This window comes from Symphalangus syndactylus, chromosome 2, assembly GCF_028878055.3.
Source record: "Symphalangus syndactylus isolate Jambi chromosome 2, NHGRI_mSymSyn1-v2.1_pri, whole genome shotgun sequence".
NCBI lineage: Eukaryota > Metazoa > Chordata > Mammalia > Primates > Hylobatidae > Symphalangus > Symphalangus syndactylus.
Window position 1 is genome coordinate 43,646,148 of NC_072424.2, and position 72,089 is coordinate 43,718,236.

The following is a 72,089-nucleotide window of genomic DNA, read 5'->3' on the forward strand; positions in this document are numbered from 1 at the left end:
CTTTGTGACACCAGGGAAAAAGCATTTTGCACTTCTAATGTAAGGGAGATGTGAGAATAAAAGTCAGTAGTAGGAGTAGGAGATGTGACAATAGAAGCAAGTGTTTGGAGTGAAAGAAGGAAGAGTTCATGAGCCAAGGAATGCAGGCAGCCTATAGGAGGTGAAATAGGCAGGAAAACAGATTATTCATTACAGTCTCCAGGAGAAAACAGACTTGGCATCTCCTTGATTTATCTCACCTAGGGGTGTCTGCCAACACCTCTGCTAACGCTGCATTAATACATTTGCATTTCCCAATGAAGAAGGTTTAAAAGGTATAATGTGTAATTTCCATTTGGCTCTTCCCATTAATGTAATACTCATTTCCACTTTCTCTTCCATTATCTCTCTGAATCATTTCCCTATGTTTCTATCACCTTAGAGGTTTTGCTGGCATATTACTTGATAGGAAAACAGCAAGTTTTAATACAAGATGTGTGATATGAGCCCAATATTGTAATAAACATTAAACCCTATATGTATGTGTGCATGTTATATATGTGTATATATATATATGTATATATATATATATAAAATGGGTGAAAACACATAATGTACACATACATATATAGATGTTCATGTACACCTGTAACCCACATATTATCTTTAAAATGTATTCCAAAGTGTAAGTAACTTCTTCTGGGAGATGAGCTGTGAGAAGCATAACAAATTATGTTACTTCTTTTTTTATTATTTTTATACTTCAGGTTTTAGGGTACATGTGCACAATGTGCAGGTTTGTTACATATGTATCCATGTGCCATGTTGGTTTGCTACACCCATTAACTCGTCATTTAGCATTAGGTATACCTCCTAATGCTGTCCCTCCCCCCTCCCCCAACCCCACAACAGTCCCTGGAGTGTGATGTTCCCCTTCCTGTGTCCATGAGTTCTCATTGTTCAATTCCCGCCTATGAGTGAGAACATGCGGTGTTTGGGTTTTTGTCCTTGCTATAGTTTGCTGAGAATGATGGTTTCCAGTTACATCCATGTCCCTACAAAGGACATGAACTCATCATTTTTTATGGCTGCATAGTATTCCATGGTGTATATGTGCCACATTTTCTTAATCCAGTCTATTGTTGTTGGACATTTGGCTTGGTTCCAAGTCTTTGCTATTGTGAATAGTGCCACAATAAACATACGTGTGTATGTGTCTTTATAGCAGCAAGATTTATAGTCCTTTGGGTATATACCCAGTAATGAGATGGCTGGGTCAAATGGTATTTCTAGTTCTAGATCCCTGAGGAATCACCACACTGACATCCACAATGGTTGAACTAGTTTACAGTCACACCAACAGTGTAAAGGTGTTCCTATTTCTCCACATCCTCCACAGCACCTGTTGTTTCCTGACTTTTTAATGATGGCCATTCTAACTGGTGTGAGATGGTGTTTCATTGTGGTTTTGATTTGCATTTCTCTGATGGCCAGTGATGATGAGCATTTTTTCATGTGTTTTTTGGCTGCATAATTGTCTTCTTTTGAGAAGTGTCTGTTCATGTCCTTTGCCCAATTTTGATGAGGTTGTTTGTTTTTTTCTTGTAAATCTGTTTGAGTTCATTGTAGATTCTGGATATTAGCCCTTTGTCAGATGAGTAGGTTGCAAAAATTTTCTCCCATTTTGTAGGTTGCCTGTTCACTGTGATGGTAGTTTCTTTTTCTGTGCAGAAGCTCTTTAGTTTAATTAGATCCCATTTGTCAATTTTGGCTTTTGTTGCCATTGCTTTTGGTGTTTTAGACATGAAGTCCTTGCCCAAGCCTATGTCCTGAATGGTATTGCCTAGGTTTTCTTCAGGGTTTTTATGGTTTTAGGTCTAACATGTAAGTCTTTAATCCATCTTGAATTAATTTTTGTATAAGGTGTAAGGAAGGGATCCAGTTTCAGCTTTCTACATATGGCTAGCCTGTTTTCCCAGCACCATTTATTAAATAGGGAATCCTTTCCCCATTTCTTGTTTTTGTCAGGTTTGTCAGAGATCAGATAGTTGTAGATATGTGGCACTATTTCTGAGGGCTCTGTTCTGTTCCATTGATCTATGTCTCTGTTGTGGTACCAGTACCATGCTGTTTTGGTTACTGTAGCCTTGTAGTATAGTTTGAAGTCAGGTAGCGTGATGCCTCCAGCTTTGTTCTTTTGGCTTAGGATTGACTTGGCGATGCGGGCTCTTTTTTGGTTCCATATGAACTTTAAAGTAGTTTTTTCCAATTCTGTGAAGAAAGTCATTGGTAGCTTGATGGGGATGGCATTGGATCTATAAATTACTTTGGGCAGTATGGCCATTTTCACAATATTGATTCTTCCAACCCATGAGCATGGAATGTTCTTCCATTTGCTTGTATCCTCTTTTATTTCATTGAGCAGTGGTTTGTAGTTCTCCTTGAAGAGGTCCTTCACATCCCTTGTAAGTTGGATTCCTAGGTATTTTATTCTCTTTGAAGCAATTGTGAATGGGAGCTCACTCATGATTTGGCTCTTTGTCTATGATTGGTTTACAAGAATGCTTGTGATTTTTGTACATTGATATGTTATCCTGAGACTTTGCTGAATTTGCTAATCAGGTTAAAGAGATTTTGGGCTGAGAGAATGGGATTTTCTAGATATACAATCATGTCATCAGCAAACAGGGACAATTTGACTTCCTCTTTTCTGAATTGAATACCCTTTATTCCCTTCTCCTGCCTGATTGCCCTGGCCAGAACTTCCAACACAATGTTGAATAGGAGTGGTGAGAGAGGGCATCCCTGTCTTGTGCCAGTTTTCAAAGGGAATGCTTCCATTTTTTCCCCTTTCAGTATGATATTGGCTGTGGGTTTGTCATAGATAGCTCTTATTATTTTGAGATACGTCCCATCAATACCTAATTTATTGAGAGTTTTTAGCATGAAGGGTTGTTGAATTTTGTCAAAGCCTTTTTCTGCATCTATTGAGATAATCATGTGGTTTTTTTCTTTGGTTCTGTTTATATGCTGGATTACATTTATTGATTTGTGTATTTTGAACCAGCCTTGCATCCCAGGGATGAATCCCAATTGATCATGGTGTATAAGCTTTTCGATGTGCTGCTGGATTTGGTTTGCCAGTATTTTATTGAGGATTTTTGCATCAATGTTCATCAAGGATATTGGTCTGAAATTCTCTTTTTTGGTTGTGTCTCTGCCAGGCTTTGGTATCAGGATGATGCTGGCCTCATAAAATGTGTTAGGGAGGATTCCCTCTTTTTCTTTCAATTGGAATAGTTTCAGAAGGAATGGTACCAGTTCCTCCTTGTACCTCTGGTAGAATTCGGCTGTGAATCCGTCAGGTCCTGGACTCTTTTTGGTTGTTAAGCTATTGATTATTGCCACAATTTCAGAACCTGTTATTGGTCTATTCAGAGATTCAACTTCTTCCTGGTTTAGTCTTGGGAGGGCGTATTTGTTGAGGAATGCTTCCATTTCTTCTAGATTTTCTAGTTTATTTGCATAGAGATATTTGTAGTATTCTCTGAAGGTAGATTGTATTTCTGTGGGATTGGTGGTGATATCCCCTTTTTCATTTTTTATTGCATCTATTTGATTCTTCTCTGTTTTCTTCTTTATTAGTCTTGCTAGCAGTCTATCAATTTTGTTGATCTTTTCAAAAAACCAGCTCCTGGATTCATTAATTTTTTGAAGGGTTTTATGTGTCTCTATTTCCTTCAGTTCTGCTCTGATTTTAGTTATTTCGAGCCTTCTGCTAGCTTTTGAATGTGTTTGCTCTTGCTTTTCTAGTTCTTTTAATTGTGATGTTAGGGTGTCAATTTTGGATCTTTCCTGTTTTCTCTTGTGGTCATTTGGTGCTATAAATTTCCCTCTACACACTGCTTTGAATGTGTCCCAGAGATTCTGGTATGTTGTGTCTTTGTTCTCGTTGGCTTCAAAGAACATCTTTATTTCTGCCTTCATTTCATTATGTACCCAGTAGTCATTCAGAAGTAGGTTGTTCAGTTTCCATGTAGTTGAGCAGTTTTGAGTGAGTTTCTTAATCCTGAGTTCTAGTTTGATTGCACTGTGGTCTGAGAGACAGTTTGTTATAATTTCTGTTCTTTTACATTTGCTGAGGAGAACTTTACTTCCAACCATGTGGTCAATTTTGGAATAGGTGTGGTGTGGTGCTGAAAAAAATGTATATTCTGTTGATTTGAGGTGGAGAGTTCTGTAGATGTCTATTAGGTCCACTTTGTGCAGAGCTGAGTTCAATTCCTGGATATCCTTGTTAACTTTCTGTCTTGTTGATCTGTCTAATGTTGACAGTGGGGTGTCAAAATCTCCCATTATTATTGTGTGGGAGTGTAAGTCACTTTGTAGGTCACTGAGGACTTGCTTTATGAATCTGGGTGCTCCTATGTTGGGTGCATATATGTTTAGGATAGTTAGCTCTTCTTGTTGAATTGATCCCTTTACCATTATGTAATGGCCTTCTTTGTCTCTTTTGATCTTTGTTGGTTGAAAGTCTATTTTATCAGAGACTAGGATTGCAACCTCTGCCTTTTTTTGTTTTCCATTTGCTTGATAGATCTTCCTCCATCCCTTTATTTTGTGTCTATGTGTGTCTCTGCACGTGAGATGGGTTTCCTGAATACGGCACACTGATGGGTCTTGACTACTTATCCAATTTGCCAGTCTATGTCTTTTAATTGGAATATTTAGCCCATTTACATTTAAAGTTAATACTGTTATGTGTGAATCTGATCCTGTCATTATGATGTTAGTTGGTTATTTTGCTCGTTAGTTGATGCAGTTTCTTCCTAGCCTCGATGGTCTTTACAATTTGGCATGTTTTTGCAGTGGCTGGTACCGGTTGTTCCTTTCCATGTTTAGTGTTTCCTTCAGGAGCTCTTTTAGGGCAGGCCTGGTGGTGACAAAATCACTCAGCATTTGCTTGTCTGTAAAGTATTTTATTTCTCCTTCACTTATGAAGCTTAGTTTGGCTGGATATGACACTCTGGGTTGAAAATTCTTTTCTTTAAGATTGTTGAATATCAGCCCCCATTCTCTTCTGGCTTGCAGAGTTTCTGCTGAGAGATCAGCTGTTGGTCTGATGGGCTTCCCTTTGTGGGTAACCCAACCTTTCTCTCTGGCTACCCTTAACATTTTTTCCTTCATTTCAACTTTGGGTAGAATGCGCAGTATTAGGGTGGGACTGACCTGATTTTCCAGGTGCCATCTGTTACCCCTTTCTTTTACAAGGAAAGGGAACTCCCTGACCCCTTGTACTTCCCGAGTGAGGCAATGCTTCGCCCTGCTTTGGCTCATGCACAGTGTGCTGCACCGACTGTCCTGCACCCACTGTTTGGCACTCCCTAGTAAGATAAACCTGGTACCTCAAATGGAAATGCAGAAATCACCCATCTTCTGTGTCACTCAGGCTGGGAGCTGTAGACTGTAGCTGTTCCTATTCAGCCATCTTGGCTCCACCCTCTGTTACTTCTTATTTCTTACATTTCAAGTAGAAGACAGGAAGAGTGGTGAATATAATTTAACATAACATACTTACTTGTCTATGCTTTGGAGCTGACATGAGGCTAATTATATTAGGACCATAGCATAAAATTATCATCCCCCTTATGTTAAAAGTAAAATAATATAGGAGAAGCTGAGAAAGATTAAATCCTTGTAATTCTTCTTAGAAATTGTGCCCAGCCAAGCGTGGTGGCTCACACCTGTAATCCCAGCAGTTTGGGAGCCTGAGGTGGGTGGATCACTTGAGGTCAGGAGTTCAAGACTAGTCTGGCCAACATGGTGAAACCCTGTCTCTACCAAAAATACAAAAATTAGCCTGGTGTGGGGGTGGGCACCAGTAATCCCAGCTACTTGGGAGGCTGAAGCAAGAGAATTACTTGAACCCTGGAGGTGAAGATTGCAGTGAGCCAAGATCATGCCATGGTACTCCAGCCTGGGCAACAAAAGTGAGACTCCATCTCAAAAAAAAAAAAAAAAACAACTAAAAAAATACCAAAAAAGAAATTTTGTTTATGTTTGAAGAGAGAAGCATGACAGAACACATGAGCAGTGATATGAAAGTATGTATTTATACTTCATTACATCGTTCTAAGTTGGAAACATGAAGTAATAAAAGTAATCTGATTCTTTATTTAGAGAAAAAGTAATGACAGTTTAAAGTAACACCAGGCCAGATGCAGTGGCTCATACCTGTAGTCCCAGCACTTTGGGAGGCCGAGGCAGGCAGATCACAAGGTCAGGAGATTGAGACCATCCTGGCTAACATAGTGAAAACCCGTCTGTACTAAAACTACAAAAAATTAGCCAGGTGTGGTGGTATGCACCTGTAATCCCAGCTACTCAGGAGGCTGAGGCAGGAGAATCAGTTGAACCTGAGAGGCAGAGGTTACAGAGAGCTGAGATCACACCACTGCACTCCAGCCTGGGTGACAGAGTAAGACTTTGTCTCAAAAAAAAAAAAAAAGAACACCAAGGTGAATATAAGAATTCTAACATTTAATGTCCATTCCTCCCTTTGACTGATCCTCTGAATATTTCCCTACAGGTTAGAGCTGCCCCTGGACACAGTTTCTCACTTTCAAATCCAATCTTCAAGTAACTCTAACACTCAGCCAAAATAGCTTCCTTACTCTCTTCCCCTTTGTCCTTTCTGTCCTTATCATTTTGAGAACCAGCATGGCCTCCTGGAACTCTATTTTCTTTAATTTCTGACCTACATTATGCATAAAAGAAGGAAGGTCTAATAAACTGACTCAGCAAATAATAATGCTTTTTATTTAGAACATGCAGAGAAGAAATGCCTTTGAATTATAATACACAAATCATATTTCTCTAATAATAACATATCAATAACTGAACATTAGATAAGTATGAACATTATGTGACAGTCAATGCAACTGTTACAGAGTATGGAGAATAGCAGATATATTTGCACAGTGAAACATAGGAAACTCTCTGTAATGGAGGTTGAATGTTCACCAGATCTTCAGGGAAGGGAAAATGTGAGATGACAGGTGAGGAAAGGCATTACAGATAGTGAAAGATGGATAACGCCCCAGAGGAAAGAGAGCTGCAGGGACTGCACAGCAGCAGCCAGGCCATCAGCTCTTCTTCAGACAGGAACGAAGCACAGCTGGTAGAAGGGTGGCACAGAGGCAAATCCATTGACAACTGGAGTGGTGTCAAGGTTCTTTGGGTCAACCAGAGATTTCAGGTTAAAGTTCTGTAAAATGGAGGTCAGGAATAAAAACAGCTCCATGCGGGCCAGGGCTTCTCCCGCACAAATCCGTTTTCCTGAAAATAGCAAACACAGAGAGCAGTTACTCCTCATGTGTAACTGTGACAGTGACAAACACTGTCTCTGTAACTGGCACAAACAGAATATGCAATAACTCTTCAGTGAATCATAGGAGGGATGAGGAGATAGCTGGGTGGATGGGTGCATGCATGAATGAATTGGTGGATGAGTGGATGGATAAATGGATGAATAGATGGATGGAGAGGCAACTGAAAAATGAATGGACTTACTCTTCACCTAATATCAGATCTTAACAGGCACCCTGTATTCAACAAATATTTGTTGAATACCAGCTACATGCCAAGCACTTTATTAAAATCTTTCTAAAGACTTTAAATGTCTTCACCAATCTTTCTTTAGAAACATACATTTCTTGGGGGGTGGAGCCAAGATGTCCAAATAGGAACAGCTCTGGTCTACAGCTCCCAGACTGAGCGACACAGAAGACGGGTGATTTCTGCATTTCTGTTTGAGGTACCGGTTTCATCTCACTAGGGAGTGCCAAACAGTAGGTGCAGGACAGTTGGTGCAGTGCACCATGCGTGAGCCGAAGCAGGGCGAGGCATTGCCTCACTCAGGAAGCGCAAGGGGTCAGGGAGTTCCCTTTCCTAGTCAAAGAAAGGCGTAACAGATGGCACCTGGAAAATCGGGTCAGTCCCACCCTAATACTGCACTTTTCCAATGGGCCTGGAAAACGGCACACCAGGAGATTGTGTCCCACACCTGGCTCAGAGGGTCCTATGCCCATGGAGTCTCACTGATTGCTAGCACAGCAGTCTGAGATCAAACTGCAAGGCTGCAGCGAGGCTGGGGGAGGGTAGCCTGCCATTGCCCAGGCTTGCTTAGGTAAACAAAGTAGCCAGGAAGCTCGAACTGGGTGGAGCCCACCACAGCTCAAGGAGGCCTGCCTGCCTCCATAGGCTCCACCTCTGGGGGCAGGGCACAGACAAACAAAAATTCAGCAGGAACCTCTGCAGACTTAAATGTCCCTGTCTGACTGACAGCTTTGAAGAGAGTAGTGGTTCTCCCAGCATGCAGCTGGAGATCTGAGAACGGACAGACTGCCTCCTAAAGTGGGTCCCTCACCCCCAAGCAGCGTAACTGGGAGGCACCCCAGAGTAGGGACAGACTGACACCTCACTCAGTCGGGTACTCCTCTGAGACAAAACTTCCAGAGGAACTATCAGACAGCTGAATTTGTGGTCTCACGAAAATCTGCTGTTCTGCAGCCACCGCTGCTGACACCCAGCCAAACAGGGTCTGGATTGGACCTCTAGCAAACTCCAACAGACCTGCAGCTGAGGGTCCTGTCTGGTAGAAGGAAAGCTAACAAACAGAAAGGACATCCACACCAAAAACCCATCTGTACATCACCATCATCAAAGACCAAAAGTAGATAAAACCACAAAGATGGGGAAACAACAGAGCAGAAAAACAGGAAACTCTAAAAAGCAGAGCACCTCTCCTCCTCCAAAGGAACGCAGTTCCTCACCAGCAACGGAACAAAGCTGGATGGAGGATGACTTTGACGAGTTGAGAGAAGAAGGCTTCAGATGATCAAACTACTCTGAGCTACGAGAGGAAATTCAAAACAATAGCAAAGAAGTTAAAAACTTTGAAAAAAAATTAGAAGAATGTATAACTAGAATAACCAATGGAGAGCAGGGCTTAAAGGAGTTGATGGAGCTGAAAGCCAAGTATCGAGAACTACGCCAAGGTTTCAGAAGCCTCAGTAGCCGATGCAATCAAGTGGAAGAAAGGGTATCGCTGATGGAAGATGAAATGAATGAAATGAAGCGAGAAGGGAAGTTTAGAGAAAAAAGAATAAAAAGAAATGAACAAAGCCTCCAAGAAATTTGGGACTATGTGAAAAGACCAAACCTATGTCTGATTGGTGTACCTGAAAATGATGAGGAGAATGGAACCAAGTTGGAAAACACTCTGCAAGATATTATCCAGGAGAATTTCCCCAATCTAGCAAGGCAGGCCAACATTCAGATTCAGGAAATACAGAGAATGCCACAAAGATACTCCTCGAGAAGAGCAACTCGAAGACACATAATTGTCAGATTCACCAAAGTGGAAATGAAGGAAAAAATGTTAAGGGCAGCCAGAGAGAAAGGTTGGGCTACAAACAAAGGGAAGCCAATCAGACTAACAGCTGATCTCTCAGCAGAAACTCTACAAGCCAGAAGAGAGTGGGGGCTGATATTCAACATTCTTAAAGAAAAGAATTTTCAACCCAGAATTTCCTATCCCGCCAAACTAAGCTTCATAAGTGAAGGAGAAATAAAATACTTTACAGACAAGCAAACGCTGAGTGATTTTGTCATCACCAGGCCTGCCCTAAAAGAGCTCCTGAAGGAAGCACTAATCATGGATAGGAACAACCGGTACCAGCCACTGCAAAAACATGCCAAATTGTAAAGACCATGAAGGCTAGGAAGAAACTGTATCAACTAACGAGCAAAATAACCAATTAACATCATAATGACAGGATCAGATTCACACATAACAATATTAACTTTAAATGTAAATGGGCTAAATGCACCAATTAAAAGACACAGACTGGCAAACTGGATAAGGAATCAGGACCCATCAGTGTGCTGTATTCAGGAAACGAATCTCACGTGCAGAAACACACATAGACTCAAAATAAAGGGATGGAGGAAGATCTATCAAGCAACTGGAAAACAAAAAAAGGCAGGGGTTGCAATCCTAGTCTCTGATAAAATAGACTTTTAACCAACAAAGATCAAAAGAGACAAAGAAGGCCATTACATAATGGTAAAGGGATCAATTCAACAAGAAGAGCTAACTATACTAAATATATATGCACACAACAGAGGAGCACTCAGATTCATAAAGCAAGTCCTGAGTGACCTACAAAGGGACTTACACTTCCACACAATAATAATGGGAGATTTTAACACCCCACTGTCAACATTAGACAGATCAACGAGACAGAAAGTAACAAGGACATCCAGGAATTGAACTCAGCTCTGCACAAAGTGGACCTAATAGACATCTACAGAACTCTCCATCCCAAATCAACAGAATATACATTTTTTTCAGCACCACACCACACCTACTCCAAAATTGACCACATAGTTGGAAGTAAAGCTCTCCTCAGCAAATGTAAAAGAACTGAAATTATAACAAACTGTCTCTCAGACCACAGTGCAATCAAACTAGAACTCAGGATTAAGAAACTCACTCAAAACTGCTCAACTACATGGAAACTGAACAACCTGCTCCTGAATGACTATTGGGTACATAATGAAATGAAGGCTGAAATAAAGATGTTCTTTGAAACCAACGAGAACAAAGACACAACATACCAGAATCTCTGGGACACATTCAAAGCAGAGTGTAGAGGGAAATTTATAGCACCAAATGCCCACAAAAGAAAGCAGGAAAGATCCAAAATTGACACCCTAACATCACAATTAAAAGAACTAGAAAAGCAAGAGCAAACACATTCAAAAGCTAGCAGAAGGCTCGAAATAACTAAAATCAGAGCAGAACTGAAGGAAATAGAGACACATAAAACCCTTCAAAAAATTAATGAATCCAGGAGCTGGTTTTTGAAAAGATCAACAAAATTGATAGATCTCTAGCAAGACTAATAAAGAAGAAAAGAGAGAAGAATCAAATAGATGCAATACAAAATGAAAAAGGGGATATCACCACCAATCCCACAGAAATACAATCTACCATCAGAGAATACTACAAACACCTCTATGCAAATAAACTAGAAAATCTAGAAGAAATGGATAAATTCCTCAACAAATACACCCTCCGAAGACTAAACCAGGAAGAAGTTGAATCTCTGAATAGACCAATAACAGGCTCTGAAATTGTGGCAATAATCAATAGCTTACCAACTAAAAAGAGTCCAGGACCTGATGGATTCACAGCCAAATTCTACCAGAGGTACAAGGAGGAACCGGTACCATCCCTTCTGAAACTATTCCAATCCATAGAAAAAGAGGGAATCCTCCCTAACACATTTTATGAGGCCAGCATCATCCTGATACCAAAGCCTGGAGAGACATAACCAAGAAAGAGAATTTCAGACCAATATCCTTGATGAACATTGATGCAAAAATTCTCAATAAAATACTGGCAAACCAAATCCAGCAGCACATCAAAAAGCTTATCCACCATGATCAAGTGGGCTTCATCCCTGGGATGCAAGGCTGGTTCAACATACGCAAATCAATAAATGTAATCCAGCATATAAACATAACCAAAGACAAAAACCACATGATTATCTCAGTAGATGCAGAAAAGGCCTTTAACAAAATTCAGCAACCTTCATGCTAAAAATTCTCAATAAATTAGGTATTGATGGGATGTATCACAAAATAATAAGAGCTATCTATGAGAAACCCACAGCCGATATCATACTGAATGGGCAAAAACTGGAAGCATTCCCTTTGAAAACTGGCACAAGACAGGGATGCCCTCTCTCACCACTACTATTCAACATAGTGCTGGAAGTTCTGGCCAGAGTAGGAAGGCAGGAGAAGGAAATAAAAGGTGTTCAATTAGGAAAAGAGGAAGTCAAATTGTCCCTGTTTGCAGATGACATGATTGTATATCTAGATAACCCCATCGTCTCAGCCCAAAATCTCCTTAAACTGATTAGCAACTTCAGCAAAGTCTCAGGATACAAAATCAATGTACAAATATCACAAGCATTCTTGTACACCAATAACAGACAAACAGAGAGCCAAATCATGAGTGAACTCCCATTCATAATTGCTTCAAAGAGAATAAAATACCTAGGAATCCGATTTACAAGGGATATGAAGGACCTCTTCAAGGAGAACTACAAACCACTGCTCAATGAAATAAAAGAGGATACAAACAAATGGAAGAACATTCCACGCTCATGGGTTGGAAGAATCAATATCGTGAAAATGGCCATACTGCCCAAGGTAATTTATAGATTCAATGCCACCCCCGTCAAGCTACTAATGACTTTCTTCACAGAATTGGAAAAAACTACTTTAAAGTTCATATGGAACCAAAAAAGAGCCCGCATCGCCAAGTCAATCCTAAGCCAAAAGAACAAAGCTGGAGGCATCACGCTACCTGACTTCAAACTATACTACAAGGCTACAGTAACCAAAACAGCATGGTACTGATACCACAACAGAGACATAGATCAATGGAACAGAACAGAGCCCTCAGAAATGATGCCGCATATCTACACCTATCTGATCTTTGACAAACCTGACAAAAACAAGAAATGGGGAAAGGATTCCCTATTTAATAAATGGTGCTGGGAATACTGGCTAGCCATACGTAGAAAGCTGAAACTCGATCTCCTCCTTACACCTTATACAAAAATTAATTCAAGATGGATTAAAGACTTAAATGTTAGACCTAAAACCATTAAAATCCTACAAGAAATCCTAGGCAATACCATTCAGGACATAGGCGTGGGCAAGGACTTCATGTCTAAAACACCAAAAGCAATGGCAACAAAAGCCAAAATCGACAAATGGGATCTCATTAATCTAAAGAGCTTCTGCACAGCAAAAGAAACTATCATCAGAGTGAACAGGCAACCTACAGAATGGGAGAAAATTTTTGCAACCTACTCATCTGACAAAGGGCTAATATCCAGAATCTACAATGAACTCAAACAAATTTACAAGAAAAAAACAAACAACCCCATCAAAAAGTGGGAAGGGGACATGAACAGACAGTTCTCAAAAGAAGACATTTATGCAGCCAAAACACACATGAAGAAATGCTCAACATCACTGGCCATCAGAGAAATGCAAATCAAAACCACAGTGAGATACCATCTCACACCAGTTAGAATGGCCATCATTAAAAAATCAGGAAACAACAGGTGCTGGAGAGGATGTGGAGAAATAGGAATGCTTTTACACTGTTGCTGGGACTGTAAACTAGTTCAACCATTGTGGAAGTCAGTGTGGCAATTCCTCAGGGATCTAGAACTAGAAATATCATTTGACCCAGCCATCCCATTACTGGGTATATACCCAAAGGACTATAAATCATGCTGCTATAAAGACACATGCACACGTATGTTTATTGTGGCACTATTCACAATAGCAAAGAGTTGGAACCAAGCCAAATGTCTAACAATGATAGACTGGATTAAGAAAATGTGGCACATATACACCATGGAATACTATGCAGCCATAAAAAATGATGAGTTCGTGTCCTTTATAGGGACATGGATGAAACTGGAAAACATCATTCTCAGTAAACTATCGCAAGGACAAAAAACCAAACACCGCATGTTCTCACTCATAGGTGGGAATTGAACAATGAGAACTCATGGACACAGGAAGGGGAACATCACACTCCGGGGACTGTTGTGGGGTGGGGGTAGGGGGGAGGGACAGCATTAGGAGATACACCTAATGCTAAATGACGAGTTAATGGGTGCAGGAAATCAACATGGCAGATGGATACATATGTAACAAACCTGCACATTGTGCACATGTACCCTAAAACCCTAAAGTATAATAAAAAAAAAAAGAAAAAAACAAACAACCCCATCAAAGAGTGGGCGAAGGACATGAACAGACACTTCTCAAAAGAAGACATTTATGCAGCCAAAAAACACATGCAAAAATGCTCAGCATCACTGGCCATCAGAGAAATGCAAATCAAAACCACAGTGAGATACCATCTCACACCAGTTAGAATGGCCATCATTAAAAAGTCAGGAAACCACAGGTGCTGGAGAGGATGTGGAGAAATAGGAACACTTTTACACTGTTGGTGGGACTGTAAACTAGTTCACCCATTGTGGAAGTCAGTGTGGCGATTCCTCAGGGATCTAGAACTAGAAATACAATTTGACCCAGCCATCCCATTACTGGGTATATACCCAAAGGACTATAAATCATGCTGCTATAAAGACACATGCACATGTATGTTTATTGTGGCACTATTCACAATACAAAGAGTTGGAACCAACCCAAATGTCCAACAAGGATAGACTGGATTAAGAAAATGTGGCACATATACACCATGGAATACTATGCAGCCATAAAAAATGATGAGTTCATGTCCTTTGTAGGGACATGGATGAAACTGGAAACCATCATTCTCAGTAAACTATTGCAAGGACAAAAAACCAAACACTGCATGTTCTCACTCATAGGTGGGAATTGAACAGTGAGAACTCATGGACACAGGAAGGGGAACATCACACTCTGGGGACTGTTGTGGGGTTGGGGGAGGGGGGAGGGACAGCATTAGGAGATATACCTAATGCTGAATGACGAGTTAATGGGTGTAGCAAACCAACACAGCACATGGATTCATATGTAACAAACCTGCACATTGTGCACATGTACCCTAAAACCTAAAGTATAAAAAAAAAAAAAGAAACATACATTTCTTGTCCAGTGGGTTGAACTGAGAAGGGCTTAGAGGAGCAGGCTAACATACGATATTTCCCTTTGTTTTTCTGACTCAATATGCAGCCAAAGATTTTCTTCCCCTAGGCACTTTCAATAGCATATGTCTAAACATGTCACCTTCTCACTTTAAAACTTTAAATGGCTTCCCTGTATGTCCTATTAGATAAGGTCCCAATAGATTGATCTGGACCCTCTCATTCTGTTTCCAGTCTGATGATCCACATCACTCCTTACACTCTTCAAATCCGATGCTGTCAACTCTAGGCATAGCCACTCATCATCAGTCTCCATCACACCATGAGGTTTCAAATTTTATATCATGCTGCTCCTTTTGGACAAAATGAACTTTTCTATTACCACAGTCAGGACATAGGTCAAATTTTATCTCCTTTTTCTTTTACCCTCTTTCTCATCTCCTTGAGCAAGAAAATGTTGCTTTCTCTGGATTTCCTCAACATTATATTTATACTTCCATTGAAAAATGTGCTATGGTCTGAATATGCCTCCCCCAAATTCGTATGTTGACACATAATCCCAATGCAACATTACTAAAGAGCTGGCTCCTTTTAGGAAGTGAATAAGTCAGGAGGGCTCTGTCCCTGCTAAAATAATAACATCAAGAGATGCAAGGGAGCCATTTCTCCCTTTTTGCCTTTTTTACCCTTCTGCCATATAAGGATACAGAGGGGTCATTATCTGTAAGGAACAGGCCCACATCAGACACTGAACTTGCTGACACCTTGATCTTGGAACTCCCAGCCTTCAGAACTGTGAGAAATACATGTCCATTATTTATCAATTGCCTAGTCTTGGATATTTTGTTATGGCAGAAGAAACAGGCAGCATGGGTCACCTGGAATAATAATTACTGATTTATTTATTTATTTATTAGTGTGCGATATGGTTGGGCTCTGTGTCCTTACCCAAATCTCATGTCAAATTGTAATTCCCAGTGTTGGGGGAGACACCTGGTGAGAGGTGATTGAATCATGGGGGATAATTTCCCCCTTTCTGTTCTCATGATAGTGAGTGAGTTCTCATGAGATCTGGTTGTTTAAAGGTATGTAGCCTTTCCTTGTTGCTCTCTCTCCTGCTCTGCCATGGAAAGATGTGCTTGCTTCTGCTCTGCCTCCCACCATGATTGCAAGTTTCTTGAGGTCTCCCAGCCATGCTTCCTGTACAGCCTGTGGATCTGTGAGTGAATTAAACCTCTTTCCTTCATAAATTACCCAATCTCAGGTAGTTCTTTAAGGCAATGTAAGAATGGACTATTACATGTGCTAAATGTGAATGCTTGAAGGAAGGTTTCTTTTCTTATTGTCTTGGTATCTACAGTGGCAGATACAAAGCAGACATTAAAGGTCATAGAATAAAGGAAGGAGATTCTGTCACCAGATGCTCAGCACACACATTTCAAGTGTGGAGATCCAACATCCAAGATACATGGCCATGACTAGGGGAACGGCATGGTGCTCTGCATCACTGCAGAATATCCTGCTACATTCCCAATGTCCCCCTCCTCCCATCCACGGTTATTTGGCAAAGGTTCTAATATCCTTTATTTAGAGCCAAAGTCCTGCTCCTGTGGCTCATTATCTCCTTTAATAGCCCTGTCTTCTCTTCTTTTCATCCTCTCTGCCTCCTTTGAGGTAGCTCAAATGTCTTTACTGCTATTAAAATGTTACTTATGCCTTACTTTGGGGTATAAGAGAACAAGAAGCAGATGGCTTTTCCATCTACCTCCCAACCCCCAACAGCCTGTTCTTTCTATATCACAGCCTCAGTCCTACTGAACTACAATGATCTGTTTACTCTGCTTTCCAAACTCAGAAGCAAGCCTTTATGACTCTATTCTGTGTTTGAGGATAATTTTATCCTACAAGTCCAGCCTAGGGGGTGAGGGACACCATGTGGAAAACACTCAGTGAAGTTCTGGAGTGAGATAACTTCCTCATGGCTAGTGAGGAAAATGTAATTAGTTTTATCTTCCAGGAGGAGTTCTTGGGTACCTCAGTGGTGTATCTAGAGGCAGAATTCAACCAACCTATACTTCAGCTTTCCCAATTTGGAAGAATTGGATTAACTCCCCAAAGTCCACTAATCTGGCCCAATAATTAGGATGTATCATGAGCAGGGAGCACAGAGGCATTCAGAACAGTGCTCTTCATAGTGTACAAAGAGTAATTGTACCACTGCAGAGGAGGCACATGTAAGTTCCAACTGATCAAAAAAGTTATCTTGTACTCTGAAACACAAATGGAAATAAATTTATATTACCTGCTGAGAAAGGCATGAAGTAGTTACTTTTCTTAAAATTGCCACCTTCATCCAGAAAGTGACGAGGGTCAAACATCTCTGGGTTGGGAAATTCTTTGTTGTCATGTAGCACAGAAGTCAGGGAAATTAATATGGTTGTGCCCTAGAAACAAGAGACATAGATGAACTGAGCTGTAAAGAAGTCATGAAGGTTGAAGAAACAGTGGTAATCACGTAGTTAAATCTTTTGATGTGCAGATGAGGAAATCCCGTTCCAAAGAAGAGCAGTACTATTTCCAGATGGATAGACCAAGTAATAAGAGTCATGAACTTAAGGCCCATGACAATCATCTTGCTAAAGTGCCCTGCAATCACATTTGAAGTCCTGAGTACTTGGACACTTGGGTGCAACCTTCTGAATCTGTCCTCCTTTTCATCAAGCTTGGACACCAGTGGCTGTCCACACTTGCTGCTCTCTTCCATCACTTCAGTTTTCACCAACCTTCTGTGTAGAGTATGACTAAAAGTTGAAGTCTCTGTTGACACGGGAAATGGCCACAGCATCTGTTCACAGGGCATTTGTGAATAAACATATGATTGAATTTCAAATGACATCTTCTGGGATGGTAACAAGTGTAGCGGAAAGGATAAAACTATTGAGTTCTTGTCATTGCCATGCAGTTTGTTTGTCTTCATTTAAAGATATGGGAGAGATATTCATTACAGATTGATCCTAGCTTAAAAATACAGAAGGAATGATGAAATTAGAAAAATCACCTATTTGTAACCATTCAGGTCAAGATCATCAGGTCAGGTGAGGATCACTAATGAAAGATAAAACTATTGGATGTGTGATTTGGGAAGCAGGGTGTTCTGTCTTAAAGTACAATGCCATAGATTTTCATCATTCACACATAAAAAGCAGAACCCCTTCAATGGAAAGATCTGGCAGATTCCAACTTTTTAGGTGAGGATCTTAGCATAACCAATAATAGCATATGTGACATTACGTGCCCCTGCCTCACCACTGTGATTCAGCAGAATATTCAAAATACTATGTAGTTTTCTTGCCAAAGTCATAACCGGAATATAATATTTAGAAAACAATTATACAAATGAACCCCAGGAAAATTTAAATGACTAATGGCCTCAACTCTTCACAGAGATCAACATACTGAAAGGAAACAGAGGAAATGGACTCTTCTTGATTACAGGAGATGAAAGTAACAGGATACTGAAAATATGTGCTTATTTCCTGACTGGAGAGTGAACTGCAAGAAAAAAGTGATTAAAATATTCTTTTAAAGTTGGGAAATTTTAAATAAAAGCTATATAGTAAATAATATTATTGTATTAATAACTCCACAGTATGAATGCTATTATTATTAGGTAGGAGAAAACCATTGTTATTGTGCTATACATACTGAAGTATTGAGGTGTAAATAGATGGATGGACAGATATCAAAGTAGATACATATACACACTGCCATATATACATATACATATGTGTGTGTAATGTTATTTATTTTTAAAAATTTTATAATAAAAATGTTAGGAAAAATTCTAACCCCTAAATTTTCATATAGCCTATAATTTTGTTTTTTAAAAATATCCCCTTTAATATTTATAAACAAGTACTATATTAAAATGTTATCAAGATACCAAAGCAGATTTATTTCAACAAATGTTACTTGAATAAGTAGAAATGTATAGACATTGAAGTATGACCACTATTACTTCATATTATGAAATAAAAATTAATTTGAAATATGTCATTTATCTAGATCTAAGAGCTAAAACAAAAAAATTCTGGGAATGTTGAAAGCCAGTCTTTGGAATCTTGTGCTGACAAATATTCTTTAAATACAACATAAAAGAACAAATCAATCGCACATCTTTGCAGAAAATTCTACTTGACAGGGATGTCTTATATTAGGCATCAATAAAAAATACTCCCTGCACAAGTCCATCCTGCCACCTGTTTTTGTATGGCATGTGAGCTAAAAGTATTTACATTGAACAAATGCAAATAAGAAACAATATTTTTGAAACAAACATTTTATAGGAAATTTACATTTGTTTCTATAAAAATTGGAACATATCAATCCTCATTCATTTGCAGATTGTTTATGACTGCTATCATGCTACAATAGCAGATGTCAAGAATTGCAACAAAAACCACATGGCCTGAGACGTCTAAAATATTTACTATCTGGCCCATTACAGGAACAGTTTGCCAACTCCTGTCTCAGACTATTATCTCCAGCTAGATAAGTGGATCCAACCTGTAGCAGAAGAACACATGTATCTGATTTGTAAAGAGGGTAGAATTGGCCACACAGTGCTGCACTTTTCTGTACTGGGCTATTCCACAAAGAAGGGATTCAATGGGTAATCCCCTTGGGCTCTGGCTTCTCAGGGCTCAAAAGATATCAGGCATAGCATGAGCTGCCCTGCATGTAGATGAATGAAGAAGCTCATCAGACACAGCATTCTCCTCCAGGAGGTCACCAAAGCTGATGCAGTGAACTGGGGAGACTGGCAACCCCTGCCTGATTCTTCAGTATATTTCTCATTTAGTTAGTTATAGGAGAAGAAGTAAGTTTCATTACCATTACCCTCAGACCCTAATTTTGAGAAATGAAAGTCTCCTGGTTATCTCCTGTGTTTGTGAAAACAGAGTGCATTGAAGTCTTTTCTCTTGTACTAAATCAGTAACCACTAGGGTAAGCCCCATAATCTCTAAGTAAATTATCAATTCTGTCTTCTTCAAAAGATGACATTAGTAATTGCAACCTTACCAAGTCTAGTTGCTTTTTCCCCTTGAAAATACACTTTCAGTTATATTATTTTTTATTTTACTAATAATATGTATTGGTTTTGATTGGAAAAGAGTAGGTTTGAGATGGCAACTGGAGTGTCTGGATAAATACAGAAGCCGTGTGATAGAAGGCACTAAAAAGCTACCAAGATAAAAATTGGTCTCAAGCTTCCAAAGGTAGGAGAACCTCAGAGAGCTAAGCTAACACTGACAATCAATTTTCAACTGGGTTCACATTATGTCCAATTCTGAATCATGACAACAGGTGTCATGTCATTATGACTGCCGATGGGAGAGGAATGAATCTTTCTTTGAAGAATATAAACATCCTCTGCAATTCTGCAATTTCTTACACATAACATCTGGTATTTAACCAAAAGTTATCAGGCATTTCAAAGATACAACTAAGTGATCACAAGAAGAAAAGTGGGGAGAGGGAATGGCAATAAAAACAGACTCACATTAGGAAACATTTCTTGCCTAGTTTTATAAGGCTGGCATAATCTTAATATCAAAAATCTTGAAAATTCTGAGAAAGAAAATTATAAACCAAATCTCTTGTGAATGTAAGCACTGAAGTCCTAAACAATATGAAGAAGGCCAGTTCATCTCTATGTGCATACTTATTTCTATTTAGTGAGAAATGTAAGCCCAATATATATAATCTGATGTTGTGTGGATATTTGTCCCCTACAAATCTCATGTTGAAATGTGATTCCCAATGTTGGAGGTGGGGTCTGGTGAGAAGTATTTAGGACATGGGAGTGAATTCTTCATGAGTGGCTTAAAGCTCTTCCCATGATAATAAGTGAGTTCATATTCTGTTAGTTCACACACAAGCTGGTTGTTTAAAGTCACTTCTACTCCTTTTTCTCTTACTCCCTCTCTTGCCATGTGACATGCTTGCTTCCCCTTCACCTTCTCCCATGATTGAAAGCTACCTGAAGTTCTCACTAGGAGTAGATGCCTGCCCCCATTATGCCTCTTGCACAGCCTGCAGAGCCAAGAGCCAAAATACAACTCTTTTATTTATAAATTACCTAGCTGAAGATATTCCTTTATAGCAATGGAAATGGACTAACACACAATTATATAAATAGATGCAGAGTCTTGATTTGATAAGATTTTACACACAATTATGACACATATATATGACAGTAAACTTCTCTAATCTGATAGAAAATATCTACCAAAATCTACTTCAAGCATCATTCTCAATATTGAAATAGAAAACTTCCACTTCTTCCTGCAGTTTAGAAATGAGAAACAAGGATCCCCACTGTCACCAATTCTATTCAATGCTCTCCTAGAAATTCTAGCTAATGCAACAATGAATGCAATAAAGAGACATTAAGCCCATGAGAAATGGAAAATAAGAAATAAAACAATATTAACTCAGATACAGTATAATGTACACAGAAATTACAATGAATCCAGAAATAAATTATGAATAGTGATTAGTAAATTTAGCAAAGTTGAGAGATTGACATCATCAGAATGATAAAATCTAGTTATGTTCCAAAACAAAAATATTGATTATCTAGGGAAAACCAAAGACTTGAAAGCCATGACAAAAAAATCACAACATTCCTGGTTAAATAAAAGAAACTTCAAACAAACTGGAAGATAATTATATTCAGGAATGGAAAGACTCAACGTGTCAAGATTCAGTTCTTTCCAAACTAGCCTATAAATTTAGTGTCACCCTGACAGAAATTCCAGCCCAAGGTTTTGGGAAATTGACAAACTAAAACCTTTAAAATTTATTTGGAAATATAAGCACCTAAGAGTAGCCAAACCAATCTTAAAGAAAGATAATAAATCTGGAGAACACACACTGCCAGACACTAGGACCTGTTACAAACCTTTATAGCCCCAAACTGGAAACAAGAGAAAGTCCAGTTAAGCTGCCATACCTATGAGTTATGCACTTCTCTCACCCGGTGATGGTAGAGGTTAAGAATGATACTATGAATTTGGGGACTTCTAAAACATGGAGTTGCAGTGTAGGAGAAACAAACTTACCTTGGGAATGAGATAGTTTCTGAATTTGATGTCACAGGTCACTGCATGGGGCAGGCTGGTAGGGAGGAGGTCAATGTATCTCTGGACCTCGTGCACCACAGCATCTGTGTAGGGCATGTGGCTCCTGTCCTGCATGCAGGGGCTCCGGTTTCTGCCAATCACACGTTCAATCTCTTCCTGGACTTTAGCTGATAAGACACAAGTAAAAACTGATGGAAAAGGAGAAAAATGACACATTTGTTGTAGCAATTCAGGGGTACATGAATCATGATGAAGGTATCCAAACATCATTATAAATTTAAATTATAGTGCTGGAAGTATATGCAAACTTAAAGAGAGGACAGGTACAGATGCACAAATGTGTAACTGCCATAAACTAGGCATTAAGAAAAATCTGTACACATATAAACAGACAAAATTCTCTTCAATAAAGGAAAACAGGAAGAAATGAAAGAAGGAAGAGAAGTCCACAAAACAACCAGAAAACAAATAACAAAAGGGCATGGGTAAGTCCTTACTTATCAATAATAACACTGAACGTAAATGGAATAAAATCTCCAATCAAAAGACATACTGACCTGTTACTGACCTGGATTGAAAAACAAGACCTATTAATCTGTTGCCTAAAAGAAACACACTTCACTTATAAAGACACACATAGGCTGAAAATAAAGGAATGGAATGAGACAGTATATGCCAATGGAAATGAAAAAAAGAGCATGAGTTACTATATTTAAAACAGACAAAGTATATTTCAAAACAAAAACTACAAGAAGACACAAAGAAGATCACTATTAGTGATAAAGTGGTCAGCTTGGCAAGAAGATCAAACAAGTTTAAATATATATGCAACCAACAATGGAGCACCCAGATATATAAAAGATATATAATTAGAACTAGAGAGAGATAGGCCCCAATATAATAATAGCTGGAGACTTCAACACCCCCCTTTCAGCATTGGACAGGTCATCCAGATAGAAAATCAACAAGGAAACATTGAACTTCATCTGCACTATAGATCAAATGGATCTAATAGATATTTGCAGGATATTTTATCCAACTGCTACAGAATACACATTCTTTTCCACAGCACATGGATTGTTATCAAGAATTGACCGTATGTTAGGTCACAAAACAAGTCTTAAAATATTCAAAGAAACTGAAATAATATCAAGCATCTTCTCTGACCACAATGTAATAAAACCAGCAATCAATAACAAGAGGAATTTTGGAAACTACACAAATAAACGGAAATTTAAAAATATGCTCATAAATGAACAGTGGGCCCATGAAGAGATTAAAAAGAAAATTGAAAAATTTCTTGAAACAAATGATAATGGAAACACAACATACCAAAACCTAGGGGCTACAGCAAGACCAGTACTAAGAGGGAAGTTTATAGCTACAAGAGCTTATATCAAAAAGGGAGAAAATTGACAAATAAACAATTTAATGATGCATCCTAAAGAATTAGAAAAGCAAAAGAAAATTAAAACCAAAATTAGTAGAAGAAAAGGAATAATAAAGATCAGAGCAGAAATAAATAAAATTTAAATGAAGAAAACAAAAGAAAAGATCGATGAAACAAAAAGTTGCTTTTTTGAGAAGTTAAACAAAATTGACAAACCTTTAGCCAGACTAAGAAAAAAAAAAAAACAGAGCAGGTTCAGATAAATAAAAAAAAATTAGAAAGGAGGCATTACAAGTGATACTGCAGAAATTCAAAGAATAATTAGTGGTTACTATGAACAACTATATGCCAATAAATTGGAAAATCTAGAAGAAATGGACAAATCCCTAGACAAATATGACCCATCGAGATTGAACCAGGAAGAAATCCAAAACCTGAACATGCAATAACCAGTAGCAAGATCAAATGAGAAGTAAAAAGTATCCCAGTGGAGAAAACCCCAAGACTGGCTAGCTTCACTGCTGAGTTTTACCAAACATTTAAAGAAGAACTAATACCAACCCTACTCAAACTATTCCAAAAAATAAAGAAGAAGAGAATATTTCCAATCTCATTCTATGAGGCCAGTATTACCCTGATACCAAAATCAGACTAAGACACATCAAAAAAAGAAAACTACAGGCCAATACACCTGATGAACACTAATGCAAAAATCTTCAACAAAATACTGGCAAACCAAATTCAACAATACAGTAAAAAGGTCATTCACAATGACCAAGTGGGATTTATCCCTAGGATGCAAGAATGGTTCAACCTGTGTAAATCAAGCAGTGTGATACATCATATCAACAGAATGAAGGATAAAAATTATATGATCATTTCAGTTCATGCTTAAAAAGTATTTGATAAAATTTAACATCCCTTCCTGATAAAAATTCATAAAAAAAAACTTGAGATATAAGGAACATACCTCAACATAGAAAAGCTACATGACAGACCCACAACTAGTACTATCCTGAATGGGGAAAACGGGAAGTCTTTCCTCTAAGATCAGGAACACAACAAGAATGCCTATCGTCACCATTGTTATTCATCATAGTACTGGATGACCTAGCAAGAGCAATCAGACAAGAGAAAGATATAAAGGCTATCCACATTGAAAAGGAAGAAGTCAAAATATCCTTGTGTGCAGGTGATATAACCTTATGGTAGGAAAAACTAAAGATTCCACAAGATAATTGTTAGAACTGATGAACAAATTCAGTAAAGTTGAAGGATACACTATCAACATAAAAATCAGTAGTGTTGTTATATGCCAACAGTGAAAAAAAGAAAAAGAAATTTAAAAAATAATCCCATTGAAAATAGCCATACATAAAATTAAATAACTAGGATTAATTTAACCAAAGAACTGAAAGATCTCTATAATGAAAACTATAAAACATCGAGGAAAGAAATTTAAGAGGACCCAACAAACAGAAAAATATTTCATGTTCATGGATTGGAAAAATCAATATTGTTAAAGTGCCCATACTATCAAAACAATCTACAGATTCAATAAAATTCCTATCAAAATATCAATGGCATTCTTCACAGAAATAGAAAAAATAAATCCTAAAATGTATATGGACCCACAAAAGACCCAGAATAGTCAAAACTATCCTAAGCAAAAAGAACAAAACTGGAGGAATCACATTATCTCACTTCAAATTAAACTACAGAGCTGTACTAACTAAAACAGCATAGTACTGACATAAAAACGAACACATGGACCAATGGAACAGAATATAGAATTCAGAAACAAGTTCACATATCTAGAGTTAACTCATTTTTGACAAAGGGGCTGATATGGTTTGGCTGTGTCCCTACCCCAAATCTCATCTTGAATTGTAATAATCCCCACAAGTCAAGGGGGGGCCAGGTAGGGATCATTGAATCATGGGGGTGGTTTCCTCCATACTTTTCTCATGGTAGTGAATACATCTCACAACATCTGATGGTTTTATAAATGTGAGTTCCCCGGCAAAGCTGTCTGCCTGCTGCCATGTAAGACATGACTTTCCTCCTCATTCATCTTCTGCCATGATTGTGAGGCCTCTCCAGCCGTGTGGAACTGTGAGTCCATTAAACTTCTTTCCTTTATAAATTACCCAGTCTTGTGTATGGCTTTATTAGAAGCGTGAGCACAGACTAACACAGCTGCGAAGAATGTACACTGGGGGAAAGACAGTCTCTTCAATAAATGTGCTGGGAAAATTTAATATCCTACACAGAAGAATGAAACTGGACTCATATCTCTTGCCATATACAAAAATCAACTCAAAACGGATTAAAGACTTAAATCTAAGACCTCAGACTGTGGAACTACTATAGGAAAACACTAGGGAAAATCTCCAGGACATTGGTCTAGGCAAAAATTTTTTGAACAATACCCTACAAGCACAGGCATTCAAAGCAAACATGAACAAATGGGATCACATCAAGTTAAAAAGCTTCTGCACAGCCAAAGATACAATCAACAAAGGGAAGGGACAACCCACAGAATGGAGAGAAATATTTGCAAACTATTCACCTGACAAGAGATTAATAACCAGAATATATAAGAAATTCAAGCAACTTTATGGAAAAAAAAATCTCATAATCCAATCCAAAAGTGGGCAAAAGATTTGAATAGACGTTTCTCAAAAGAAGATATATAAATGGGTAACAGGCATACAAAAAGGTGGTCAACACCACTGATCATCAGAGAAATATAAATCAAAACTACAATGAGATGTTGTCTCACTCCAGTTAAAATGGTTTATATCCAAAAGACAGGCAATAATAAGTGCTGGTGAGGATGTGGAGATAAGTGGACCCTCGTACAATGTTGGTGGGAATGCAAATTAGTATGACCTCTATGGAGACCTGTTTGAATGTTCCTCAAAACACTAAAAATAAAGCGACCATATGATCCAACAACCCTACTGCTTGGTATATACCCAAAAGAAAGGAAATAAGTATATCAAAGAGGTATCTGCACTCTTATGTTTGTTCCAGCACTGTTTACAATAGCTAAGACTTCGAAACAACCTAAATACGCATCAACAGACAAATGTATAAAGGAAATGTAGTACATATACACAATGTAGTTCTATTCAGCCATAAAAAGAATGAGATTCAGTCATTTGCAACAACATGAAGGGAACTGGAGAGCATTACATTAAGTGAAATAAGCCAGGCACAGAAAGATGAACATAGCATGTTCTCACTTATTTATGGGATCTAAAAATAAAAGAATTGAACTAATGGACATAAAGTGTAGAACGATGGTTACCAGAGACTCAAAAGGGTAATGGTGCGGGAGGGGAGGTGGAGATGAATAAGATCTACTATATGATAGCACAAAAGGGTGACTATGGTCAATAATAACTTAATTGTATGTTTTAAAATAACTTAAAGAGTGTAATTGAATTGTTTGTAACTCAAAGAATAAATGCTTGAGGGAATAGGTACCCCATTCTCCATGACATGCTTATTTCACATTGCCTGCCTGTATCAAAACATCTCATGTACCCCCAAACATATTGATATATACCTACTTTGTACGCATAAAAATTAAAAAAGATAAACGATAAATCTGTATATACATATACATTAGTATATATGATAACTAATACAAATAAAAATAATAAAATGTTTGAAAACATAAAGTAAGCATATAATTTAGTCATGAAATTACTGTCTTGGAAAAAAACGGATTAATTTCATATCAAAATAACATGTTGCTTAAACATTAAATTATACTATCAGATTTATGTATATATATGACTGTATTTGTGCATCTGTGTGTGGGAGGGGTCACAAATTGCAATAGTATTCTCTTCATGCTCACACTTTCCAAATCCACCACTTTGAACATTCTAGCAGCTTCTTCTGAATATACATTCACATTTTTAAACACTCTGTTTCTAATTCTTACTTATCTTTTTGTAGATTATATTTAATAATTTTTTATTATGAGAGATGAGAATTTTAATCTCTGTCTTCTCCTCATATTTGAACACACCCTCAGATAGACACATTCACTTTTCCACACTTTTTCCAGAATATATTTAGATGACAATTTTTATGATATCAGTATTCATTGCTTACATCATTCTGATTACACAAATATGGTTCTCTGGTAAGACAGCTATGATTACATTTTATTTTTAGTACTTTCCTGGGCTTAACAATGTCTCTTTATTTCAATTTGTAATTTTCTGTTTCCCAAGTTAGAATTATTTACAAATGTTCCAGCAGATGTTTGAAACTCCTTTTTTAGTTATTGGAAACTCTCATAAAATCTGTCACATCCCTTTTGTTCTTGCTGTCTCATCTCACTTCTGAATTATCCACCAGGTCCATTCTGAAGTAGTTGTTTTCTAGGTCTGGTGCTAGGCAGCCTCCCTGACACTCTCATTCTCCTACATGAGGTTTCCTGATTGCTGGAGCTCAGGACTTTCTCTAATAAAGTCTTGGGCATTTGAATAAAGCACATTCTCCAGTATTTTTCCGAGAAAGGGAAAATGGTAAAATTTTTGGCAAACATGCACATCTGAAAACACTCTGCTTTTATTAATATACAAGAAAATATTAATAGTTCTTCTTGAGAATTCTTAATCCTAATTCTTTCAATATAACCTGGTACGCTCTGAAAGCTTTTGTGATTTTCCCTTTAATTCTCATGTCCTGAAATTCCATAACCCCGTATCTAGCAGTATATGTTTTCATTTCATTCACTCTGTTGGATATTGAAGAGAATTGTCTGTTAAGATGGCAAAAGAAAAATGCCATTTCTCTAGATCATTCCCTTTCTGTAGGATAAAGCTAGCTGCTGAATTTTAGGAGGCAAGATGAATAAAAGAGCTAAGAGTCTCTGAATTCAAGGAATGGACCAGTACCAAACCTGCCTTTCTAGCCTACACCTCATGCCTTTTCTGGCACTGCTGTGTGTCTCTGAGTACAGGGCTTCTTAAGCTCAGTTTCTCTAGAGAGTGAGCCTCCTTCTTCTTGTGGGAGGAAATCAGTTACCTGATGAAAAGAGTTGTGGAGGAAACATAGGCAGGGAGAGCCTCCTTTTTCAGCCTCATTCTCCACCATGCTTGACCCTTGGTACTTCCAAATACCAATATTGAGGGGATTTAAGGGATGTTGATTAACTTTTCATCCTTGAAAAATTTTTCTCTTCTGACCTTTTGGTTATAAGTTTACCCTCTCTGTACAGATTTATCATTCCTCTATATGCTCTCTGTGTTTTAGAAATTTGTTAAAGTCTTCTTGACTATTTCCTGTACTCTTCCTACCTTAAAGGACCTAAATGTCTAATATCCAAAATCTAAATATGCATCAACAGACAAAATCTATAAAAAACTTAAATCAACAAGCAAAAAAACAAAAAAAAATCAGTTAAAAATGGCCAAAAGACATGAACAGCCACTTCTCAAAAGATGACACACAAGCAGCCAACAAACATATGAAAAAATGCTCAACATCACTAATCATCAGAGAAATCCAAATCAAATCACAATGAGGTACCATCTCACAGCAGTCAGAATAGCAATTATTAATATTAAAAAGTCCAAAAACAGCAGATGCTGATGAGGTTGCAGAGAAATGGAAATGCTTTTACGCTGTTGGTGGGTATGCAAACTAGTTCAGCCACTGTGGAAACTAGTTTGGATATTTCTGAAAGAACTTAAAATAGAACTACCAATTGACCCAGCAATCCCACTATGGAGTATATGCCCCCAAAATATTCATTCTGTCAATAAGACACACACCCCAATATGTTCACTGCAGTGCTATTCAGAATAGCGAAGAAATGGAATCAACTTATGTGCCCATCAACAGTGGATTGTATAGGGAAAATGTAGCAAATATACACTGATATGGTTAGGCTGTGTCCCCACCCAAATCTCATCTTGAATTGTAGCTCCCATAATTCCCACATGTCACGGGAGAGACTCGACGTGAGGTAATTTAATCGTGGAGGCAGGACTTTCCCATGCCATTCTCGTGATAGCGAATAAGTCTCTATCAGAGACTTATTGTGAGGCCTTTCCAGCCGTGTGGAATTGAGAGTCCATTAAACCTCTTTCCTTTATGAGTTACCCTGTCTCAGGTATGTCTTTATTAGCAGCATGAGAACAGACTAGTACATACATAATGGAATGTTATGCAGCCATAAGAAAGAACAAAAGTTATGTCTTTGGCAGCATTATAGATGAAGCAGGAGGCCATTATCCTAAGCAATCTAATACAAGAACAGAAAACCAAATACCACATGTTCTCACTTATAAGTGTGAGGTAAGCATTGAATACACAAGAACTTAAAGGTGGGAACAATAGACATTGAGGATCACTAGATGGGGGAGGGAGGGAAGGGATGTGGGTTGGAGAACCATTCTGTTGGGTACTGTGCTTACTGTCAGTGTGACAGAATAGCTGGGACCCCAAGCCTCAGTGTTACACAACTTACCTATGTAACAAACCTGTATTTGTACTCTTTAATCTATAATAAAATTTGACAAAAAACCTTCTAGAACTCTAAAGGCTAGTAACTGTTAAAAACAAAAGCCTAAGTCTTATTTATAATTAGGTTACTGTCATTTCAATGGGGGATACTGACATAGGAGAAAAAAAGAATATTTCTTATCTGCAGCATAACCAAAAGTCCTTAAAAGTAAATTTCTAAAGTAAAGTTGTTCATAAAAGATAAAATTATTGACTTCCTCAAAAAAATCTTATTTTGTCCAACACCAATTTCATGGAAACTGTCTCAGGTACATATTCTGCCTAAATGGAACATTCTTTATATACCTCTCCTAGTAAACAGAATCACCTTTCTTATGAATCTAACTTTTTAGAGTACTTATCAGACTAGGAATTTTCTCAGGCAGACTCACTACATTTTTAGGATTACCATTTATCCTTCAATAAGGAGAGTTTCCAGTTTCCCTACTCCAGCATTCGAACCTGAAATTTTGAGAATGAGAAAAGTTATCTTTAAGAATATACTTGCCATTTAAAATGGCCTTCTCATAATAAAACAAACATGCAGTCCCAGGCCAGTTTATCCTGTCTCTTCCTGACATAAATCCAGACACATTGGACCAGAGCTCTATTGCTTTTGCTACTGCTATGCTGTCTTCATTTCTCTCAGTTATCTTCCTCTACTGTGCAAAGATATCCCTTTTATCTTTTCTTTTTCTTTTTTTCTTTTTTTTTTCTTTCTGAGACAGAGTCTCACTCTGTTTCCCAGACTGTAGTATAGTGGCACAATCTTGGCTCACTACAACTTCCGCCACCTGGGTTCAAGTGATTCCGGTGCCTCAGCCTCTCGAGTAGCTGGGATTACAGCCATGTGCCACCATGCCCAGCTAAGTTTTATATTTTTACTAGAGATGGGATTTGGCCATGTTGGCCAGGCTGGTCTTGAACTCCTGGCCTCAAGTGATCCACCCTCCTCAGCCCCCCAAAGTGCTGGGATTACAGGTGTGAGCCACCATGCCAGGCCAAGATATCCCATTTTAATCACCGTTAGTTTGAAACAGATTACAGCTGGAAGCACAGAAGTTTAAATAATGAAGCTTCTCTAAGAGAAACAGGAAGGAGGACACTAGCAACACCTTCCCAAAATCTTTTCTGAAAATTAATTAAATTATCATCTGTGATTATACCTGTGACCTCTGGGTGCTTCAGCAGGAGAAGGAGAGCATATCTCAGGGTTGTGCTTGTCGTCTCTGTCCCAGCTCCAAACAAGTCAGCTGCAGTGTTTTCCAAGCCTTCAATAGTAAATTCAGATGTGTGGTTGTGCTTTTCCTAGGAATGATTTGATTCAATTATCTGACAAATTATTTACCAGCATATTTGATTACAGTGAATTCAAAATTACTCACATAGTTTTATAGTTACCAACATAGAAACTGGAAAGTACAGTACTAGAAAAAAAATACTGCTTGTATAGCAGAGGCTGTAGGACAACTTGCCCAAACTTTATTTCCTACCCCCTTATTCCATGCTTGCCTAAAAATTCCATTCCCCAGGCTCTTTGCAGCTAGCTGAGTCACACAGCAATTTTTTTTTTGCTAAAAAATAGAAGCAGAAGTTCTCTAGGTCCACTTCCTCTATTTCCTCTTTCATACTCAAAACACAAATGTGAAGTATGAGGTAGAGTAGACCCAATCCTGAGATTTAATCATGAAAATGTAGGTCTGTATACTAAATTTAGTGGGAAAAAGGAAGGCACTTGACTCTCTGCTGCGTTGGGCTGCTGTATTATCCTAGATTGCCCCACCAAGAGAATCTCTGTATTTGAGATAATAAAGACATTATGTGTTAGAGCCATTATTACCTGAAGACAACCACAATCTAAATTAGTAAAAAAGGTAAATTAGGGCCATATGATTAGATACTGTGAGCCTGAATCAAGAGTCTGTAATTATATTTTTCTGTCAGAAAGGTACATGGACTCAATATTGCCTCCAGATTCATTATAAAGTTGAAATTTTGTAAAAAAAAATATGAAAAAAGCAATATGACAGCAAAACCTAGGATAAATTATAGAGGAAGAGAATAGGTTTACAGTGACAAGATGGGCCCACATTATTATAATCTAGATGGAAGGCAACAGACAACTTGTTCTAGGGTGCAGTAGTGCAGGAATAAACAAAAATATACAAAGTGAAGAGAAAGAACAATGATGAAGATGGAGAATAAAGGGATTAATTGCCACAGGGGATAAAGGAGAGAATAAGGGTACTGCATATGCCAAGGCTTAGAGACTGGAATTCTCATAATTTGGAAGTTAGGAGAAAGAAAGCAATGGATAAGGAATACTTAGTTGAAAGAGATCATCAATATACAAAACATATTACTTTTTAACCAGTCTCTAGGCCAGCAGCAATAAATTAATGATGCTTTCAGAGTCTCCAAGTGATGTGTGTCATGTTGAATATTGTGTAATCAACACCACTGAAATAGACTACATCCTCTCAACATGTCTACTTACTAGATGAAGACAGTCCTCTCCCTTGGTAACATCAGCTTCATACAGTTTTCTAAGCTTGTCATGTTAAAATTACTCTTAAGTAAGAACAGTGCACTCACAAACCAGTATCAACATTTCCATCTGTTGACTCGAGCTTGGTTATTTAGCAGTTATGCACCTATCCTATTAATGATAGTAGCCATATTCTACTTTCTGGGCTCAAATCTAAAGAGCACCCCTTTTACCTCAGAGTCAGGCCAGGGCATTATTCTCCACCTCACCCTCAGGAACAGACTCACAGCTACAACTCAGCCTGTGGGCTTCAGCTGCTAGGGTGTGCTGGAGTCACAGATCTTGGCTCTGTGGGCAATCTACATTCAACCCTGCCACAGAGAGTGAACCTTTCCCCCAAGGCCCAGGTGTCACAATACATGATTAAAAGACTCTGAGTCTAGAGTGATGCTTCTATGACAACTTCAAGGACCTGTACTTGTAACACAGCACCAATGCAGCTGCATGTATGCCATGTCAGAGCTGACATCAAACGGAATTCCTTAGGCTAAGTCATCCCAATTTTAGGAACATTAAAATAGGAGGATGCCCAAATACTTTGATGCCAAGGACATTAATAACCTACACTACTCCTGATACTGCTGCAACCTTCTACAGCCTAGGCCACTGAGGCACCCAAAATTATTGCTGATGTTGACCACAGCTAGAGAAACTACACAGATACTATCACACTGCATCTATTCAAAAACTGAGTTACCCACTCTTCATCACCTGCACACAAACACTCAACTTCAGATGAAAGTCTTTCTCTATGAAATCCACTCTACAAACTGGAATAGCCATTGTCCCACTACATGAATAGACATCAAAGCAGGGACACAACATGAAATATCAAGAAATATGACACCACCAAAAAGACATAATAACTCTCAAATAACAGAACTCGATGAAAATAAAATCAACAAATATTCAAAAAAGGAATTCAAAATAATTACCTTGAAGATCTCAATAATGGGGGTGGCTAGCAAGATGGCCGAATCGGAAGAGTTTCAGTCTGCAGCTCCCAGCAAGATCAACAAAGAAGGCAGATAATTTCTGCATTTCCAACTGAGGTACCCAGCTCATCTTATTGGGACTGTTTAGACAGTAGGTACAGCCCACGGAGGGCAAGCTGAAGCAGAGTGGAGTGTCGCCTCACCTGGGAACCCCAAAGGGTCAGGGAACTCCCTCCCCTAGCCAAGGGAAGCAGTGAGGGACTGTGCCATGAAGAATAGTGCACTCTGGCCCAGATACTACGCTTTTCCCTTGGTCTTCACAACCTGCAGACCAGGAGATTCCCTCAGGTGCCTACACCACAAGGGCACTGGGTTTCAGGCACAAAACTGGGCAGCCATTTGCATAGACACCGAGCTAGCTGCAGGAGACTTTTTTCATACCCCAGTGGCACCTGGAATGCCAGTGAGACAGAACTTTTCACTCACCTGGAAAGGGGGCTGAAGCCAAAGAGCCAAGTGGTCTTGCTCAGCAGATCCCATCCCCATGGAGCCCAGCAAGCTAAGATCCACTGGCTTGAAATTCTCGCTGCCAGCAAAGCAGTCTGAAGTTTACCTGGGATGCACGAGTTTGGTGGGGGAAGGGGTATCTGCCATTACTAAGGTTGAGTAGGTGATTTTCCCCTCACAGTGTAAACAAAATGGCTGGGAAGTTTGGACTGGCCAGAGACCAATGCAGCTCAGCAAAGCAGCTGTAGCCAGACTGCCCCTCTAGATTCCTCCTCTCTGGGCAGGGCATCTCTGAAAAAAAGGGTGGCAGCCCCAGTCACGGGCTTATAGGTAAAACTACCATCTCATTGGGGCAGAGCACATGGGGGAAGGGGCAGCTGTGGGTGCAGCTTCAGCAGACTTAAACACTCTGGCATGCTGGCTCTGAAGAGAGCAGCAGATCTATCAGCACAGTGCTTGAGCTCTACTAAAGGACACACTCAAGTGGGTCCCTGACCCTCGTGGCTCCTGATGGGAGACAGCTCCAAGCAGGGGTTAACAGACACCTCAGAAAGGAGAGCTCTGGCTGGCATCTGGTGGGTGCCCCAATGAGACAAACTTCCAGAGGAAGGAACAGACAGCAGTCTTTGTGCTCTGCAGCTTCTGCTGCTGATACCCAAGCAAGCAGGATCTGGAGTCGACCTCCAGCAAACCCCAGCAGATCTGCAGCAAAGGGGTTTGACTGTTAGAAGGAAAACTAACAAACCGAAAGCAATAGCAACAACACCAACAGAGGATGTCCACACAAAAACCCCATTGGAAGGTCACCAACATCAAAGACCAAAGGTAGATAAATCAATGAAGATGAGGAAAAACCAGTGCAAAAAGGCTAAAAATTCAAAAAACCAGAACACCTCTTCTGCTCCAAAGAATCATGACTCCTCACCAGCAGGAAACAAAACTGGACAGAGAATGAGTTTGATGAATTGACAGAAGTAGGCTTCAGCAGGTGGGTAATAACAAACTCCTCTGAGAGAAAGGAGCATGTTCTAACCCAATGCAAGGGAGCTAAGAACCTTGACAAAAGGTTAGACGAATGGCTAACTTGAACAACCAGTTTAGAGAAGACCATAAATGACCTGATGGAGCTGAAAAACAAAGCACAAGAACTTTATGAAACATACATAAGTATCAACAGCTGAATTGATCAAGTGGAAGAAAGGATATCAGAGATGAAAGATCAATTTAATGAAATAAAGCCTGAACACAAAATTGGAGAAAAAAAATGAAAAGGAATGCACAAAGCATCCAAGAAATATGGGAACATGTGAAAAGACCAAACCTACGTTTGATTGGTGTACCTGAAATTGACGGGGAAAAGGGAACCAAATTGGGATACACTCTTCAGGATATTATCCAGGAGAACTTCCCCAATCTAGCAAGGCAGGCCAACATTCGAATTCAGAAAAAACAAAGACCACCACAAAGATACTTCTCGAGAACAGTAACCCCAAGACATAAAACCATCAGATTCACCAAGGTTGAAATGAAGGAAAAAATGTTAAGGGCAGCCAGAGAGAAAGGTCAGGTTACCTACAAAGGGAAGCCCATCAGACTAACAGCTGATCTCTCTGCAGAAACCCTGCAAGCCAGAAGAGACTGGGGGCCAATATTCATCATTCTTAAAGAAAAGAATTTTCCACCCAGAATTTTATATCCAGTCAAACTAAGCTTCATAAGCAAAGGAGAAATAAAATCCTTTACAGACAAGCAAATGCCAAGAGATTTTGTCACCACCAGGCCTGCCTTACAAGAGCTCCTGAAGGAAGCACTAAATATGGAAAGTAAGAATCGGTACCAGCTACTGCAAAAACATACCAAATTGTAAAGGCCATTGACACTATAAAGAAACTGCATCAACTAATGGGCAAAATAACCAGCTGGCATCATAATGACAGGATCAAATTCACACATAACAATATTAACCTTAAATGTAAATGGGCTAAATGCCCCAGTTAAAAGACACAGACTGGCAAACTGGATAAAGAGTCAAGACCCATCAGTGTTCTGCATTCAGGAGACACATCTCATGTACAAAGACACACCTAGGCTCAAATTAAAGGGATGGAAGAAGATTTACCAAGAAATTAGAAAGCAAAAAAAAGCAGAGGTTGAAATCCTAGTTTCTGATAAGACAGACTTTAAACCAACAAAGATAAAAAAAAAGACAAAGAAGGGCATTACATAATGGTAAAGTGATCAATGCAACAAGAAGAGCTAACTATCCTAAGTGTATATATACCCAATACAGGAGCACCCAGATTCATAAAGCAAGTCCTTAGAGACCTACAAAGAGACTTAGACTCCCAAACAACAATAATGGGAGACTTTAACACCCCACTCTCAATATTAGACAGATCAGTGAGACAGAAAATTAACAAGGATAGCCAGGTCTTGAACTCAGCTAGCAAGACTAATAAAGAAGAGAAAAGAATCAAATAGATACAATAAAAAATAATAAAGGGGATATTACCCCTGACCCCACAGGAATACAAACTACCATCAGAGAATACTAAAAACACCTCTATGCAAATAAACTGGAAAATCTAGAATAAATGGATAAATTCCTTCACACATACACCCTCCCAAGACTAAACCGGGAACAGAAAACCAAACACCACATATTCTCACCTATAATTGGGAGTTGAACAATGAGAACAGATGGACACAGGGAGGGGAACATCACACACCAGGGCCTGTCGAGGGGTTGGGGGGCAAGGGGAGGGACAGCATTAGGAGAAATACCTAATGTAGATGACATGTTGTTGGGTGCAGCAAACCACCATGGCACATGTATACCTATGTAACAAACCTGCATGTTCTCCACATGTATCCCAGAACTTAGAGTGCAATAAAGAAAAGAAATAGCAGAATAGATAGTAGAGGTAGAGAAGTAAGGGAGATAGCGAGAAGTTGTTAACAAATACAAAAGTTCAGCTATATAAAAGGAATAAGTTATAGTATTATATAGCAGTATAGGGTGACCATAATTAACAACACTTTATTGTATATTTTAAAAGAGCTAGAAGACTAGATTTTTAATGTTTCCAGCACAAGGAAATGAAAAACATTTGAGGTTATAGATATGTTAATCATCCTGCTCGATCATTACACATTGTATACATGTACTGAAATATTACAGTACACCCCATAAATATGTACAATTGTTGTGCCCACTAAAATAATAAATTATATGGGGGGTGGAGCCAGGATGGCCGAATAGGAACAGCTCCGGTCTCCAGCTCCCAGTCTGAGTGACACAGAAGATGGGTGATTTCTGCATTTCTGTTTGAGGTACCGGTTTCATCTCACTAGGGAGTGCCAAACAGTGAGTGCAGGACAGTTGGTGCAGTGCACCATGCATGAGCCAAAGCAGGGCGAGGCATTGCCTCACTCGGGAAGTGCAAGGGGTCAGGGAGTTTCCTTTCCTAGTCAAAGAAAGGGGTAACAGACAGCACCTGGAATATCGGGTCAGTCCCACCCTAATACTGAGCTTTTCCAATGGGCCTGGAAAACGGCACACCAGGAGATTGTGTCCCACACCTGGCTTGGAGGGTCCTACGCCCACAGAGTCTCCCTGATTGCTAGCACAGCAGTCAGAGATCAAGCTGTAATGCGGCAGCGAGGCTGGGGGAGGGGCACCCACCATTGCCCAGGCTTGCTTAGGTAAACAAAGCAGCCAGGAAGCTCGAACTGGGTGGAGCCCACCACAGCTCAAGGAGGCCTGCCTGCCTCTGTAGGCTCCACCTCTGGGGGCAGGGCACAGACAAACAAAAACTCAGCAGGAACCTCCACAGACTTAAATGTCCCTGTCTGACTGACAGATTTGAAGAGAGTAGTGGTTCTCCCAGCACACAGCTGGAAATCTGAGAACGGACAGACTGCCTCCTAAAGTGGGTCCCTCACACCTGAGCAGCCTAACTGGGAGGCACCCCCCCAGTAGGGACAGACTGACACCTCACTCGGCCGTGTACTCCTCTAAGGCAAAACGTCCAGAAGAACTATCAGACAGCTGAATTTGTGGTCTCATGAAAATCCACTGTTCTGCAGCCACTGCTACTGACACCCAGCCAAACAGGGTCTGGAGTGGACCTCTAGTAAACTCCAACAGACCTGCAGCTGAGGGTCCTGCCCAGTAGAAGGAAAACTAACAAACAGAAAGGACATCCACACCAAAAACCCATCTGTACATCACCATCACCAAAGACCAAAAGTAGATAAAACCACAAAGATGGGGAAACAACAGAGCAGAAAAACAGGAAACTCTAAAAAGCAGAGCACCTCTCCTCCTCCAAAGGAACACAGTTCTTCACAAGCAATGGAACAAAGCTGGATGGAGGATGACTTTGATGAGTTGAGAGAAGAAGTCTTCAGATGATCAAACTACTCTGAGCTACGGGAGGAAATTCAAAACAATAGCAAAGAAGTTAAAAACTTTGAAAAAAAATTAGAAGAATGGATAACTAGAATAACCAATGGAGAGAAGGGCTTAAAGGAGCTGATGGAGCTGAAAGCCAAGTATCAAGAACTACGCCAAGATTGCAGAAGCCTCAGTAGCCAACACGATCAACTGGAAGAAAGGGTATCGCTGATGGAAGATGAAATGAACTGAGAAGGGAAGTTTAGAGAAAAAAGAATAAAAAGAAATGAACAAAGCCTCCAAGAAATTTGGGACTATGTGAAAAGACCAAACCTACGTCTGATTGGTGTACCTGAAAATGACGGGGAGAATGGAACCAAGTTGGAAAACACTCTGCAATATATTATCCAGGAGAACTTCCCCAATCTAGCAAGGCAGGCCAACATTCAGATTCAGGAAATACAGAGAACGACGCAAAGATACTCCTCGAGAAGAGCAACTCCAAGACGCATAATTGTCAGATTCACCAAAGTTGAAATGAAGAAAAAAATGTTAAGGGCAGCCAGAGAGAAAGGTCGGGTTACCCACAAAGGGAAGCCCATCAGACTAACAGCTGATCTCTCGGCAGAAACTCTAGAAGCCAGAAGAGAGTGGGTGCTGATATTCAACATTCTTAAAGAAAAGAATTTTCAACCCAGAATTTCATATCCAGCCAAACTAAGCTTCATAAGTGAAGGAGAAATAAAATACTTTATAGACAAGCAAATGCTGAGTGATTTTGTCACCACCAGGCCTGCCCTAAAAGAGCTCCTGAAGGAAGCACTAAATATGGAAAGGAACAACTGGTAACAGCCACTGCAAAAACATGCCAAATTGTAAAGACCATTGAGGCTAGGAAGAAACTGCATCAACTAACGAGCAAAATAACCAACTAACATCATAATGACAGGATCAGATTCACAAATAACAATATTAATGTTAAATGTAAATGGGCTAAATGCTCCAATTAAAAGACACAGACTGGCAAACTGGATAAGGAGTCAGGACACATCAGTGTGCTGTATTCAGGAAACCCATCTCACGTGCAGAGACACACATAGACTCAGAATAAAGGGATGGAGGAAGATCTATCAAGCAAATGGAAAACAAAAAAGGCAGGGGTTGCAATCCTAGTCTCTGATGAAATAGACTTTAAACCAACAAAGATCAAAAGAGACAAAGAAGGCCATTACACAATGGTAAAGGGATCAATTCAATAAGAAGAGCTAACTATCCTAAATATATATGCACCCAACACAGGAGCACCCAGATTCATAAAGCAAGTCCTGAGTGACCTACAAAGGGACTTAAACTCCCACACAATAATAATGGGAGATTTTAACACCCCACTGTCAACACTAGACAAATCAACTAGACAGATAGTTAACAAGGATATCCAGGAATTGAACCCAGCTCTGCACAAAGTGGACCTAATAGACATCTACAGAACTCTCCACCCCAAATCAACAGAATGTACATTTTTTCAGCACCACACCACATCTATTCCAAAATTGACCACATAGTTGGAAGTAAAGCTCTCCTCAGCAAATGTAAAAGAACAGAAATTATAACAAACTGTCTCTCAGACCACAGTGCAATCAAACTAGAACTCAGGATTAAGAAACTCACTCAAAACTGCTCAACTACATGAAAACTGAACAACCTGCTCCTGAATGACTATTGGGTACATAATGAAATGAAGGGAGAAATAAAGATGTTCTTTGAAACCAACGAGAACAAAGACACAACATACCGGAATCTCTGGGACACGTTCAAAGCAGTGTGTAGAGGGAAATTTATAGCACTAAATGCCCACAAGAGAAAGCAGGAAAGATCCAAAACTGACACCCCAACATCACAATTAAAAGAACTAGAAAAGCAAGAGCAAACACACTCAAAAGCTAGCAGAAGGCTAGAAATAACTAAAATCAGAGCAGAACTGAAGGAAATAGAGACACAAAAAACCCTTCAAAAAATTAATGAATCCAGGAGCTGGTTTTTTGAAAGGATCAACAAAATTGATAGACCGCTAGCAAGACTAATAAAGAATAAAAGAGAGAAGAATCAAATAGATGCAATACAAAATGAAAAAGGGGATATCACCACCGATCCCACAGAAATACAACCTACCATCAGAGAATACTACAAACACCTCTATGCAAATAAACTAGAAAATCTAGAAGAAATGGATAAATTCCTCGACAAATACACCCTCCCAAGACTAAACCAGGAAGAAGTTGAATCTCTGAATAGACCAATAACAGGTTCTGAAATTGTGGCAATAATCAATAGCTTGCCAACCAAAAAGAGTCCAGGACCTGATGGATTCACAGTGGAATTCTACCAGAGGTACAAGGAGGAACTGGTACTATTCCTTCTGAAACTATTCCAATTGACAGAAAAAGACAGAATCCTCCCTAACACATTTTATGAAGCCAGCATCGTCCTGATACCAAAGCCCGGCAGAGACATAACCAAAAAAGAGAATTTCAATAATTCTCAATAAATTAGGTATTGATGAGATGTATCTCAAAATAATAAGAGCTATCTATGACAAACCCACAGTCAATATCATACTGAATGGGCAAAAACTGGATGCATTCCCTCTGAAAGCTGGCACAAGACAGGGATGCCCTCTCTCACCGCTCCTATTCAACATAGTGCTGGAAGTTCTGGCCAGAGCAATCAGGCAGGAGAAGGAAATAAAGGGTATTTAATTAGGAAAAGAGGAAGTCAAATTGTCCCTGCTTGCAGATGACATGATCGTATATCTAGAAAACCCCATCATCTCAGCCCAAAATCTCCTTAAGCTGATTAGCAGCTTCAGCAAAGTCTCAGGATACAAAATTAATGTACAAAAATCACAAGCATTCTTGTACACCAATCACAGACAAACAGAGAGCCAAATCATGAGTGAACTCCCATTCACAATTGCTTCAAAGAGAATAAAATACCTAGGAATCCAACTTACAAGGGATGTGAAGGACATCTTCAAGGAGAACTACAAACCACTGCTCAATGAAATAAAAGAGGATACAAACAAATGGAAGAACATTCCATGCTCATGGGTTGGAAGAATCAATATCGTGAAAATGGCCATACTTCCCAAGGTAATTTATAGATTCAATGCCATCCCCATCAATCTACCGATGACTTTCTTCACAGAGTTGGAAAAAACTACTTTAAAGTTCATATGGAACCAAAAAAGAGCCTGCATCGCCACGTCAATCCTAAGCCATAAGAACAAAGCTGGAGGCATCACGCTACCTGACTTCAAACTATACTACAAGGCTACAGTAACCAAAACAGCATGGTACTGGTACCACAACAGAGACATAGATCAATGGAACAGAACAGAGCCCTCAGACATTATGCCGCATATCTACAACTATCTGACCTTTGACAAACCTGACAAAAACAAGAAATGGGGAAAGGATTCCCTATTTAATAAATGGTGCTGGGAAAACTGGCTAGCCATATGTAGAAAGCTGAAACTGGATCCCTTCCTTACACCTTATACAAAAATTAATTCAAGATGGATTAAAGACTTATATGTTAGACCTAAAACCATTAAAATCCTACAAGAAAACCTAGGCAATACCATTCAGGACATAGGTGTGGGCAAGGACTTCATGTCTAAAACACCAAAAGCAATGGCAACGAAAGCCAAAATTGCCGAATGGGATCTAATTAAACTAAAGAGCTTCTGCACAGCCAAAGAAACTACCATCAGAGTGAACAGGCAACCTACAGAATGGGAGAAAATTTTTGCAACCTACTCATCTGACAAAGGGCTAATATCCAGAATCTACAATGAACTCAAACAAATTTACAAGAAAAAAACAAACAACCCCATCAAAAAGTGGGCAAAGGACATGAACAGATACTTCTCAAAAGAAGACATTTATGCAGCCAAAAAACACATGAAGAAATGCTCATCATCACTGGCCATCAGAGAAATGCAAATCAAAACCACAGTGAGATATCATCTCACACCAGTTAGAATGGCCATCATTAAAAAATCAGGAAACAATAGGTGCTCCGGAGAGGATGTGGAGAAATAGGAACACTTTTACACTGTTGGTGGGACTGTAAACTAGTTCAACCATTGTGGAAGTCAGTGTGGCGATTCCTCAGGGATCTAGAACTAGAAATACAATTTGACCCAGCCATCCCATTACTGGGTATATACCCAAAGGACTATAAATCATGCTGCTATAAAGACACATGCACACGTATGTTTATTGCGGCACTATTCACAATAGCAAAGACTTGGAACCAACCCAAATGTTCAACAAGGATAGACTGGATTAAGAAAATGTGGCACATATACACCATGGAATACTATGCAGCCATAAAAAATGATGAGTTCATGTCCTTTGTAGGGACATGGATGAAACTGGAAAACATCATTCTCAGTAAACTATCAAAAGGACAAAAAACCAAACACCGCATGTTCTCACTCATAGGTGGGAATTGAACAATGAGAACTCATGGACACAGGAAGGGGAACATCACACTCTGGGGGCTGTTGTGGGGTGGGGGGAGGGGGGAGGGATAGCATTAGGAGATATACCTAATGCTAAATGACGAGTTAATGGGTGTAGCAAACCAACATGGCACATGGATACATATGTAACAAACCTGCAGATTGTGCACTTGTACCCTATAACCTAAAGTATAATAATAAAATAAATAAATAAATAAATAAAAATAAATAAATAAATAAAACATTTTACCTTCTCCATTTTGATCAGGAAGCAATCAATAAAGTCCTGAGGGTTGTTCATGTCCATAGATTCTTGGTGTTCTTTTACTTTCTCCAAAATATAACTTTTCACAAAAGCAACGTTTTTAAGTAATTTTTTATGGGTTCCCGGGAAATAATCAATGATAGGAGAAAAATTATTGTAGATCTAAGAGAAAATGATAAATTTATTAAATTAAAAGATTTTAATAAAAGCATGCATACCATATAGCAAGCACTGGTTGTAAATTGCAGTTATAAATATAAAGAAAATATATTGTGTATCTTGATGCGGAAATTTTTATTGTACATATGTAGTAATTCTCTGATTATAAAAGATTTGAGAAAGAAAATTCTGACCAGAAAATCAATTCTAACCATATGATAATCATTTCCTAGACTCGTACCTCCTTTTTATACTATAAACGCATCTTTATATTAATTCTGTTACTTTTTACAATTCTTCTCTACAATCTTGAAATATAAGATGGCATGAATTACTACATTCACGTTTTGTAGATGACAGCATAGGTTAAAAGAATTTGGACAACCTGATTGATAATACAAAGTTAGTCCCTACTATATTGATTTCTATCAAGCAGACTCTGAAATGGAATTAGTATTTTAGAAGTAGGAGGGGCTCAAAGATACCTCAAATTCCAACTGTGCACCAGAGCAGTTAAATGACTTCTATAAAATCACACAATTATTATTTAGGCAGAGTATAAAACATGCCAACTCAGCACAGGGTATAAGTGTGATGTCTGTTTATGGTTCATACACCATAAAACCAATAATTTTGTCATTCCTAACGCATTTATCTCATCAGCTAGAATCCCAACTGAGATATGAAACACCCCTGCCCTATTCAGTGTTTCTTGGCAGCTTCCATGGTTCCAAATATTCTCCCTCCTTGAAGGAGATAATGTCTTTTAAATTAGGATATTTCTGCCACATAACATGACAAAGTGTGAATTGAAGGACAAGTCTAGTGAGTAATGGAAGCCTCCAAAGTGCCTGGATATCCATGGAGTGATATAAGCACGCTTTGGGGCTGTCAAAAATGTACTTTATAGAAACAGGACTTTGGAGTTTAGCAGAAAAAACATTGATGAGGGAGCTAATGGGCTTAGAAATCAGGCCTATATTGAGGCATTTATTTCCCATGCATAAAATAAAGGGCTTGGCCATCTTTCCCAGATATTCACCCCATGGCTGTCTAGGCAACACTGTAGCATTCAAAAATGCACTTCAGAGCTTGATCCATATAGAATTTTGGATTTGTCAGAAAAATAAGAGCATAAGTGGTTTCTCAGAAAGCAAAAATCTTCGCCTTACCTGGATCCAGGGGCTGCTCAGAATCTTGACGTTTTCATTCAACTTTTCCATCAAGTTAAGAAATTGCTGATCTTTATAATCAAAACGTTTATGGAAAATAATGGAGCAGATCACATTGCAGGGAGCACAGCCCAGGATGAAAGTGGGATCACAGGGTGAGGCTAAAGAATTAGAAACAATTTAAAATACTATTAAACTTCAGATATAAAACACTGTATTTGTTAACAGATAATAGTAGTTTAGAAATTTTAAGCACTATCTTACCTACAAATTCCCTTAACAGCAAAAAAGGGTTCGGCATGCATAAAATCAACACTTCACTTTTACATTAATCCTGAGTTGACCATTACAACCTAGCTGGTTAAATAATGGTTGTTCAAATGCTAAATTTACATTCCCAGCCTATTTGTACTTTACTTTGGAAAGAACAAAAAGACATTTTCTAAAAACCTAACACTTCATGTTTCAGAGGGAATCACATCAGTCTGCAAAGTCTGTAGACAACAAGGCACTGAGATGGAAAGGGCAAGAATAGTTGGAGATTTCAAAGCTTTTTATATATAATGAATAGCTGAAAGAGTCATGTGTTGAACCAGTAGAGAGGAACCAAAGAGACTGTGGGTGAATTCCTGTATTTAAGAAAGTAAATGTAAGAAGAAGAATGTGTTTTATGAGAAGGAAAACAAATATAAATGAATAATATGCCTAACATAGATTAGTTTGTCAAAAAATTAAATGAAAACTTTGTTGTTGTTGTTTGTTGTTTTTGTTTTTTGTTTGTTTGTTTTGAGATGGAGTTTCACTCTTGTTGCCTGGGTTGGAATGCAATGGCACGATCTCAGCTCACCGCAACCTCTGCCTCCTGGGTTCAAGCAATTCTCCACCTGAGCTTCCCAGGTAGCTGGGATTACAGGTATGTGCCACCACGTCCGGCTGATTTTGTATTTTTAGTAGAGACGGGTTCCTTCATGTTGGTCAGGCTGGTCTTGAACTCCCAACCTCAGGTGATCCGCCAGCCTTGGCCTCCCAAAGTGCTGGGATTATAGGCATGAGCCACCTTGCCTGGCCAAAAATTTTATTTTAAATATAAATCCCAGGTAAGGCAAACAAGAAAGTGTAAATTGATAAGTGGAGTTTTTTTCTTCTGTAGCTTTTTAAAAATGAATTTTCTTCTTTAGGAACTAAATGCCCATCATCTCTAATCATCCTGCAAATTTAAGCTATTTAATTTGATATTGATTAGGCCCAGCCTATCATTTAATAGCTAAATAAATTAAATTATAGGAAAGGTTTTCTTGTTTGGTGAGGATCTTTGAAATGAAGTTGTTATAATCAAGTGATTGATAAACTTTATATTTTTTAAATTTTCTTTTATTTTACTTTAAGTTCTAGGATACATGTGCAGAATGTGCAGGTTTGTTACATAGGTATACATGTGCCATGGTGGTTTGCTGCACCTATGAACCTGCCATCTAGGTTTTAAGCCCCACATGCATTAGGTCTCTGTCCTAATGCTGTCTCCCTACTGGGCCCCCATGCCCCAACAGGTCCCATGTGTGATGTTCCCCTCCCTGTGTCCATGTGTTCTCATTGTTCAACTCCCATTTATGAGTGCAAACGTGGAGTTTGGTTTTCTGTTCCTGTGTTAGTTTGCTGAGGATGATGATTTCCAGCTTCATCCATGTTCCTGCAAAGGAAAGGAACTCATCCTTTTTTATGGCTGTGTAGTATTCCATGGTGTATATGTGACACATTTTCTTTATCCAGTCCATCATTGATGGGCATTTGGGTTGGTTCCAAGTCTTTGCTATTGTGAATGGTGCCACAATAAACATACATAGGCATGTGTCATTATGGTAGAATCATTTATAATCCTTTGGGCATATACCCAGTAATGGGATTGCTGAGTCAAGTGGAATTTCTAGTTCTAGATCCTTGAGGAATCACCACACTGTCTTCCACAATGGTTGAACTAATTTACACTCCTACCAACAGTGTAAGAGGGTTCATATTTCTCAACATTCTCACCAACATCTGTTGTTTCCTGACTTACTAAGGATCACCATTCTAACTGGCGTGAGATGGTATCTCATTTTAGTTTTGATTTGCATTCTCTAATGACCAGTGTTGATAAGCTTTTTTTCATATGTTTGCTGGCTGCATAAATGTCTTCTTTTGAGAAGTGTCTGTTCATATCCTTTGTCCATTTTCAATGGGGATATTTCTTTTTTTCTTGTAAATTTAAGTTCCTCGTGGATTCTGGATATTAGCCCTTTGTCAGATGGATAGGTTGCAAAAAATTTCTCCCATTCTGTAGGTTGCCTGTTCACTCTGATGCTAGTTTCTTTGGCTGTGCAGAAGCACTGTAGTTTAATTAGATCCCATTTGTAAATTTTGGCTTTTGTTGCCATTGCTTTTTGTGTTTTAGTCACAAATTCTTGGCCCATGTCTATGTCCTGAATGGTATTGCCTAGGTTTTCTTCTGGAGTTTTTATGGTTTTAGGTTTTATGTTTGAGTGTTTAATCCATCTTGAGTTGATTTTTGTATAAGGTATAAGGAATGGGTCCAGTTTCTGTTTTCTGCATATGGCTAGTCAGTTTTCCCAGTACCATGCTGTTTGGTTACTGTAGCCTTGTAGTATTGTTTGAAGTCAGGTAGAATGATGCCTCCAGCTTTGTTTTTGCTTAGGATTGTCTTGGCTATACAGGCTCTTTTTTTGCTTCATATGAAATTTAAAGTATTCTTTTCTAGTTCTGCGAAGAAAGTCAATGATACCTTGATGGGTATAGCATTGAATCTATGAATTACTTTGGGCAGTATGGCTATTTTCACAATATCAATTCTTTCTATTCATGAGCACGGAATTTTTTTCCATTTGTGTCACCTTTCATTTCCTTGAGCAGTGGTTTGTAGTTCTCCTTGAAGAGGTCCTTCACATCCTTTGTAAGTTGTGTAAGTAGGCATTTTATTCTTTTTGAAGCAATTGTGAATGGGAGTTCACTCATGATTTGGCTCTCGGCTTGTCTATTATTGGTCTATAGGAATGCTTGTTATTTTTGCACATTGATTTTGTATCCTGAGACCTTGCTGAAGTTTCTTATCAGCTTAAACAGTTTTGGGGCTGAGATGATGAGGTTTCTAAGTATACAGTCATGTTGCCTGCAAACAGAGACAATTTGACTTCTTCTCTTCCCATTTGAATACTCTCTTGACTGATTGCTCTGGCCAGAACTTCCAATACTATGTTGAATAAGAGTGGTGAGAGAGGGCATCCTTGTCTTGTGCCAGTTTTCAAAGGGAATGCTTCTAGCTTTTGCCCATTCAATATGATATAGGCTATGGGTTTGTCATAAATAGCTCTTATTATTTTGAGATATTAACTTTATATTTAAAGAGCTCCCAAATTCACATCTATATGTTTCAGGAAGTCAGGGACCCTGAATGGAGGACCAGCTGAAGCCATGGCAGAAGAACATAAATTGTGAAGATTTCATGGACATTCATTAGTTCCCCAAATTAATACTTTTATAATTTCTTACACCTGTCTTTACTGCAGTCTCTGAACATAAATTGTGAAGATTTCATGGACACTTATCACTTCCCCAATCAATACTCTTGTGATTTCCTATGCCTGTCTTTACTTTAATCTCTTAATCCCATCATCTTCCTAAGCTGAGGATGAATGTCACCTCAGGACCCTGTGATGATTGTGTTAACTGCACAAATTGTTTAAACAATATGAAATCTGGGCATCTTGAAAAAAGAACAGGATAGCAGCGATGTTCTGGGAACAAGTGAGATAACCTTGAAGTCTGGCTGCCTGTGGGCTGAGTGGAACAGAGCCATATTTCACTTCTTTCAAAAGCAAATAGGAGAAATATCACTGAATTCTTTTTCTCAGCAAGGAACATCCCTGAGAAGAATGCGTTCCCAAGGGGAGGTCTCTAAAATGGATGCTCTGGGAACGTCTGTCTTTTACAGTTGTAGATTAAGGATGAAATAAGCCCCAGTCTCCCGTAGTGCTCCCAGGCTTATTAGGATGAGGAAATTCCTGCCTAATAAATTTTGGTCAGACTGGTTGTCTGCTCTCAAACCCTGTCTCCAGATAAGATGTTATCAATGACAATCAGTGCCCGAAACTTCATTAGCAATTTTAATTTCACCCCAGTCCTGTGATCTCGCCCTGCCTCCATTTGCCTTGTGATATTTTATTACCTTGTGAAGCATGTGATCTCTGTGACCCACACTCTATTTGCACACTCCTTCCCCTTTTGAAGATCACTAATAAAATCTTGCTGGTTTTGTGGTTTGGGGGGCATCATGGAACCTGCCGACATGTGATGTCTCCCCTGGACACCCAGCTTTAAAATTTCTCTCTTTTGTACTCTTTCCCTTTGTTTCTCAGACCAGCCAACACTTAGGAAGAATAGAAATATTCAACTTGAGTGATATTCAACTCATGTTGAAATATCAGGGCTGAATTTCCCTGATATCTATAGGCCCTAAATAGTGACTTTAATCAAAAGTACTCTGAATGAATGGCCAGGCATTGAACAGTTGGAAATCTGTTAGTTTGTGTGTGTCATTCACAGATTAATCTGATTTTCAGCCTTTCACTTCATTGGGAAAACAGAATTTAAAAACAAGGTAATTTGGTATCCAAGCTGATAAACAGATTCATTGTAAAACTTCATAGATGAGTAGAGTTGGCAGTGGAAAAAAAAAATTAACAAATTTCTAAGCCAAAATTTCATAAATATGGTTGGAAAGAGACAAGCAAAACTGAAACAGAGGAAAATTATACATAGGGAATGCAGATTAGAGAGTTATTACTAATAATTAAAATCTAGTTAAATAAATCATTTTATAAATTGACATTTGTGTATTTCACAGAATTATGCTACAGCATGTATTTACTGAAAATATATAAATCAATAGAGTAACAAGAAATAATTAATACTATTGTTTAAATAATGCTGTGTTTACAGAGAAATAATAATTGATGAGAACTGCACTAAGTTATGCCTAAGCAATAAAAACTGTAGAATGTCATTACTGGCCAGAACGGCAAGCATGGGCCTCAAAGAAACCCCAGACAAGTCAGTGAGGCTGACCATACAAACATAGTCCAATTAAATAAAAGCACATGCCATTTGGTTCATGCTCCATATGGGTGTGACAGGGCCATTCCTACCATGTCCACTTGTCAAGTATTCTCTGGTGACATGTTCTGGAATAGGTAATGGGAAAAACACTGCTCTTTAGCTCTTTCAAAAAATGAACTCAAAATCTATATTCATGATTTCTTATTTGAAAGCAAAAAAGCAAAGTTCAGGAGAACATGGGATTAAATTAACCTTTTATACCCACACTGTATGCATAATCATGCCTGTACACACACAGCACAAATATGTGCAAATTCCCTTGGCTCTCAGCTTCAAACCCCCACTTGACATGAGCTAATAACCAGGACTCATAATGAAAGATATGGCCACCCCTGAAATGTTTCCAAGAATGTCAGTAGAGAAGATAGTAGTCCAGTAAGGTCAGTGATATGGAGGAGGGTCACCCACCCTTGGTTTTTCTTAACTCCTCCACAAGGCAGCGGGCTTCCTCTTGAACACGGTCTTCAATGCTCCTCTTCCCCATCCCAAAATTCCGCAGCGTCATGAGGGAGAAACGCCGGATCTCCTTCCATCTCTTTCCATTGCTGAAAATGACTCCTAACAGGAAGAGAAACAGAAACTAGGAGGGAGATCCCAGGCAAGAAAGAGGAAGCTGACACTGGGCAGCCACGTGGATGGGCCAAGCTCTGCCCGAGGAGCTCTGTAAGTCTGTTTTCCATCCTCCCCATCCCCAAGACCAATGCTGAAACAGGCACATGTACACCTACCAAATCCTCTGTTAGCTCTTTCAGCCAGTGGGAAAAGGCCTCTTCCAGAAAACTCCTCTCCAAGATCAATCAGGGCTTCCTTCACTGCTTCATATCCATGCAGCACCACCACACGTTTCAGGCCAAAATACAGAGTGAACACAGGGCCATAGACCTTTGAGAGCTAGGAAAGTAGATATAGATAACAGCAAATGAAGTCACTATTTTGTCCATTTACTAAGCCTGACTCAGCATGATATTTTCATTGTATTTGTAGGCTTTTATTCAGCCACACAGGCTTCAAATATTTCTGAATTTTAAATATAAACATGATGACGATTATACTTGCCACTCAGATGTTCAAGGCAATGGTCAGACAATTGCTACACAGATTACAATTAATACTCACATCAACATATTCAGCATGTCTATTTACTTTATTTTAAACAAACAGCCAGGTGCGGTGGCTCCCACCTGTAATCCCAACACTTTGGGAGGCCAAGGCAGGTGGATCACAAGGTCAGGAGTTCAAGACCAGCCTGGCCAACATGGTGAAACCACGTCTCTACTAAAAATGCAAAAATTAGCTGAGCATGGTGGTGCATGCCTGCAATGCCAGCTACTTGGGGGACTGAGGCAGGAGAATTGCTTGAATGGGGACCTGGGAGTTGGAGGTTGCAGTGAGCCAAGATCATGCCACTGCACTCCAGCCTGAGCTACACAGCAAGACTCCATCTCAAAAAAAAAAAAAAAAAAACTGAGCTCAGAGAATGACAAATTCATTTTCAGTGTCTCACAGCTAATATACAGAAGACCCAAATTTGAAACTCTTCTTATTCAAACACTGATGCTTAAGAAATTTATCAGCACTCTTGAGTCCACCTTAAGACCAACACCCAGCTTCAAGAACTAACAATTTCCTGGTTTAATAGCCTTTTATGATTAGCATGCATCATAGCATTTTTACTAAAAATATCTCTCTATGGACTCTCCTAGGACTCCCAAAAGCCCACAGAGAGGCCCCTATTGCCAGGTCAATAGTCCTCACAGCAGTACTCCTAAAATTAGATGGCTATAGGATTATACAAATCACCTTAATCCTTAACCCCCTAAGAGAGTTTATAGCTTATTCCTCCCTCATACTATCCTTATGAGAAATAATCATAACAAGCTTCTTTTGTCTGTGCCAAACTGATCTAAAATCACTCATTACTTTTCCATAAGCAACATGGCACTTGTTATCACAGCTTTTCTCATTCAAACCCCCTGAAGTTTTACCAGTGCAACCGCCCTAATAACTGCCCACAGACTAACCTCATTCCTGTTATTCTGCCTTGCAAACTCAAACTACAAACGAGTTCACAGCCAAACCATACTACCAACACAGGGCCTTCAAACACTTCTCTCCCTGATAGCCATGTGATGACCCCTAGCTAGTCTTGCCAACCTTGCCCTGCCCCCTACCATCAATCTAGTAGGAGTAGTCTTCATAACTACAGCATCATTCTCTTGATCTAATCATACCATCATGCTTATAAGGCTTAATATACAAATCACAGCACTTTACTGTCTGTATATGGTAATTATTACACAACGAAGGGTGTTCACATATCATATTAATACTGCTAAACCATCTTTCACTCGAGAAAAAACCCTAATACTTATACATCTTCTGACCTTCTTCCTACCATTACTAAACGCTAAGGTCATTTTGGGGTTTATATATTGTAGCTATAGTATAATTAAAACATTACTTTGTGGATCTAATAATGGAAGTCTATAACTTCTTATCTACCATTTATCTGCTTTTGCTGGTCCTGAACCCACAGTTATTTCCTTTACAACAGGCATAAATTAATTCTTCAGAGAAGTTCAATTTTCATGGCTATTCTGAATAAAACACATGGCTAATATAGTAGAGGACTTATTTAATAAAATCTCTAATAACAAACACATTCCTTACTGCAAGGAGACCCCCCTGAAACTATTGCTATGGAATAAAAGATGAAATGCTCCTGATTATTGTAAATACAAAATTACATGCAGGATTGTGAAAGGACAATGCCAGGTTGGACTGCCAGAATGAGCCAACAGTGCGTGATTTGCTTCCCCCTGCAGACAGCCTATGAATGGACGTGCAGTCAGGGAGGTTTCACATCACCAAGATTCCTATCCCAGAAAAGCAGATGTTTGTAGCTCTGGGAATGGAATGCGACCCTTGTGGAGAACCTATAAATGGATGCATGTGGGGCACCTGTCCATATGGATAAGTTAGGGCTATAAATGCCCTCATCTTGCCACGGCTCTTCTAGGCCTCTTTAGGGTTAAGGCATAGTCCCTTCTGAGAATTTCTGGTCTAACTAGTTGTCTAGCTTCACATCGTGTTTCCATGGATTGTTTGTAACCAGCTTTTGTTGCAATTGTTACTGCTGATTAATATCTTGTTAATCATAGGTTATGGAAAGATTGTGTTTCTGTTTTAAGGCTCTGTTAGAAATTACTGACACACACACTATATTGTAAATTTTTATCTCTGTATACTGTACTTCTGCATACAAATGTACTGTACTTCTACATACAAATGTTATAAGAATTTCTTCATCCTCATGTGACCATCTCACCTCATAATCAAATGACCCTAAATCCCTCACTAACCTACCCCTGCCCTCACTAAACTTAATAATAAATGCTGGTATATCCAGTGCATTGTTGGCACCGCAGGAACAGAAGGCGGTGACCCCCCTGGACCCAGCTTTCACTATCTTGTGTGTGTCTATTATTTCTCAACCTGCCGATCTGCCTGGGAACAAAGAGAGAGCCCCGTTGCATTGTGGGCTGCTGGCCAGATCCCACAATACCTTACCATTTACCTTCAGCCAAAAATTATAGCAAATGGTTAAGAGATGAAGAAGGAACACAGCTTTTCAAACTATTGACACTTGTTATTTTGAATCTAACATGCAAAGACCCAAATCTTTCTCTACTCACAAAATACATGGTTTCATTCCACTATTTCTGACACTGACAGACTGGAAAAGGCAACAAAAGCCTTTCAAAGTATTTTACTTTACAATGACCTCTGTAACAACGTACCTCTAGGGATATACTTTATTTAAAAAATACAGGTGAATTTACTTACCTTTTGCAAGCCACTGAAGGACCATACTTACGTTGGTTAAGGATTTGCTGATGTCCTTAATATCTATCTGTAGGATATTTCCAATCACTGGGAGAGGAGTGGGCCCAGGAGGGAGTTTTCCTCTCCCAGACCTCTGTCTCCAGAGTGAAAGGAGAAGCAAACAGGAGAGACAGAGCACAAGGACCACAAGAGAATCCATTGAAGCCTTCTCTTCTTGTTAAGACAACCGTGGGCTTGCACTCCAAGCCTTTTATAACACTCCATGGTAATTCAGTTAGTGCCTCTTTGATGGATAAAGTGACCAATCACCTAGGTCCACTATATGCTCCTTCTGAAAGGACTTTGACCCACTGATAGAGATAAAAATAAAATGTCCTTTGGTCTTGTTCTCCTTCATTCCAGTGTCCACTCTGTACATTCCAGTTTCACTGTACTTGGTTGGAGCCTAGGTATTGGTAATAAAAAACAAATGTTAACCCAGATGGTTCCAATGTACCATCATAATTGAGAGCACTGAAGTAAATAATCTGATGCAAAAGCAATTACTCAAAATTCTGAATTCTTAGATTAATAACCATTTGGGAATTTATGATATTGAGGGAAATGGATGTATTCTATGCCTCATATATTTAAAAAGTATGTCAATGCTATATCAAAGATTAGGAGACTTTGTTCTTTTTAATGAAATCCTTTCAAATATTTAATAGAGCCTACTAAAAATACAGCAGCCTAAACATGAAATAGCTAACATAACTCATATATCTTAAATAACCAAACATACATCAAGTAAATTACCTTAGCAGATATAAACACCTTTACAATTAAACCCCCTAAAAAAACACGTGAAGGCAGGAATTGTTAGTTTTTATTTTTCAAATGGGAAAAGGGAGACCCTGGGAGAACAGGACACCTGTTGGTGCCACACAGCTCATAGCTGGCAGAACTGGGATTTGAGCTGAGGTCTTCTGATGCCCATCGTGGTGTATTATCTCTTCCACCAGAGCTGCCTTGAGAACAATTTTAGCAAAACAAAACAAACTTCCAAACATTAGTTATTCTGAATATACACCACATTTATTCTGTTCATAAAACAGGCTTCACATTAAATAGAACCCCTTATTTGTCTCTAAGGAAAACAGCACAAGAGATGCTCATGAGAAGAAATAAAGGATCTCCCCTCTCCATCACTGCAGAGGTGAAATGCTCAGTGTAACTGAGGGAAGGATTTGGTGCTAAGGTTTTGAGAAACTAGGGCTTCTCGACCTCCCAGTCACCTCCAGACATGGCTGCTTTCTATTGTTTTTGGTCTCTCATTTTCAGAAATGATGTAATAATGAACAGAAAGCAAAGGAAATTATGGACAGAACCACAGTTGTGGATGCAATAGAAGATGGGAGGTAGGGAAATCACTGAAGGGACCCACAGCACAGAACCACCACAATGTATAGACCTTAACAGGGGCTGACATACTGAGTTGAGGATCTAAATACAACTAGAAAGATACTCTTTACTAGATCACTAATGTCAATACTTGTGCAAAGCCATTTTCTTTAAAGATATCATCATATTTGTTCCAAATTCCCTGGTGAGGTTATTTCCATTTCTTTTATTAAGAAAAATAAAGTTATGTTAAGACACAGTTGCACAATGCTTTACTGGTCATTTTTAACATGGATTCTAACAATTTACAGAGAATTGTTACACCTCATGTCCCTTTTGAATCTCTCAATTACCTTTGCTTACAATAAAATTGACCCATTTCAGGAATGAGAAAGCTGAGCCTTGAAGATTCAGTATCTTAGCCAAGAACATGCTGTCTGCTAGTGCTAGAGCTGAGACTAGAACCCATAAGCTCTGCATCTTGAAGGTTTCATTTCAAGCCAAACATTCAGTTCAATTGGGTCCACCAATATTTACTGATTGTGTACAATGATTCAGGATTTTGTAATTCAGTCTAGTAAATGATTTTCAAAATAAACATTAATTTCATTAATAATTACAGCCCCAGTTGACTAGATTGAGAGGTCAGAAGAGTTTGGTTTTATAACATTTAGTACTTAGGTAAGTCAAAGACCTTGGAGAACCCTTTATACAGGGCAAAGAAAAGCAGTAACTTGGTCCCTGACTCACGTAACTCTGAACTCTAACAGAAATATACTACCTTATTTTGGGTAAAATAAGCTCAGGTGCTCTCTTTAGAATAATCATTTCATTCCTCGGGAGGTAGGTGTCCCAGCTCAGCTCCGCCTCTCTCCTGCTGAGCTGAGGCTCCTGCCTAGACCTTTCAGTTTACAGAAAGAACGAATTATAGATAATTTGTAGATAGAAGGGATCTCTGAGATCAACTACTCTAAACTTTGCTTTTTTTTTTTTTTTTTTTTTTTTAGAAATGAGCGATTATTGACTCAGTGAGACAAAGTATCACATATCACAATCACAATGCCTCAGTATAAGACTTTTTCTTTCTTTTTTTTTTTTTTTTTTGAGACAGAGTCTCGCTCTGTCGCCCAGGCTGGAGTGCAGTGGTGCAATCTCGGTTCACTGCAAGCTTCAGCTCCTGGGTTCATGCCATTCTCCTGCCTCAGCCTCCCAAGTAGCTGGGACTACAGGTGCCCACCACCACGCCCAGCGAGTTTTTTTGTTTTCTTAGTACAGACAGGGTTTCACTGTGTTAAGCAGGATGATCTTGATCTCCTGACCTCGTGATCCACCCACCTAGGTCTCCCAAAGTGCTGGGATTACAGGCGTGAGCTGCAGCACCCAACCAAGACTTCTTCTTAGAATCTCAGTTTTTCAACTCCCAATTCAGTGACATGTCATATCCCATCTCATAGAATTCATATCTCAGTCCAAATGATCAGGGGAGTACCAATATTAAGCCCTCCACAGTCACTGAGTAATACAAAACTCAGCTTGAGTAGAATGGTGGATTAGAGTAGGCTTTTGAAACAGTTTGGGGTTTCTGGCAATACTAAGTGGAAAGTATATAATTACCACATGCCTCTTTCCCTGCACCCACACGCAGCCTCTCTCACAATCAAGAACTCTCATTAATTACAATCAATGAACCAACATTGACACATTATCATCAACCAAAGCTCATAGTTTATGTGGGGTTCATTCTTTGTGTTGTACATTCTATGGGATTTGACTAATGCATAATGACATGTGCCATTGTAATATCACATAAAATAGCTTTACTGCCCTAAAAACCTCTGTGCTTTATGTGTTCTCTCTCCCTTCCTTGCAAGCCCTAGCAACAAATAATCTTTGCAGGTGTCAGCATAGTTTTGCCTTTTCCAGAATGTCATATGGTTGGAATCATAGAGTATGTAGACTTTTAAGATTTAACTTACTAATATGTATAAAGTTCCTGCGTGTCTTTTCATGGCTTGATAGTTCATTTCTTGTTAACACTAAATAACATTCATTGTATAGGTTTATCACGTTGTCTGTTCATTTATCTATTGAAGAACATCTTGGTGATTTCTAATTTTTGACAATGATGAATAAAGCTGCTATAAATATCCATGTGCAGATTTTTGTGTGGAAATGTATTTTCAACTTATTTGGCAAACACCAAGGAGCACAACTACCAGATAATGTGGTAAACATATTTTAGTTCTTTTAGACACTGCCCAACTGTCTCCTGAAGTGTCTTTATCATTTTGCATTCCCACCAGCAATGACTAATAGTTCTTATTGCTGCACATCCTTGCCAACATTTGGTTTTATCAGTGTTTTGGATTTTAGCCATTGTATAAGTGCGCAGTAGTATCTCATTGGGGTTTTAGTTTGCAGGTCCCTAGTGACATTTAATGATGAGCATTTTTCATATATTTATTTGCCATCTGCATTTCTTCTTGGGTGAGATGTCTGTTCAGATCTTTTGCCCATTTTTTAAATCAAGGTGTCTGATTTCTAATTGTTGAGTTTTAAAAATTTTTGGAGAGAAGTCGTTTATTAGATATATCTTTTGAAAGTATTTCTCCCAGTCTCTGTCTTTTCATCTCATTCCCTTGATAATGTCTTTTGCAGAGTAGAAGTTTTAAATTTTAATAAGGTCCAGCTTAGTTATTCTTTATTTCATGGATTATACCTTCATTGTAGTATTTTAAAAACCATTGCCGGATCAAGGTCATCTTTATTTTCTCCTATATTATACTATCAGAGATTCATAGCTTTGCATTTTATATTTGGATCTATTATATATATATGTATATATATATATTTTTTTTTCTGAGACTGAGTCTAGCTCTGTCACCTAGGCTGGGGTGCAGCGGCTCTCAACTTGGCTCACTGCAACCTCTGCCTCCTGGGTTCAAGCCTCCTGAGAAGCTGAGACTACAGGTGCATGCCACCATGCCCAGCTAGTTTTTTGTATTTTTAGTAGAGACGGGGGTTTCACCATGTTAGCCAGGATGGTCTCGATCTCCTGACCTCGTGATCTGCCTGCCTCAGCCTCCCAAAGTGCTGAGATTACTGGCATAAGCCACCGCACCCAGCTTAGATCTATAATATATTTTTAGTTAACTTTCATTGAAGGTGTAAGGTCTATTTCCAGATTCATTTTTCTGTATGTGAATCTCCAGTTACTCCATTAGTCTTCATTGAAAAGACTATTTTTCCCCCATTGAATTGTCTTTCTTTCTTTTTCAAAGATCAGTTGACTATATTTCTGATGATCTATTTCAGGCTCTTTACTCACTTGCATTAATCTATTTGACTATTTTTTCACCAATTGCACACTGTCTTGATTAGCTTCATAATAAGTCTTGAAGTTGAATCAGGTAAGGTCAATCATTTGACTTTGTTCTCCTTAACATTGGCTATTCTGGGTTTTTTGGCCTCTCTACATAAACTTTAGAATCAGATTGTTAGCATCTAAAGATAAAAAATAATAAAACTTTCCTGGAGTTTGATTCTTATTGTGTTGATCTGTAGATCAAATCAAAAAGACTAACAAGAGTCTTCATATTCATGAACATGAAATATTTCTGTATTTATTTATATCTTTATTTTCTTTCATCAGAGTTTTGTAGTTTTCTTCAAGTGATATATGTATTTTGACAGACTTCCACCTAGGGATTTCATATTTTTGGTGCTAATATAAATGATACTATGTTTTTAATTCCAACTTCTAATTATTTATTGTTAATATAGAGAAAAGAAATTGATTGCCTTGTATCCTGCAACCTTAGTACAATAGCTTATTACTTTTAGGAGTTTTTTTATATTTTTGTTTTGTTTTTGTTTTGTTTTTTATTTTTGGAGGTTTTTTGATTCTTTGAGATTTTCTACATAAAGAATCATGCGATCTAAACACAACAGTTTTTTTCTTTATTCCTGATTGGTATCACTTTTCTTTTTCTTGTTATCTCATTATAAGGGATTTCTAGTATGATGTTGAACAGGAGTAGTTTCATGGAACATCTCACTTCATTCTTGTTATTAGCCAGAAAATTTCAAGTTTCTCACCAGTAATGACGTTAGCGGTAGGTTTTTTGCACATATTCTTTATTAAATTGAGAAAGTTCCTCCTCTATTCTTAGTTTGCTGAGAGTTTTTATCATGAATGTGTGCTGGATTTTAGCAAATTTTTTTCCTGCATCTGTTGATATGATGATGAGACTTTTCTTCTTTAGTAACTAATGTGATGAAGTAAAATATTTGATTTTCATATGTTGAGTAACTCTTGCATTCCTAAAATAAATCCCATCTAGTTATGGTGTATACAGTTTTTCTACACTATTGGATGCAATTTGCTAATCTTTTGTTGAGGTTTGCACCAATTTTCATTAGACATACTGGTATGTAGTTTTGCTTTCTTATAATGTCCTTGTCTGATTTGAATATTAGAGTAATGCTGGCCATAAAATGAGTTAAGAATAGAAGAATTTCCTCTGGTACTACTTCTAGAAGAGATTGTAGAGAATGGGTATAATTCTTCTATAAATGTTTGGTAGAATTTACCAGTGGACCTATATGGGTCTGGTGTTTTCTCTTTTGGAGGTTTTTCATTTTTTATTTTATTACTTTAATAAATAAAGGCCTATTCAAATTATCTATTTCTTCTTGTGTGAGATTTAGCAAACTGTTTCTTTATGGAATTGACCCATTTTATCCAAGCTATAAAATCTGTGGGCATGGAGTTCTTTATAATATTCATTTATTATCCTTTTAATGTCCATGGTATCAATAGTGATGGTTCTTCTTTTAATTTTGACAATAGGAAAATGTGTATTCTCCCTTTTTATTTTGGTTAGGCTGGCTAGATATATATTGATATAATTTTCAAATAACCAGCTTTTGTTTTTACTATTTTTTTCTATTGATTTCTTGTTTTCAATTTCATTGATTTCTGCTCTTTTATTGTTTCTTTTGTTCTGCTTTCTTTGGATATAATTTGTCCTTCTTTCTCTAGTTCCCTAAGGTGGATGTTTAGATTACTGACTTTGTATCTTTTTTTTTCTATTTTATGCCCCCAATGCTACAAGTTTCCCTCTAACCACTGCTTTCACTACATCCTACAAATTTTTTAAAGTTCTATTTTTATTTTGTTTAGTTCCAAATATTTTAATCCCTCTTGAGATTTATTATTTTATCCATATTTTATTGAGAAATATGCTGTTTACTCTCTAAGTATTTTGTGATATTCCAGCTCAATATCTGTTATCGATTTCTAGTTTAATTCAACTGTGGTCTCACAGCAGACATTGTATGATTCACATTCTTTTAAACTTCCTAAGATATGTTTTGTTGCCCAGAATGTGGTCTATATTGGTGAATGTTCTACGTGAGCTTGAGAAGAATGTGTATTCTGCTTTTGTAGAGTAAAGTATTCTATAAATGCCAATTCAAATCAGTTGATTGATGGTGCTATTCAGTTCAAATCTGTCCTTAATGATTTTCTGCATGCTGAATCTGTCCGTTTTTAATAGAGGAGTGTTTAATTCTCCAGCTGTAATAGTGGAGTCATCTATTTCTCATTGTAGTTCTATCAGTTTTTGCCTCATGTATTTTGACATCTTATTGTTGAGTGCATGCACTTTAAGATTATTATTTCTCTTCAGAGAATTTAACTCTTTATCCTTACATAACACTCTTCCTAACCTCTAATAACTTTTCTTACTCTGGAGATGGCTTCATCTGAAACTAATATAGCTATTCCCATTTCTTTTTGGTTGGTGTTAGCATGGTATATTTTTCTCCTTCATTTACTTGAGATCTATATGTATATTTATATCTCAAATGGGTCTCTTATAGACAACATACATATATTTGGCTCTTTTTTTTTTATCTACTCTGACAGTCTCTGTCTTTCCAATGGTTAAAATGATTTTAATATAGTTGAACTATTATCTACCATATACGCGTTACTGTTTTCTACTCATTGCCCTTGTTTGTTGTTTCTATTTTTGTCTTCAACTCTTTTCCTGCCTTCTGTGGTTTTAATTGAGCATGTTATATGACTCCATTTTCTTTTTCTCCTTAATATTACTTGTATTTTTTTACTTTTTTGTAGTTTCCATATTATTTGCAATATGTGTTTACAATTAACCCAAGTCTACATTCAAATAGCAGTATACTACCTCATAGGTAGTGGGCTTACCTGTAACAAAATATTCTTGCTTCTTTCCTCCCTTCTTCATATATCATCACTGTCATTTATTTCATTTATCCATAAACTGTAATCACCAAATATATATTTTTGTTGTTGCTGTTTTGTTTGCTCTGTTTTGTTTTGTTTTGTTTTGTTTTTGAGATGGAGTTTCACTCTTGTTACACAGGCTGAAGTGCAATAGCATGATCTCGGCTCACTGCAACTTCCGCCTCCTGGGTTCAGGCAATTCTCCTGCCTCAGTCTCCCAAATAGCTGGGATTACAGGAATGCACCACCACTCCTGGCTAATTTTGTATTTTTAGTAGAGACAGGGTTTCTCTATGTTGGTCAGGTTGGTCTGGAACTCCTGACCTCAGGTGATCCATCCTCCTCAGCCTCCCAAAGTGCTGGGATTACAGGGACCAGCCACTTTTGCCCAGCCATCTTATTGTTATTATTTTGAAAAAAGCGTTGTCAGACCAATCAATAAGAAAAATTAAAATGTTATGTTCCCTTTTATTATTCCTTCATTAACTCCCTTCCCTTCCTGATGTAGATCAGTGATTGACTTACACCATTTTCTTCTCTCTGAAGAACTTTATTTAACATTTTTTGCAAGGCAGGAACTAGAGATAAATTTTCTCAATTTTTTTGTGTGAGAATCTTTATTTCTCCATTAGTTGTGAAGGAAAATTTTGCCAGATACACAAATCAAGATGGGTGGGATTTTTTCCAATACTTTTAATATAGTCATGCACCATATACCAACATTTTGTTCAACAGGTGATCTCATTTACTATGTTGTTCCATAAGATTATAATGGGGCTGAGGCTGGGCATGGTGGCTCACACCTATAATCCCAGGACTTTGGGAGGCCAAGGCGGGTGGATCACTTGAGGTCAGGAGATTGAGAACAGCCTGTCCAACATGGTGAAACTTCATTTTTACTAAAAGTACAAAAATTAGCTGGCTGTGGTGGCAGGCACCTGTAGTCCCAGCTACTAGGGAGGCTAAGGCAGGAGAATAGCTTGAACCTGGGAGGCAGAGGTTGCAGTGAGCCAAGATCACACCACTGCACTTCAGCCTGTGTGATGGAGTGTGACTCTGTCTCAGAAAAAAGATTACAATGGAGCTGAAAGATGATTTCTGCCACCTAGAGACTCATAGTCATCATAACATCTTGGTACAACACACTTTTGATGTGTATGTGGTGACACTGATGTAAACAAACCTACGGCACTGCCAGTTGTATAAAAATATAGCACATATCAGGTACAGTACATAATACTCAATAACTATAACAAATGACTCTGTTACTGGTTTATGTATTTACTATACTATACTTTTACTGTTATTTCAAAGTGTTGTGTTCTTCTGCGACTCATTTTCTTTTAAGTTAACTATTAAACGACCTCAGGCAGGTACTTCAGGAGCTATTCCAGAAGAAGGCAATGTTACATAGGAGATTACAGCTTCATATGTGTTATTGCCCCTGAAAACCTTACAGTGGGACAAGATGTGGCAGTAGAAGATAGTGATATTGGTGATCCTGACCTTGCATACTCCTAGGCTAATGTGTTTTGTGTCCTAGTTTTTAATAAAATGATTTAAAAAGAAACCCTGTCTCTTCTAAAAATACAAAAAATTAGCCAGTGTGGTGGTTCACACCTGTAGTCCCAGCTACTTGGGAGACTGAGGCCCAAGAATCGCCTGAACCTGGGAGGCAGAGGTTGCAGTGAGCTGAGATCGTGCCACTGCACTCCAGCCTGGCTGACAGAGTAAGACTCTATCTCAAAAAAATAAAAATTAATTTTAAAAAATCTATACAAAAAACAATTTTGTCAATTTCAGTTCTTAGCACAGTGGCACCTACCAATGCCCCAGTGGCGCCTACCAATGCCCCAGTGGCACCTTCCCAGCCCCTGGCAGGAAGCTGTACACATGTTCCTGGAGCAGCTTATTCACAGCTTGCAGGAGCTGGGATGGGCAAAAAAGAACCTATCTTCTGAATATTGAAGACCTGTCCTCTTATGACTGCTGCTTTTGAAAACATAGGTACAGACACAGATTGGGAACCCACTATTGCTACAATTCCCCCAACTCTTGGCAAGCTCCCCCAACAAGTGACTTCCAGGGTATTTAAAGGACTGATACCTTTTCCCTCTCCTATTTATGTTTCTCTTTTTTCCCTTTTGGGAGATAGACATTAAAGACTAAGACATTTAAAAACTGGCTATGTGGGAAAAATTAGACACTTAACACACATGCCACAGCAAAGTCTTCACTAAGGTCTTGAATAGACCTTACGTTAATACCTTGGGCTAATAAGTAGCACAGAGACAGCCTACAGCAAACAAAATTTAAAAACAAATGAAGGGCTGCAACATTACTGATTAGATCTGGCACTCACTTACTCCACAAAAAGTAACCAAAATAATGAGTAGATAATCACACATTGAATAGATCATCTAAGGGAAGATGTTTGAATTCAACAGAGCAGTTGCCAGAAACATGTAAAGGAAGGAAGTAAAGAAAAGTGAGGCAGCCTGCTGGGCCAGGATTATCTGGGAGCCTGGGGAGTCTCCCCATTGTGGGGAAAAGTAAGTAAGAGACCCCTGGTACTCTGCATTACTACAAAGGATTCTTGCGATCCTAGCCACAGGAGAGTCCTGAGAACCTCAAGGACAAGGAGACTAATACTCCTTACCTATGAATTTTAGAAGTAACTGGACTTCCCTATTATCTAAAATTGGCACCTGGTTTCACTTACTTCTACTTATAAGTAACTAGAATTTCTATACATCTCCAGAATGCATGTATGCCAAAACTCGTGCAACCCCTGCTGACCAAAATGTCTACAAATGTAATCATGTATTATGCAAATTGTCCTTTAGCTCCCAACCCTATACTGTCATCAGTAAATTCTTCTTACCAACCCACAAGTCCACCACTTTCCAATGCCAGTGCTCTGACACCTCGCCTGGCAGACACCAAGTCTTGCTTAATCTTAAACACTGAAACCAGTTAAAGCCTCATCTTCAGACCCAGTAGAAGATACCAATCAAAATAAACTTCACTTGTGAGACACAGGCCAGAAATTTAAACTATGCAACTCCTCAAAGCGCAGGGACTATCCTGGAAGAGGTGGGCACATGAGATTGTGAGGGTCGATTTTGAGAGAAAAAATAAGTTGTTTCTCTATAAATTAACCATTAATGTCAAAGGCAAGACAAGCACATGGGGCCCTGTGTCATATTAACAAGGTTTTCTTGAAGCATTAACCCACTCCTAAATAAAAGGTTATAAAGGTTACATAAAAGGCTTATGGGCTGGGCACAGTGGCTCACGCCTGTAATCCCAGCAGTTTGGGAGCCTGAGGCAGGTGGATTATCTGAGGTCAGAAGTTCAAGACCGACATGGTCAATATGGTCTCTACTAAAAATACCAAAAATTAGCCAGGTGTGGTGTTGTGTACCTGTAATCCCAACTACTCAGGAGGCTGAGGCAGGAAAATAGCTTGAAGCAGGGGGGTGGAGGTTGCAGTGAGCTGAGACTGTGCCACTGCCCTCTAGCCTGGGTGACATAGTGAGACTCCATCTCAAAAAAAAAAAAAAAAGGATATATCTTATGGTCAAGATGATCAAAACTTCATAGATTTTCAATAAATTTTTGAAAAACAAATTTAACTGGCCTCATTCTGTCTTTATTAGGACTTATTGTTTGGGAAATTATGTTTTCTCTCACAAAGAATAAAGGTTTTCAACTTTTTTTTTTCTCAAATCTTTGAGTTGTCACTTTGGCTAAATGAATGACTTGTTTTACAATGATCTGTGATCCTATTTTGTGATATCAAGTGTCTTAAACTTTTTATATTTAACAAACTTTCCAAAATCAAATTCTATCTTTGGTCCTTATTGATTTTTTGATATTAGTCCTCTGAAGTCCAAAAGAGATATACTTGGCTTATTTAATATAACAAAATCATACAGAAAGTATTGTCATATATAAAGTGGTGTTTAGCCTTCTTTGGATTATATTTATATAAATGTGTTATTAGTATGTGTTCCAGAATTCTATGAAATTCCTGTGTTTCTGATATGTCTTAGCGTATGTTATCAGTAGTAATTATGATTATTATGTAAAATTGTTATATGCCATAGAATTAACCAAATTTCCTTGTCAATTGTGTATTTAATTATGACTGTTCTGAGACTTTTGTCATCCATCATTGTTTTACTTTTATCCTTTTCGAAAGATGGTTTTGTAATCAGCTATAAGACTCTGACAAGTGTGCTTGAATGCAAGTTTCTGATAACTTTGGAGATTGTAACACTAGAATAAAGGAAAAACTTCCAAGACTCCCAAGGAGAAATGAAATATTCATGAATATCAAGCAAAACAACAGTTAACTGCATGAGCTGAACTAACAGAAGACTGAAATAATTATTTTATGACATTTTGCTTAAAACATTGCTAATCCTTTGTGTCTTTTTCAGAGCAAAGAAAACTTTTCTTTTGAGCTATATACAGCTTTTAATAATTGAGTAAAGTATAAACAAAATTTGGAGCATATTTCTTTCTACCTGATTTCTTCCAAATTTGGAAACTAGCCATGAGTATTCTTAACTTATAACAATACAGTTACTTACATAAGATTAATAAGAATTTATTTTCTTTTGTAACAGTACACAATTGGAGATTCTGGTTATTTTACAAAGTTTTGACTGGAATGGCATGCATTCAGTTACAAACAGGCTCTTGTAAGGAATCAAAATTGACTTGCAGAGCCAATAAAAGCCCCCCGGGAAAGCTGGCCTCATACCTTGTTTACACAGTCACTGTACAGGTTTCTGTCCCATGATAATTAAAGAATGTCATTTTCTGATAAGCCCAGGAGCCCCAAATTTTCCTGGGACGTTGAGATGAGGAATTCATCCAATTAACACAGGAATTTGCAGGTACAAGCTGGGCCTAAAGCATTAAAGCTAAATCTGAGATTTTTTATGCAATAAAGTTCTAGAAAACCAACTTAAACAAACAAACAAAAAAGAGCCTAAATGTCAAGCAATTATTCTTGCTGACTTTATGCAAATACTCTGGCCAAGTATAAGACTAAAACTTATTTTGCAAATGAATTTGTCCTACGATTTGTCTTTGGTGAAAATGGGACTACAAAGAGAAAAATTATGTTTCACAATAAACTATAGCACAATTGTTTTTAGATTGTAGTCTAGCCTAATAGTTTTCAATTTTTATTATTTTCTAAAGTTTGGGCTAAATTTGAGAATTTTCCTGCCTACAAGTCTCTAAAATAATGTTTTTCTTTTTTTCTTCTTTCCTTTCCTTTTGTCCCCATTTTTTCCCGATTTGAAGTAACTAAAATTTAAGCTGTTCTTTCTTAAAGCCCTGCAAACTGAAGCTAAACAACTTAAACTTCAGAATAAAATAACAGTAACCTATTTACATATATAAACCACATTCATACCTGCCTACTAATGTATGGACCTCAGGGTAATATCCTATATCAATTTTCCAGGATTGTTCTTTTTGTGGTTGTTGTTGGTTGTTGTTTCTCTCCCTTCTCCTCCTGATTTTCTCTTCATAAAATGTGAGACTTTACCACTTGTTAAAAATGAGCTTTCCTAATAATATGGGACCTACCCATCTAGGAATACATTGTCCTAACCATGAGAGATCAGACAAAACCAAAACCAGAGGCTCATTTTCTGGATAAATGCTTTTTCCGAGAGAGAAAAAAAAAAAGCTGGAAAATGTGAAAGGAAAATAAATCTCAGGGTCCCCAGATCACTAAGCCAGAGGGAAAAGTCAAGCTGGGAACTGTGTTCGGCAAACCTGCCTCTCATTATATTCCTAAATAAGATTGCTACAAAGAGCTTAAAAAGCTACATATATCCCTCACAATTTGCCCACAAGAATATTACTTGTGGACAAGGGACAGACAGAACTCAAAGTCATCTCTCTGTTTATGTGAGACAAATGAATATCTGATTGCTTCCTCTGCCTTATTGTTTTACTAAGCCGGACTAAGGAATAAGCCACTATTCCTGTAAATTGTGTATTCAACAAAAGGCTAATCAAAAACCCAAAAGAATTCAACCATTTGTCTTTTATCTACCTATGTCCTGGAACCCCCCTCCCCACTTTGAGTTGTCCCATCTTTCCAGACCAAATGAATGCACATCTTACATATATTGATTGATGTCTCATGTGTCCCCAGAATGTATAAAACTAAGCTGTTCCCTGACGACTTTGACCACATGTTATCAGGATCTCCTGAAGTTGTGTCATGGGTCTGTCCTTAATCTTGGCAAAATAAACTTCCTAAATTGACTGAGACTTGTCTCAGATATTTTGAGTTCACAAACTAAAGTAAGATACGATAAAAGTTTTAAAAAAAGATGTGTGAACAAAATATAAATATTAATAAGGAGATAAAAAACCTGAAATTAAACCAAAAAGAAATTCTGGAGCTTAAAAGTGTAATAACTGAGATTAAAAATTCACTAGTGGGATGCAAAAGCAGATTTGAGCAGGCAGAAGAAAGAATCAGAGACCATGAAGACAGGTCAGTGGAAAGTATCAAGCCTGCTAAACAGATGGAAAAAAGATTAAAGAAAATTAAATAGAGCCTAAGGGATCTGTGGGAGCCCATCAAGCAGACCAACATATGCATTATGGAAATCCAAGGAGGAAAGGGATAAATAGACAGAATAGTTAAAGAAACAGTCATTTAAAACTACCCAAATTTGATGACAGTTATGAATATAAACATTGAAGAAGCTCAAGAAACTCCAATGAATATATCCTCAGAGACCCACATCAAGACACATTATAACTTAATTTTCAAAAGACAATGACATAGTTTCAGAAAGCAACTAAAGAGAATTTTCACCACTTTATCATTAAGCTTTTTCCAAAGCAATAGAAGGCATAGATTAACATTTTTTAATTTTTCAAATGGGGAAAGGGAGATCTATCTAGTGTCATATATCTCATATGTGGCAGAACTCAGATTTGAATGGAGATCTTATGATTTCCATTGTGGTACATTATTGCTTATACCACAGCTGCCTCAAGAGCAATTTTAGCAAAACAAAACAAACTCCAAAAGCATTAGTTTCCATGAATGCATACTCTAGTAACTCTGCTCCTTCATCAAAAAAGTCATCACATCAAATAGAAGACTGCTATTTCACTCCAAGGAGACAAAGGTCATAGGTGTTCAAGAGAATGGAAAAAATATAATGTTTTCCTCTCTCCATTACTGCAGAAGTAAGACGTGCTCAGAATAACCAATGGAAGAGCCAATCTCAGAGAATTCAGTAGCGAACACTTGAGAAATTATGGCTTCTCTCACCTCTTAGTCACCTCCAGACATAGCTGTATCTGTAAATTTTTGCCCTGTCATAGTCAGAAATAATAGAATAAAGTAGTACACACCAAGAAAGCGAGATGATAGAACAGCAAAAAAATGTGCTTCAGTGGCATATGGGAGGTAGGTATACTATTAAACAGACACACAGTACAGAATGACCACAATGTAGAAAACTGAATGGAAAACTACATTTTTGGTTATGAGGATCACCAGGCATATCTTGGAGATATGTGCTCAATTCCAGACCACCACAATAATGCAAATATATTAATAGAACAGGACACAAGAATTTTTTGGTTTCCCAGTATGTATAAAAGTTATATTTACACTATACTGTAGGTTAAGTGTGCAATAGCATTACATCTAAAAAGTGTGCATAACTTAATTTTAAAATACTTTATGACTACAAAATGCTAGTGATCATTAGAGTCTTCAGCAAGTCATAATCTTGTTGCTAGTGGAGGGTCTTACCTCGGTGTTGGTTGCTGACTGATCATGGTAGTGCTTGCTGAATCTTTGAGTGGCTGTGAAAATTTCTTAAGATAAGACAACAATGAAGCTTGCCACATTAGTTGACTCTTCCTTTCATGAAAGAGTTCGCTATAGCATGTGATGCTGTTTGATAACATTTCATCCACAGTAAAACTTCTTCCAAAATTGGAATCAATCCTCTGAAATCCCACTGCTTCTTCACCAACAGAGTTTATGTAATATTTTAAATCCCTTTTTGTCATTTTAACAATGTTCAACAGTAGTAGATTCATTGTCAAGGAAACAATTTCATTGCTTATCTGTAAGAAGCAACTAACTCCTCATCCAGTAGAGTTTGATCATAAGATTGCAGCAATTTATTCACATTTTCAAGCTCCATTTCAAATTTTCTTGCTATTTCCACCACATCTGCATTTACTTTCTTTACTGAAGTCTTGAACCCCTCCAAGTCATCTATGAGGGTTGGAATCAATTTCTTCCAACTCAGGTTAATATTGATAGTTTAAATCCTCCCATGAATTAAAAATTTTCTTAATCTTTTTCAAAAGGTTTTTAATTTACTTTGCCCATATTAACCAGAGGAATCAGTATCTCTGGCAGGTATAGCCTTCTGAAATGTACTTATCAAATAATAAGACTTACAAGTTGAATTTACTACTTGATTCATGACTGCAGAATAAATGTTGTGTTGTCAGTAATGAAAAGAACATCTCCTGATCCATCTCCATCAGAGCTCATGGGTGCCATGATTAGGTGCATTGTCAAGGAGCAGTAATATTTTCAAAAGAATTTTTTTCTGAGTGGTAGATCTCAAAAGTGGTCTTAAGATATTCAGTAAATTATGATGCATACTGATGTGCTGTTGTCCAGACTTTGTCGCTCTTTTTTCTTGAAAAAAATTTTTGAAGTATTCCCTCAAATATGTTTTCCATGTTGTTTACTTTATCTTCTCTCTCAGGAATGCCAATAATTCATAGGTTTCTTTGCTAGACATAATCACATATTTCCCAAAGCTTTCTTCATTTTTTAAATTCTTTTTCTTTATTTGTCTCTGACTGGGTTAGTTCAAAAGACTGGTCTTCAGACTCTGAAATTCTTTCTTCTGCTTGATCTAGTCTCTTGGTAAATCTTTCCATTGTATTCTGAAATTCTTTAAGTGAATTTTTCAATTCCAGAATTTTGCTTGATTTTTTAAAGATGTTTATCTTTTTCTTCATTTCCCCAGTTGCTTTAGTAGTTTCTTTGTGTTGATTTTCAACTTGTCTTCAATCTCATTGATCTTCCTTGCAATCTATATTTTGAATTCTGTGTATGTCATTTCTGAGTTCCCATTTTGGTTAGGGTTCATTTCTGGGGAGCTAGCTTGATCTTTTGGTGGTTTACAAATTCAGATATTTCATAATATCAGAATTCTCATGATGGTTCCTTCTCATGTGGAGAGGATGCCACTTTAAATTTTTGAAATTATTTTCCTGTGGATAGAATTTTTTCTTTTCTTATTATTTCTTTTCCTTTATCCTTCTCTCCTTTCCTATGTGGTGTAACTGTAGAGTATATTGGGTAAGGTCTTTTGGCTTTTCTTCTATAGCCTTATTCCCTCTGTCATCAGATTTTATATTAAACTGTCTGACGTAACTTACAAGCAAGTAGATGGCACTTACAGGTAAGAACCAGCTGTGGCACAAGCAGATGGGTATGTAGTGGATCTTTGTTTACTGTGAGATGTTCTCTGTTGTTTCAGGTGATAGGCTGGACATTGGAGTGCCCAGTTCCCTGAGCTTCCTGTTCTGTGTGGATGCAGGGCCACAGCTGGGCAAAGCCGGCTTGCCCATAAATACCTCAGTGATGAGCACAGGCATGATAAGTATGGCTGAGAGGAGCTCCTGGTAAGATTCACTGATGTCTCTGTGAAGGGTAACTGGGCTGTACCAGCTCCATGTTCTAGATAGGCAGAAACATAATGTTTCCCTCTCACACACACGCACAAATATTGAAACAATATAAAGCATCTTCTCTGACTACAATGGAATAAAACTAGAAATCAGCTGGGTGCAGTGGCTCATGCCTATAATCCCAACACTTTGGGAGGCCGAGGAGGGTGGGTCACCTGAGTTCAGGAGTTTGAGACCAGTCCGACCAACATGGAGAAACCCTGTCTTTACTAAAAATAAAAAAATTAGCCAGACATGATGGTGCATGCCCACAATCCCAGCTACTCGGCAGGCTGAGGCAGGAGAATCACTTGAACTCGGGAGGCGGAGGTTGGGGTGAGCCAAGATCACACCATTGCACTCCAGCTTTGGCAACAAGAGCAAAACTCTATCTCAAAAAGGAAAACAAAAACAAAAACAAAAATACTAGAAATCAATAACAAAAATATTGGAAACTATACAAATACATGGAAATTAAACAATACACTCCTGAATGACCAGTGGGTGAATGAAGAAATTAAGATGGAAATTGAAAAAATTATTGAAAAAAATAACAATGGAAACACAACATACAAAAACCTATGGAATGCAGCAAAAGTAGTACAAAGAGGGAGTTTACAACTATAACTGCTTGTATCACAATACAGGAAAAACTTCAGATAAGCAATCTAATGATGCATCTTAAAAAATAAATAAAGCGGGGGTGGAGCCAAGATGGCCGAATAGGAACAGCTCCGGTCTCCAGCTCCCAGCCCCAGCGACACAGAAGATGGGTGATTTCTGCATTTCTGCTTGAGGTACCGGTTACATCTCACTAGGGAGTGCCTAACAGTGGGTGCAGGACAGTCGGTGAAGCGCACTGTGCGCGAGCCAAAGCAGGGCGAGGCATTGCCTCACTCGGGAAGCTCAAGGGGCCAGGGAGTTCCCTTTCCTAGTCAAAGAAAGGGGAAACAGACGGCACCTGGAATATCGGGTCAGTCCCATCCTAATACTGCACTTTTTGAACTGGCCTGGAAAACAGCACACTAGGAGATTGTGTCCTGCACCTGGCTCGGAGGGTCCTATGCCCACGGAGTCTCGCTGATTGCTAGCACAGCAGTCTGAGATCAAGCTGCAAGGTGGCAGCGAGGCTGGGGGAGGGGCGCCCGCCATTGCCCAGGCTTGCTTAGGTAAACAAAGCAGCCAGGAAGCCCGAACTGGGTGAGCCCACCACAGCTCAAGGAGGCCTGCCTGCCTCTGTAGGCTCCACCTCTGGGGGCAGGGCACAGACAAACAAAAACTCAGAAGGAACCTCCACAGACTTAAATGTCCCTGTCTGACTGACAGCTTTGAAGAGAGTAGTGTTTC

The 72,089-nt window shown here is 38.4% G+C and overlaps 1 protein-coding gene across 3 annotated transcripts; it reads right to left on the reverse strand.

Moving 5' to 3' along the window:
- Positions 1–6,071: 6,071 nt before the first annotated feature.
- Positions 6,072–53,519, reverse strand: LOC129468897 (cytochrome P450 2C9). 3 transcript variants are annotated; one of them, XM_055254844.2, is made up of 9 exons: positions 53,352–53,519; positions 50,203–50,365; positions 49,883–50,032; positions 44,309–44,469; positions 42,963–43,139; positions 30,962–31,103; positions 21,848–22,035; positions 17,023–17,164; positions 6,072–7,317 (listed from the first exon to the last, which is right to left on the reverse strand). In XM_055254844.2, the coding sequence occupies exons 1-9, from the start codon at positions 53,517–53,519 to the stop codon at positions 7,136–7,138; spliced, it is 1,473 nt and encodes a 490-aa protein (XP_055110819.1). In that variant the 3' UTR covers positions 6,072–7,135. The 3 variants fall into 3 exon arrangements, with proteins under 3 accessions (XP_055110819.1, XP_055110826.1, XP_055110834.2); XM_055254851.2 differs by lacking the exon at positions 42,963–43,139 and having other exon boundaries at positions 6,822–7,317; XM_055254859.2 differs by lacking the exon at positions 50,203–50,365 and having other exon boundaries at positions 6,822–7,317; positions 53,321–53,519.
- Between the last annotated feature and the right edge of the window lie 18,570 nt (positions 53,520–72,089).

Excerpts from the sequence above, each read along its gene's own strand:
- LOC129468897 (XM_055254844.2), bottom strand. The coding sequence starts at position 53,519 with ATGGATTCTCTTGTGGTCCTTGTGCTCTGTCTCTCCTGTTTGCTTCTC. Across the intron at positions 43,140-44,308 it reads TGAGCAGCCCCTGGATCCAG|ATCTACAATAATTTTTCTCC; the intron begins GTAAGGCGAAGA and ends ATTTTCTCTTAG. Across the intron at positions 22,036-30,961 it reads GAAGCACCCAGAGGTCACAG|CTAAAGTCCAGGAAGAGATT; the intron begins GTATAATCACAG and ends GTGTCTTATCAG.